At 39.4% G+C, this 72,089-nt stretch overlaps 1 protein-coding gene across 7 annotated transcripts; it reads right to left on the reverse strand.

Annotated features, from left to right (window-relative positions):
• Positions 1 to 7,522: 7,522 nt before the first annotated feature.
• LOC131225975 (pentatricopeptide repeat-containing protein At2g30780) lies at positions 7,523 to 49,724 on the reverse strand. 7 transcript variants are annotated; one of them, XM_058221604.1, is made up of 4 exons: positions 49,115 to 49,724; positions 46,597 to 47,833; positions 11,883 to 11,945; positions 7,781 to 8,112 (listed from the first exon to the last, which is right to left on the reverse strand). In XM_058221604.1, exons 1-2 carry the CDS (start codon positions 49,502 to 49,504, stop codon positions 46,709 to 46,711), a joined length of 1,515 nt encoding a protein of 504 aa, XP_058077587.1. In that variant the 5' UTR covers positions 49,505 to 49,724; the 3' UTR covers positions 7,781 to 8,112; positions 11,883 to 11,945; positions 46,597 to 46,708. The 7 variants fall into 7 exon arrangements, with proteins under 7 accessions (XP_058077589.1, XP_058077587.1, XP_058077588.1 ...); XM_058221606.1 differs by lacking the exons at positions 7,781 to 8,112; positions 11,883 to 11,945 and adding an exon at positions 7,523 to 7,575; XM_058221605.1 differs by lacking the exon at positions 11,883 to 11,945 and having other exon boundaries at positions 7,785 to 8,112.
• Between the last annotated feature and the right edge of the window lie 22,365 nt (positions 49,725 to 72,089).

The following is a 72,089-nucleotide window of genomic DNA, read 5'->3' on the forward strand; positions in this document are numbered from 1 at the left end:
TAGCTACTGTACACGTACTATACACCAGCTAATGTGGGCATACATGTGTCATAGCTTCTGCTATACACATGTGTACACGTGTTGGCTGATGTACACGTACAGTACACGTGTTGGCTGATATGAAACATACATTTGATAAATATATATGTACACGTGTTGGCTGATGTACACGTACAGTACACGTGTTGGCTGATATGAAACATACATTTGATAAATATATATGTACACGTTGGCTGATGTCCTCATTTTGTACACGTGACAAGATAATGTACATAAGATGTTGTATTGTAATTCATACATGTACATCTCACCACACATACAAATATTGTTGTTGTATTCAACTACATACGTCACCAGTATCAAATGTACGTTGAATTGCCTGATGTGCACTTGAATGGGCTGATGAGCACACGTGTTGGCTAATGTACACACATGTGTTATAAATAGCTAAAGTACACGTGTTGTACACATGTTGGCTATCTGTACACATGTGTACATATCAGCCGCAAATGTTGGTTAAACACATATTGTTCTCTACAACATATCAGCCACACATGTGCGTACCACTCATTGGCAATCCGTATTGTACTATAACACATGTAGTAATATACATCAGCCGCACATGTAGATCTGATCCGTGTACAACACAGATCTCTTCACTATATATGTGTTGAATCCAAACCATCCATCCATCTGATGAGCTTGGATTTATACTGGAGAAATACAATAAGCACTTGGTCAATGTGCTAGTGTATACGTGTTGGTGGGTGTGCGCTGATGTATAGGTGCAGCAACTATGTTTTTAGTTTTACTAATTTCACATGTGTAGATCTGTTGAAGGATGATGGACACATATCAAGAATGTTGTTTCTTTTATTATATCTTCTTCACTGTTGATCTAAAGCTTATTAATAATCGAAACGATCATCAACTATGATGATCAATGTTGATGAAAGGATCCATCATCAACAATGATCATTATCGGTAATGATCAGATCCATCACTAATAGTCATGATCATAGGTGAAGATTGTACTCTCTCTATATCTAAGCACTTAATTTTTCTTTTCTGATGATGATGTTAATATGCATGAAAATATTCGGCTTGATGTATTTAGATTTAAGCACCCTTATTTTTCATTGAAAAATATAGAAAAACTTAGTACTTAGATACTCCCTATACACAAATAAAGGTTGTGCATAACCTGAGTGGGAGTTTATTCTCCTACACCAAATGATGCATGCAACCATGTAATGGAAGGTTGCACGTTATATAAATTTATTCTTATAAAAGCATTAAATCTCATCTTAATTAGAGAACTTGATTGTTTTACACCGCCCATTCGGGTATGTGGACTTTCAGATCTCATTAAAATGTGTTAACTGCTTTTATACTTTGAAATTTTATATAACACGTAGAAATGCTGATGATTAGTGTCAATACCTTAGATCATAGCTAAGTAGTGATACTCATGCAATGTAGAAATGGCCACCAAAGCGTTAATCGCTGAACAGCTAAAAGGACAACATTTCGACACAACTACGAAGACTGGTCCCGCGCAGTGCGATGCCTTCTAGACGAGGACGACATATCTCACACACTCGATGAGTTCAAGAGGAACTCATCCTGGCTGAAAACAGAAATTTATAAGAACATAGGGTTGCGATGACTCGCTATAATAAGTAGCAAAAACAAAATCGTTCAGCCCGTAATGTCCTTCTTAGCACTATGCACAAAGAACTCATACCTACATATGAAGTGCATGAAACCGCTAAAGGAATCTGGGAAGCACTGACAGATGCCTATGCGTAGAAGTCAGATGCGAGAGTTAGGGCAATGGAATTGGAATTTCAGGAGTACAGGATGCCTGTCGGCTACCCCATCAAAAGATCATATTCGTAAGATTGAACAAATGATAGGTGCCCTTAGGAATGTTGGGTGCAAATTGACTGAAAATCAGAAGATTATAGCCATGCACTGTTCCTTGCCTGAATCTTGGGCCCAAATCAAAAGAATTCTGAACCATACTGATTCTATCACTACGTTCAGAGACTTTTGTGGCCACTTAGTACGTGAGGTTGAAATGAATGCAATTCAGCCAGGTTCGGCCAAGTCCTTTGTAGCAGAGACCCATAAGCGAAAAGCTAACAATAAACGGTTTAAAGCTCGCAAGAAGAAGAATAATCAAGAACAGAAGACCACAGCATCTGCTCCAAATCTCAAGAAGGGGAATGGAAAGAAGAAGCAGAAAAAGACAAAAATAATCTGCTTTGTCTGTGGAAATTTCGGCCATTATGCTCGGCAGTGTGTCCAGAAAAAGACGGTAATTTCTCAGTCACAAGATACTTTGTATGTAGGCGTTTGTTCTGAAATCTTTTCCGTTGATACTATATCTAACGAGTGGATTTTGGATTCAGGCGCAACAAAGCACGTGACACAGAGTCATCGAGGACTCAAAGAATTCCAGCCTGTAGCTAAAGGAAGTTACAAGCTGTACATGGATAATAACGCTGTTGAAGATGTACTAGGGATTGGCGTTCTCCATCTCCGTATGCGCATAGGGCAAACAATAATCATTCGTGATACTCTTTTTGCACCGGGGATGCGTCGAAATTTAATTTCTGTATCTAGGTTATTATTTGATGGTTTTGATATTCGATTTTCTGGGACTAGAGTTTCTTTGAGACTGAATAACCTCATCTTTGCATGAAAAAATTTAATTTCAGATTTATTTATTCTAGACGTAGATTGTGATAATGCCCCTCTTGCTTTATCTGCTATGTCGAATAAAAAAGTAGTATCTGAATCTCAAAAATGGCACGCGAGGTTAGGTCACATCAGAAAGGATCGTATGACAAGACTAGTACGTTCTGGTCTGTTAGACTCCTTATCTAAAGTTGATTTGTCATTTTGTGAACATTGTGTGTCCGGGAAGACATCGAAGAAACCATTTCCCAAAGTGGCTAGGTCTAAGGGCACACTAGAGATAATCCATTCAGATATCTGTGGACCCTTTAATGTACATGTCAGAAATGGATGTCAATACTTTGTCACTTTCATTGATGATTACTCGCGCTATGGATATGTGTATCTCATCTCACACAAATCTGAGGCTTTTGATTGTTTTCTTAAATATAAAGCTGAGGTAGAAAATCAGCTTGAGAAAAAGATTAAAACCCTTTGATCTGATAGAGGTGGCGAGTATACATCTGAAACGTTTAAATCATATTGTGAAAACGTTGGAATTGTTCGGCAGTACACAATGGCTTACACTCCACAACAAAACGGTGTGGCAGAGAGAAGGAATAGGACACTATTGGACATGGTTAGATCGATGATGGCACAAGCCAATCTCTCTACCACATTTTGGGGAGACGCACTGTTAACAGCCGTCTACGTCCTTAATAGAGTCCCATCCAAAACCATTCCTAAGACTCCATATGAGATGTGGTCTGGGAGGACTCCTTCTTTAGCCAACCTACGCCCTTGGGGATCTTTGGGATATGTTTTACTACCTACTCAACATAGAGGTAAACTTGATAGTAAAACCATTGAATGCGTGTTCATTAGGTACCCTATGCATTCAAAGGAATACGTTCTAGTTTATGAGGACCATGGACGATGGATTGAGATAGAATCCCGAGACATGACCTTCGTTGAAGATAGATACTCAAGCCGAGTGAAGCAAAAGGTTCCAATAGAACTTTTTGAAATACCCGATGTATCTCAGGAGAGTGGGAGTTCTGCTCCTCAAGATGTAGATGCTCCTATAGTTCACCAGGACAGTGGGAGGACATCTCAGCAGGCTCCTGAGTTACATCGAAGCGAAAGAGGATTGATTCCCCGAAGATACTTCGATATTGAGGGGCAAACATTCTCTTGCATTGCAGTTGATGATGATGAACCTGATTCATGTCAGGATGCATTATTATTTTCTAACTCGGCCGATTAGGTAAATGCTATGGATGAAGAGATTGCCTCCATGGAGAAGAATAAAGTCTGGGAACTTGTTGATCTGCCTTCCAATCGCAAAGCGAAAGGTAATAAATGGGTACTTAAGATCAAAAGAAAGACAGATGGTACAGTGGACAAGTATAAAGCATGATTAGTTGCTAAAGGTTTTACACAACAAGAAGGCATTGATTACGAGGAGACCTTTTCACCTGTTGCAAAGTTCTCCTCAATCCGCATGATCTTGTCCATTGTCGCAAGTTTAAACTTAGAGTTATATCAGATGGATGTAAAGACCGCATTCTTAAATGGTGACTTGGATGAAGAGATATACATGCAACAGCCCATGGGTTATGTAGACAAAAAGCATCTAAAGAAAGTCTGCAAGTTGTTAAAATCTATCTATGGGCTGAAGCAATCTTCAAGACAGTGGTACATGAGGTTCCACTTGGCCATCACCACTTTTGGATTCACGATGAGTGAAGAAGATCATTGTGTATACATGAAACGGTCTAGAAGATCTTTTCTGATACTATCTCTATATGTAGACGATATCTTATTAGCTGGTAATGACATGCAATTGTTAATATTGACTAAAGATTGGCTATTCTCGAACTTTGAGATGAAAGACCTCGGTGAAGCCAACTTTATTCTTGGGGTAAAAATCATCAGGGATCGCCCTAAGAAATTTTTAGGCTTGTCTCAAGCAACCTATATACAAAAGATCTTAGAGCGGTTCAGGATGGAACATTCAAAAGCTGTTGAAACCCCTATGGATAAAGCTACCAAGCTAGACAGGAAATTGTGTCCCCAGACTGAAGCCGAGAAATTGGCTGTCCTCAGTACCTTATGCAAGTGCAGTAAGGAGCTTAATGTATGTTATGCTTTGCACCAGACCGGATATTAGCTATGCAGTTGGCATAGTCAACCATTAGTAACCCGGGACAGTCTCATTGGCAAGCCGTCAAACGTATATTTCGCTATCTTAGATGAACAAAAGACCTAACGTTGTGTTATGAAGGAACAAGCCTCGAGCTCAAAGGATATTCTGATGCTGCTTGGGGTAATGACGCCGACGAGGGAAAGTCTACTTCAGGGTATGTATTCTTACTCGAAGGAGGAGCCATCTCATGGTCGAGTAAGAAACAGACATCCACAGCTCTTTCATCTATGGAGGCCGAGTACATTGCATGTTGTGTTGCAGTTCAGGAGTGTGTATGGGTTCGCAGATTTCTATTGAGACTGGGTGTTGTACCGAGTGTTCGTCAGCCTATATCGCTGAAGATAGACAATACTTCTGCCATTGACTTGGCAAAGGACCCTAAACACCACCAGAAATCTAAGCACATAGAGATCAAGTATCATTACGTCCGTGATCAAGTGAGAGATAAAAAGGTCGCCCTCAGCTACATTCCTACTAAGGAGATGATGGCTGATCCCATGACGAAACCTATAGCTAGAGATTTATTTCAGGTTCACGTCAGGCACATGGGATTGAGGAAAGCTTGACTGATGTACTTGTTTTGTAGTACCTTTGATCTTTCATTAATGAATATTATATTCCTTTTTATTCAGTATTGAACACTAATATAACTAGGTATGAAGATCATCAGCATTTACCTTGAAATCATGTAGGATTTCTATTTTTTGTCGATAGGCCGGTCACCCACTAGCACGGGTTGACCAACCTTGAATGTACAAGAGAGGTACATTTGGGGCTATGTTTATACATTGAGGTATGAATTTTCCTTTATTGTGAATAATAAAGAATGAGGATATGAGTGAGGCGTATCCGCCTACAATCTTATAAAGATTGAAGATGAGACTGATAAAGTCGAATAACATAATCGCACCATTCCGTTACATGCGATCAATGTTATGGCCTGAAATTAAAGCCAGGTTATGAGGTTATGAGATGAGTCGTACCTTATGTAGAATGACCTGCATATTGTAGACCCGACATTCACCTAATATTGTCTACTTTACGACATGGATTGTATCCAGGTGCTGGGACCTATTACCTACAGATTGCTTTGATTCGATCTAATCATTGCAACGTGCGAGTAGCCAGTCCCGTAGGTGACTCTTTGTGTCCTTAGCTACCATCCTCTTGTGTATATGAGGATGAGATTGAGGGTTGCTACTTTAGTGTACTATGACGAAAGGTCCTTGATTGGCCAGACTCAGTTACGCTAGGAAAGCAGCTTGATTAATTCCAAATTACACATCTGCATGGGGAAGATCCCGTGACAGCTACACCGAGTTTCTAGAACTATAAATACGCACTTGAAGACTTATCCGCCGGCAGTATCGAGTTGTTTTTATTAGACTTTTGCAAACAGTATTTTTCTTAAAAAACATATACATATATAAGTATTGCTTTAAATTGGTTTTATTCGAAGTTTGAGAAAAATCAAGTTTTCATAATAACTCGATAAGTTGGATAAGTGCGTATGTTGGCCGAGTACCCCAGGTCGGGAGTTAACTTCATCCGGTGTGGTCATGCGGACTAGGACAGGCATTGCAAAGCTTGGGTTATTGAGTACTAGTCAGGTGGTCACTTAATACTTAAGCACCTGTGAGAAGATTATGGTGATCCAGCTGGTCCCACGCCTCTGATTCTTTTAATCGCGATGCTTGGTTTTTTATTGTTATTAGGCAAGTTAGATGGACAAATCTTTTGTGCCTATCCCACAATGTGATTGAGTGGGAGGTGTTGGACGTAGGCCAGTGGGGCCCACTGGTGAGCAATCACTAGTGGGTAGGTCCCACATGTTTAGGCTTTCTCCGGCCTTCTTTTCCATTCGGTTGAGATTTCAAATTCAACTTTGAATTTGAAATATGATAAGAGATAAGGATTTGACCGGATAATATGGTTTCATCCTATCTCATTCGATTTCTCCCTCCTTTCCTATAAAAGGGATGCGTTCTCTCTCTCGCAACAATACAATCATACAAAATACCGAGAGTATACAGAGAGATATAGTGTGCACGGTAGTCTGTCCATCTTAGCTTGTCCTTGGGACGATCTGATCCATAGATCGCAATCCGGGGCCACTATATACCGTAGGATCAGAGGTGTGAATAGTTCCATCTGCTCCAGTAGTAGATAGGCGGGCCGTTGGAGGGTCAATCTTCTGCGTTGTAAAGGTTCCAAACATCGTGTAGACCGTCAGATCTTGAGGGCTCACCTTCCACGCTTCCCTACAAAAATAAAGTAGCAAAAATAGAGATCGTTACTCTATATATCTGAACATGCGATCAATCGGACGATGTGTTCCCAAAATCTCTATAACACGACCAATAAAAGATTATTATTGCCAAGTTGGGCATGATTGGTACATTAGGTAAGTGTGGAATGTTCCATATGCATAAACATACGCAGTACACAAATCGTGCACTGTTTTGCCTCACAAGCATGGACACCACGGTTTCTTAGTTTTGTAATTTCCAGTTCTTTTATTATCTTCTCGTCTTTTCCCAAACTCTCTTCTTCTCTTTCCTCTCGTTTTTTTTTTTTTTTTTCTGCCCTTTTTTAACAGCCTTCCTCTCTTCTTATTTACTCGTCATCTTCTGCAACCCGCACACGATTCTATTTCCACAGTACTCAATCTTGTAATCACACTACATTCAACAATAGCATAGTAATTATATAAACAAAACGGAAAACAAAATTCTATTTGAAATCTTTTTAAAGGACAAAGTCTCTATTAATAAATTAGGCCAAGACTCGGTGAGTAAAGAAGAATTTTATAGAGAATGATATGGCAGAAACAAGTGAAAATGGCAAGTTCTAAACAAAGCAAAAATTTAAACATCAGTAACAGGTACATATGCATTACCCATTCCAATGCTTTTTATCGATGAACTATTTTATAGGCCAGCACCAGATGCTAGATGCTGTATGGCCCATTACAAAATAACTTTTCAAGTGATAAAGTACACAATCTTATATTGGGCTATATTTGGAAGTAACTTAGATGGTGATAGCAAAGTTCCAACAAAGCAGGAGTGAATGATTACAATATTTTTCTAAATCAGAAATGTCAGTCACCAGATGTTATTGCAATTTTTGGTTTAAAGTCCAACTCAAAGTGAAAGTAATAGCCGTTGATGTTGAAATCTGGTTATCCTTGCACCGCCCGACTTTTTGGCTTTCACCTGCAATGCAATTTAATGGAGAACAAAGTACCTGCAAATTAATGGAGGTACAAGAGAATACACTAAGGACATCGGTTAAGGACCCTCCAATGCTTAAGTCAGGCATATGGTCTCACAGTAGGCGTGGTATAATTGGTATATTTGTGTCTTTGTTCCATGGTGGGGGGCTGTATTTATAAGCTTTCTAGGCAATCCCATATCTGAGTTGATTTGCTGGATATGTTGGAGGTGTCGTATTAGAGTCGGACTCTAATTTCAAGAATATATCCGATTTTACCTCGATCAGCGTGATCTTCGGTGAAGATCTTGGGAGGTAATCACACCAATATATGGAGAGAATTCGTCTTTCTATTCGAAGGTCAAGGTCGGTACCCGAGGTCGAGATCGGTATCCGAGGCCGACCTCCGAGGTCGAGGTTGTCCCTTGAGACTGAGGTCGGTACCTAAGGGCCAAAGTGACAATTGAGGCCGAGGTAGAAAGTAGCCAACGCCAAAGGTCGGGGTGATTTTTCGGCCCTCAAGCAATCAATAGTCATCGAGTCTGGCTGCTCGGCTCATCTGTCTCATATATTTGTTTAGCTTCATTTTACCCATAACAGTAACCCCCCTACTTCCGAGCTCTATACTTTATCAGCTCGAGAAGTAACTTTTTGAACTAATGTATGAGAAGGTCAACTCGTTTCATGTATATTCCTCGATTTTGTTGCCTTTATATGTGGGTGGTCGTGTATGATGACTTAGTAGATACGATAGTCGAGCATATAGTTTTCTAATTGCGAAGTCGAGCATGTAGTGATTAGGTCATGCACGATAAAATCGACAGATCAACCGTCAAATTGTAGACGTAGTAGTAAGCCGAGCACTAAAAGCTTTCTTCCCTTAAATTAAGGGAAAGTCCTTATGGTTGATCATACAACTCGGATAGTCGGGATTTGAAAGAAATTCTCCTCCCTTGACTTGGGGAAGTTCTTTCCTTGTAGAATTTGTAAAATAGTAGAGAAAAAATGGTAGCAGTATCGCGAGTACATTTTTTTTTCCATTGTACAAAAGGAGGTCACTCATAGTCGAACATATAGATAAAAAAGGTAGATAAAGCAGTAGAAATAAAAGGGGAGAACCTTCTTCCCTTTAACTGAATAAGGTTTCTCATAGTCGAACACGAGTAGTATTTACCAAGACAATCAATCAAGCACCGTCGTTTCACCCGTCAGAGTTTCTCATGGGTAGTAGATTTTTAGATGATTAGCGTTCTATGAGTGAGGTAAGAACTTACCCTCCATGCCTTATAGTCGGTACGTTCTTCAGTACCTGATGTTGAGGTCAGGGTTGGCCGATGAGCCTTATTACCGAGTTTGGTTGACTAGTTCAGCTCGGTCATTAGGTTTTTTTGCTCTGCCCAGCTTCCTTAAGTACCTGCTCCGGCTTGGTGTTCAAGAGAGTACCGATGGAAGCGACTTTCTGGATGTTGGTTGGCACGCTGGCATTGGTTTTGGCCGTCCTTTTTTCCTTTGGCGTTAGTGGCAAAGGGCTCCCCTTCTTCCATCTACTTCTTGTACTTAGCCAAGTTGTTTCCCTCTCGAGTAGCTCTTCATAAACTAAAGAATTAATCGGCATTGAAATACTTTTGAGCTTAGTTAAGTACATCGGCGAGGGTAATTAAGGGTTCTTACCAATAGAGAAGAAAAACTTTCCTTGTTTAAGGTCGGTTACCATAGCGGTCAGAGCTATCTGGTCGAAGTAATTGTTGACCTGTACTGCTTTCGCGTTGCATCGGATCATATAATCTCTTAACAGATCGTCCTTCCTTTGAGTGATCGTAAGGGGTGGGTTGATGGCTTTCTCTTATCTTTCCCATCGATGAATTGAGTGATGAAAGTCTTACTAAGCTGAGTGAAAGAATTGATAGACTTTGGCTTCAGTTGTCTAAACCACTTCAGCGCCGCTCGTGATAGAGTCAATGAGAATGCTCAGCACATTACAGAGCCGAATGCACCGTAAAGCTCCATTCAAGCCCTAAGATTCAAGGTGTTCAATTGGATCCCTCGAGCCGGAGTAAGGGGTCATCTGAGGGATCCAGAACTTGTACGAGACCTACGACTTCATAATGCTATCAGTGAACGAGGGTTCAGCCTCCTCAAACATGGCTTCCATAGAAGTCAGTCCCCAGGCTCAACATTCTTGTTAAATGTCGCCGAGCTGGCCCCAAATTTCCTCGAGTTCTGCCTCCCATGGGACCTCTCTCTGTGACGTCTTCGGGGGCTTTCCCACACCTCCTCTTTTCTAAGGTGTGGTGTAGGTCAGAGTCTGCCAGCACGGTTGTTCCTGTTGTACGTGCGAAGTCCTGACTGTACTGCCGTAGTCACTACTTTATGTATGAGTCATGAGGTGTTGCGGATGTCGAGATAATTCGATTGCTGTAACTGCTTCCGCTTCATGGTCAGGAGGCAACTGCTACCTCTCCAGTATTTGCATTATGCGGTCTACGTTGTCGGCTAGGGCCTCGACCTGGTTTTCCAAGGAGATGAGTCAACCAACTCTGTTGCAAGGCCTACCCGAGGCCACCGTTGGAACATGGTCGGTATGATGTTCCGAAAGCAGTTCCCGGAGATTTTCAGGTCATTCCTCTAGTGCGCGGGTTGTTGCAGCAATGGCGGCTAAGGCTCTCTTCCTCACTTTAGCCATTGCAGGGTAGACGAAGATACGATAAGTGATGGCTTTACTATCATTCCCACAGACGGCGCCAAACTGTTGATGCTGAAATCTGGTTGTCCTTGTTAGCCCGCATTCCACTTGTAATTTAATGGGGAACAAGAGAAGTCATGCCTCACCTCCTACGAGCCGCTAAGTACCTGCAAATTAATGGAGGTACAAGAGAATACAATGGGGGCGTCAGTTAAGGCCGAGGACCCTCCAATGCTTAAGTCAAACATATGAACTCACATTAGGTGTACTATAATCAATATATTTGTGTGTACCTTGTTCTATTGGGGGGGGTCTCATATCCGAGTTGACTTGCTTAGATATGCTGGAGGTGTCGTATTGGAGTCGAACTCTAACTTTAAGAATATATCCAATTTTACCTCGATCAACGTGATATTTGGCGGAGATCTCAGGAGATAATCCCACCCATATACGAAGAGAACTCTTCTTTCTATTCTGAGGTTGAGGTCGGTACCCGAGGCCGACCTCCGAAGTCAAGGTGTATGGTCGAGGTTGACCTTCGAGGTCAAGGTCATCCCTTGAGACCGAGGTCGATACCCGAGGACCAAAGTGACAACTAAGGCCAAGGTAGAACATATCCGACACTAAAGGTCGGGGTAATTTTCCGGCCCTCAAGCAATCCATAGTCATCGAGTATGGTTGCTTGGCTCATCTATCTCATATATTTGTTTAGCTTTATTTTACCCATAACAAAAGCAATTTTAGAAATGATTATTAACCATAGATAAAGTAAGACAAACTGAGTGGGGTGGTACACTGTGTCTCATATATGAGGTCAAGGGTTCAAGAACCCATGCAGGTTCAAGAACCCATGCGTGCATGGGGTGGTAGTCTGTATTACTCACCTTTCAAAAAGAAAAACCATAGATAAAGTAAGACAAACTAAGGGCTTGTTTTGTAGACACCTAAAAATGAGTAAATCTCATTTTACCAAAAAGAAATGTGCTTTCTAGTACATCATAATGATTGATTAAATTGAGATGAACTCATTTTTAGGCGTCTACCAAACAGGCCCAACTTCTTTTTCCGTTTCATCTTGTCGAAGCTCACATTCTATGTAAATTGTACATCCAAAAATGGCCTTAACTGCTGCATAGGAGTGTCCCTCCCCCACTGAAAATTCAAATGTAATATCAGTTCAGTGATTACCGGCCAGAAAGCCAAACCCAAATAGCTGTGACGAGGCTTTGATGATGATGATGTTTAGCTGTCACGACCAAATAATATGATGTGATAACTTAGAACTTAAAATAAAATGAAAAACACGCCCAATACTGTTCTCTATTTCAATACCTGGAGGACTGTTTCAATAATCAATACATGAAATAACAAGAGCCAAACCCAAATAGCTGTGACAAGGCTTTGATGATGATGATGTTTAGCTGTCACAACCAAGTAATATGATGTGATAACTTATTAACTTAAAATAAAAGGAAAAATGTGTCCAATACTGTTCTCTATTTCAATACCTGGAGGACTTTCAATAATCAATATATGAAATAACAAGGCTTTGATGATGATGATGTTTAGGTGTCACAACCAAATAATATGATGTAATTACTTATAACTTCAAATAAAAGGAAAAACGCGCCCAATACTGTTCTCTGTTTCAATACCTGGAGGACTCTTTCAATAATCAATATATGAAATAATAAGAGCCAAACCCAAATAGCTGTGACAAGGCTTTGATGATGATGATGTTTAGCTGTCACAACCAAATAATATGATGTGATAACTTATAATTTAAAATAAAAGGAAAAACGTGCCCAATACTGTTCTCTATTTCAATAGCTAGAGGACTTTCAATAATCAATATATGAAATAACAAGCTCTTTGGTAATCACTATCTGGAAATGCTCTAACGTACTATCAATGTAACACCAGATTTTGAGAGAGGAGGTGACTGATGTTTCCTACCTAGCTGATTTACAACATCTTGCTGACATAGGCAGCTGCTCGAAAATTGTGAATAACCCATTACTTACTGTCGTTGCACTGCTTCAGAGAAAATGTATATTTTCCTCAAGAGAAAAGATGAGGAACCACCAAACGAATGTGCACCCCTTTAAAGCATTGTGTCTCCATCAGTCGGGTAGGATTTGTACAAGGTCACTCCAAATGTCAAAGATTCTAGAATTGGAATGTTTCAGAGACGCTGTCCAGCAGAGAGTACCAGTGACATGTGCAATGAAGGACGAGCAATTATTTCAATTTCCATGAGAAAATGATCTTTTCCTGCTGTTGCACTGCTTCCGAGAAAATGATCTTTTCCTCGAGATAAAAGATGAGGAACCACCAAACGAATGTGCACCCCTTGCACCCCTTTAAAGCATTGTGTCTCCATCAGGTGGGTAGGATTTGTACAAGGTCACTCCAAATGTCAATTCTACAATTGGAATGTTTCAGAGAAACTGTCCAGCAGAAAGTACTAACGAAATATGCAATCAAGGACGAGCAATTATTTCAATTTCCATGAGCATCCACTTATCTGCAGTTCCACAAATTATTATGCCCTTCTGCAACCAGATCCCACATGGACACAAACTTTTAACATTCTATTTCAGATTTTTGAAGCAGAGCTTCAGTAGATAAACACAGATATCACCACATCAAATTATGGCCTCAGTGTAAGAAGACATCACAATAAGTACACAGTTCCAGAAGAATACTTCAACATATGATACTAAAAAATGATTAACTTCGAGTGGAGGAAATGCAGGTATCAAGAAAACCTAGCTAGCAATACATACACATCATTCAATTAGGATCCAAAGAACGACAAGCTATCTGACTACAAACAGTATTACTCTATGCCTTGGTGTGTAATATCAACAGAAATGCATCAACGAGAGCATGGAAGACATCAGAATCATCGGAATCCGTTTGTAACAACAGCTCGCTAATCAAATTGATTGGTGAAGCATCAATCCATAAAGAAAAAAATAACCCATATATCTAAAAGAATCAGATACAAATTAAATTCATCCAAATTAGGTGTTTGAGCCGTGCAGCCTACCAACATTTAAATTGTTTTCACATCTGTTTAAAAGAGGGTATTGTGGTAATTCTACAATCATAACTGATGTGCTAGCTCAAGACAGGTCTTCCAAAAGCAAACTGGTTGGTTGTCAAGTAGGCTAGGGAAACCAATATTTTTGCATATTTTTGCGAGCAAGGTTGAGGCTTTTCAGGGTAGCTGGGGAGTGAATTCCTCTTTGTTTTGATTGGGTGAAGCCTCATTGTCCATTTTTATCTGTCCCTTTGGTTTTGCTTAACAAAAATTATGTGGCTCTTCAAATAAGAAAAAAAAAAAAGGAAGCTTTTACAATGGGAAACAAATTTCCTAATGTCCTCCACTCAGGAAGCTACTACTGATTTACTGGGAGACTGTACAAAGTGTATCTTCCATGTTGCAACAAACTGCAAGCCATAATTTGCATTACACTGCAAAACCTTGATCAAAAAATAGAATCAAAGAAAATCCTTCAGCAAATTTGCAACAGGAAAGTGATAGGCCATCCATGTGATGGTGCAGGGATATCTTTAATGAAGACGTCTCCAAGGACGCAAATGCTTCACCAACGCTATCTGTCATCCAATGCTAGGCCTGTGAACTATGGTAGGGTTCACATCCTTTCAGGCATTTTTTTCAGCCCTCTTGAGAGGTGCAAATGCACCATGTTATCAAATGTGAACAAGGGCTGTTATATGGCCCATTCTTGGGCCCATCTAGGTTTTAGGACATAATGGGTATTTTCACTTTTGTTATTAACGCATTCTTGTAAATATTGAAACTATGTTAATAGATTTGAGAGAGGGGAGCACATGTGCACCCTAATCCTCATTCTCTCTCCTTTCTTCTCTTTTTCTTTTTCTCTTTTCTCCTATCTCAATCTGCCCACATTGTAATATCCTGTGTATTTTAGGGTAGAATTCTATGATTATATGCGTAGAAATAGTTACATGTGTGCATACATACATATTTTGAACGCATCTGACATAATATACTTTGATTATTTTTCGATCCAACCATTGAGATAACCTTATATGCACAGATAAAGCTAGTCAACCCTTAACTTTCAATCAAGGCCAACATATCATTATGAATTAAGTGAATAGACCTGGTTTAAGCTTTTATACCTGACCTTAACTATAGGAAAACATATTTCTAGGAGCCTGTTCAAGATGAAATTTCAGACAATGCTTTGTTAGGCTAATTGAACCGTTTATTAATAATTTCGGGACCTAAGTCACAAAATCCACCGTTGATCGGAAATAGTATCACATCTATTCGGAATGTACACAAAGCCAATGATCCGATGGGGGAGTTGAATCGTTCAAGTCCACCAAGACACGTTTAAGGAAATTCTAGGACTGTCAATCAACAATTTGAAGCAATCCAGCTAATGGATTTCAAGATCAGCCATTAGATAATAAGATCGACCATTAGATTACAAGGATGACCATTAAACATTACGATTAACCCATATTACACAATCAAAACCCACTGTTGGCGGGCCACTGATCAACACGATTGATGATCATGCACACCAGCACTATATTGGGCATTGTCGCATGTGGGAACACACATGTACGCGTGTGAACAGCAACCCAAATCCAAAGAAATCATCCATCATGCGAACATAGGTTCACAAACAAAACTTACGTTTCTTAATCTATTACTGGAAACCCGACTACTTTGCATATATGTGAGTTTTCTCCTCAAATCTCAGTCATCCATGTAGTTGAGACATGTTAGTGCCTCAATTTGTCAATAACGTGAGCTAGGGTGTCTTGACTCGGTGGAGCCTCCATTAGAAGACATTGAAGACTGAAGACTCGAAAACTTGAAGCATCAAGGCATGAAGACAACAGGTAAACATGAGGTGCATTGGTAAACCTTGCCTTAGACCCCTTAAGTTCCAAAACAACCTACCTCTAAATGTTTCATTCCATAAGTAAACATTTGATTCATCAAACCCAAGCCTTAGACCTTAAACGAACATGTTTAGTTAGGCTTAAAAGAGGTGCAAAGTTGTTGTGAATCAGAAACCCAAAACATCATACTCGATCAATCGAAGGCTCATCGCTCGATCAATCAAAGGTGTGTTGATGCAGGACAATTAACCACTTGTTCTAAAAGCTCGAACCGTTAGAGCATGGAAAATTAATCTGTTTATCTCATAAGCCCAGGCCCCACATCGCATGGGTTAGGACCTCGGCCAAACCCCCATCTTGGGCCCCAAATCACATGAGTACCGCCTCACACGAGCCACCCACCTCACACGAGCCGCCCACCCCGAGTTTGTCCCCGCATCCCACAAGCTACCCCACTCAAGCCCGGTATGAAATGTGCATTAATCACCCCTGGTGAGGAGTCTCGAACATGAGACTTCCCTCGTGGGCCTCAAATCACATGGGTACCGCTCACCCCGAGTGTGCCCCTGCATCCCACTCGCAACCCCACTCGAGCCCGGTGTGAAAATGCCCCTGCATTATGTGTGAAAACATCCAGCGACTTTGTTGCCTAATATCGAATTAGTTTGGTTGATCGAGGGAATCGATCGATTGATGATCTAGCCGTTAGAGATTCGTTGGAGCTTTTTCTTTATAAATCTAGCATCTGGATCTTTGTGGAGATGGTGGAATTTGGTATTTTAAAGATCCTAGTGTATCATAAGCCTTCCCATACATCCTATGCCCTATCCCAAAGAGATCCATGCCTTCTTCATTCGGATTAATCACTCTAATGAGCATTCCAAGCTCTATTTGATGAAGAACATAGTATCTTGCACTCTTTAGATATTAGACACCACACCTATAGGTAAATCATTTGTCTAAACACTCTAGAATGCCCATTTAAGTGAATCCCTAATTTAAAAATAACTACCCATTAGTTGTCGAAGATTCAACCATCCTATCCCACTCACTGGGCATACACACACGGGTACATCGATTACAAGTTAGCCAATTCTAGGAGTGGAAAAAGATCGACTTCAAAGATCGGGGGAGCAATTGAAAAGCCAATTCAAGGTTAAAGAAGCTCTCAAGCAAGGCACATCAACGAGGCTCAATCCGACAAGGTTGTTATTTCAGAGTCCACATATTCTTTCCTTGTGTAGGATTGACTGAAGAGTTTATAACCCAAACTCGCGTAGGTCCTTGTATAGGACCGTATCGCCACCGAATACGGGTGCATACGTAGGCCACTGACACATGTAAACATGTAGGTCCTTATGTAGGACCACCTCCAGCGGGAGTGTACGTAGGTCATTGGATTAGGACCGTAGAGATTATTGGTGAATCGATAGAAAACTAATTAAGTTTCCCCGGGAGCCACCGACACTGGTGGAAACATGGTCTACCGACACAGGTGTGTACATGTTTCACCAACAGGGGTATGTACATGTAGGTTCTTGTGTAAGGCCGAAGGTTTGTATTGAACCTATTAAAAGTCATTGTAAATGTTAGTGGTAAACCTATTGAAAACCATCGAATTAGTCAAATCTGGTACACTCGAGGAGAGTGCGTTCACCGAGTGTGGAGTAGGCAATTAGTCGAACCACTATATATTGTTGTGTTTGCAATTGTAATTTGAGCATGCTATTCTATTTGTAATTGTGAGTTGAATGGTTTAATTCATATGAATGCATAATTAGATTGTATGCTAAGCGCTTGATTGATTGCACACGCATGCACAAGAAATCTATCTCCCACATATACTATTGTGCTCAATTAGTTGTATCTTATTTTGATGTGTTTAACTACGCCTATTGGAATGCTAGAATGACAGTTTTCTTAATTAGTCTATGTTCATATACTATTGTGCTCGATTAGTTGTATCTTAATTAGTCTATATTCATAATTTATAGTGCTAATTGCATAAATTGGTAAAAAATTTAAAAAGGATTTAACCGTTTAGAGTAAGATCTGTATGAGCTTTAGAGTGATGTCTACTCATAAGGTAAGTGTCATCTCACAACCACCTTATTTTGATGTGTCTAACTACGCCTATTGGAAGGCTCGAATGACGGTTTTCTTGAGATCCATTGACAATATGGTTTGGGCTATTGTAGAACAAGGATGGTATAGGCCCATAGAACAAGTTGTAGTTGACGGTAGAACCATTAGCACTTTTAAAGATAAATCCAATTAAAGTGTTGATGAGAGAGCTAGATATGGATATGATGCCAAAGCTTTCAATGCAATTTATTGTGATGTTTCCCCCAATAAATTTAAACGCATTTGTACATGTGAAACGGGAAAGGACGCGCGAGGCATTTTAGAAACCACCCACAAGGGAACAAGCACGGTAAAATGTTTCAAGCTTCAACTATTACTACACAATGCAAGAATATTAAAATGGAAGAGTCTGAAATTTTCATGGAATTTTATAGTAAACTAAATAATATTTACAATTTCAAGTGGGGTTTAAGAGAAAAGATCCTTGAGGACCGTATATATAGGAAAATACTTATATCCCTCCCGGATAGGTTCACTCCCAAGATAACATTTATAGAAGAGTGTAGAGACGTATATGAGATGAAAGTAGAAGAACTTTTAGGTTCACTACAAACATTTGAACTACAAGTTAAAACTCCCTCTAGAAAGAAACTCACTGCTCTTAAATCTTCAAATAGGCACAAGGATAAGAAAATCGAAGCCGAAGATGACAGTGATGATAAGGATGAAGATATGACTTCAATCACAAAAAAAATTATGAGGTTCCTTAAGAAGGATAGAGGAGAGAATTGTGACAAGAAGGGTAAGTCGGTTGAACCAAAGAGTATAGGTAAATCTTTCATAAAACCAAAAGATGCCAAGTGTCACAAGACTCACAACTGTGAGGGTTATGGTCACATTGCCTCTAAATGTACTAGTAAATTAAGATCAAAAGGAAAGGCAATGGCAGCAACATGAGATGATTTTGAGGTTTCAAAATCAGATTTTGAAGAGTCCCATAGTGATGAAGACCTTAGCTCCTTTGATGACCTCTAGGCTCCAGCAGTACTAATCACCCTATGACTAGAGACAGGGGAGAAAAATCTTACCATAACACTTCAAGTGAAGAAGAAGAGTCCTCTTCCAATGAAGAAAATGGAGATGAAGGAGATGATGAGTTGAAAGAAGCCTACAATCAGCTATACACCAAAAGTTTGGAAATTATTAAGTAGTTTGGTCAGGTTAAGGCGGAAAAGAATCAATCGGCTAACGATCTAGAAAAAGTAAAATCTGATAATTTCTCCATGATTCAAGAAAAGGAAAATCTAAAGTCCGATCTAGATGAGACTTTGGGGAGATATGCAGGCCTTGAATGTGAGCTTGAATCTCTTCTTGCCATTATTAAGGCTAAGGTTACCCAACAAGACCAAGTAGGAAAATCTATTAGTGTAGGTAAGCCTTTCGGGGATATGAGAGGTTTGGAACTTGATAGGAAAACTAATGCAACAACATCTACCCCTCCGGTAATCTGAAAGGATTCGTCTGCTTCAAGAAGTAGATCGAGAGCATCTCCTGTGCGCCATAATTGTGGAGATATTGGCCATATGAAATTTGAATGCTTAACATCCAAAAGGCTACAATCCAACACAGTCTCGAATAGAATATGAAAATATATCATGACTGAGAATTCGGCACACCAATAGAGAAGCCCCCCTATAGGATCATCGTAAAAGAAGAAGTTTCCAGCCCCTCAAAAAATGAACAACCATATGAGGGAGTTGATCAAACAAGTTTCCCTTCTCAATGAGAAAATGAAGAAAATGCTTAGTTGGGGCAACAACAACCAGGGTAGGAAACATATAAGAAAATCTCCTACCAATAATAGATCTCTAACTAGGAATTAACCTAAGGGAGATGAATTTAGGATAGAGAATTCCCTCCCAAGAACAATTAGGGTCTTAGGAAATTCACACCCAAGTGGATTGTAAAAAAGGATAGGTGATCCTTAGATATCTATGCTGAATACGTAAATATGAGGAATTCAGCCTCATTTTGATTAGTTTAGCATATGTTACTTCACTCTTATGCTTTAATTTGCTAAACTTCCTTGGTCATATTGCTTGATAGGTATATCCTTTAAATGACCATGATATGTATGCTCCATGTTTTTACTGTTTATATGTACCCTACACTCCCTTGTTAGTATGTGCTTATAGGAAGATGTATGATTTATATAGCTTTCCATTACTCTGTTCCTATAGGTATATCCCTGGAATTGTCTCTTTGTCATTTACTAACAAAAGGGGAGAGAACAAGTCCCACCAAAACAAGAGAATTTTGTTTTGCAGGTTCTCTTTGTTTCGGGGATTTGATGGAGTTAGGGAGAGCATTGCAAGTGTCTACATCTCATGTCTTGTATTTTTGTTAGAAATCATTGTAATATTGACATGTAATGTTTGTAGTTGTTTTGGTTTGTCATTGGTATGGATCATGACAGGGTCCAGTTTAGTTTTGTCACGCAATTAACAAAGGAGGAGATTGTTAGTGTTTCGGTTAGTTAATAACGTGAGCTAAGGTATCTTGAGTCCATTAAGCCTCCAATGGAAGACATCAAAGACCGAAGACTCGAAGACTTAAAGCATCAAGGCCTAAAGATAACAAGTAAACATGAGGTGCTTTGGTAAACCTAGCGTTAGACCCCTTAAGTTCCAAAACAACCTACCTCTAGATGTTTCATTCCATAGGTAAACATTTGATTCATCTAACTCAAGCCTTAGACCTTAAAATAATATGTTTAGTTAGACTTAAAAGCGGTGCAAAGCTGTTGTAAATCAGAAACCCAAAATAGCAGAATTTCAGGAATTGTCGATCGATTGTCAATCAAATCGACAGTCCTTCGATCAAACTCGATCAATCGAAGGTGCGCAAAAACGTCCAGCAACCTTGCTGCCTAATATCGAATTAGTTCGATTGATCGAAGGTATCGATCGATCGATGATCCAGCTGTTAAAGATTCGTTGGAACTTTTCCTATATAAATCTATCATCTGGATCCTTGGGGAGATGATGGAATTTGGTATTTTAGATACCCTAGTGTATCTTAGGCCTTCCCATACATCTCAGGCTATCCCAAAGAGATTCATGCCTTCTTCACTGTGATTAATCACTCTAATGAGCATTCCAAGCTCCATTTGATGAAGAACATGGTATCTTGCATTCTCTAGATATTAGACACCACACCTATAGGTAAATCCTTTATCTAAACACTCTCTGAAATGCTCATCTAAGTGAATCCCAAATTTAGAAACAACTACCCATTAGTTGTAGGAGATTCAACCATACTATTCCATTACCTTGGCATCTTCACATAGGTACATCGATTGCAAGATAGCCGATTCTTAGAGCGAAAGAAAATCGATTTCAAAGATCAGAGGAGCAATTGAGAAGCCGATTCAAGATTGATGAAGCTCTCAAGCAAGGCGCATCAACGGGGCTGAATCCAACAAGGTTGTTATTTTAGAGTCAACATGCTCTTTCCTTCTATAAGATTGACTATAGAGTTTGTAGCCCAAACTCGCATAGGTCTTTGTGTAGGACCGTATCGCCACCGAATACGGGTGCGTACGTAGGCCACCGACACAGGTGTAAACGTGTAGGTCTTTATGTGGGACCACTTCCAATGGGAGTGTATGTAGGTCCTTGGATTAGGACCGTAGGGGTTATTGGTAAACTGATAGAAAACCAATTAAGTCTCCATGAGAGCCACCGACACGGGTGGAAACATGGTCCACTGACACGGTTGTGTACATGTTCCACCAACACGGGTGCGTACATGTAGGCTCTTGTGTACGACCGAAGGTTTGTGGTGAACCTATTAAAAATAATTGTAAAGGTTAGTGGTAAACCTAATGAAAACCATTAAGATAGTGAAATCTGGTACACTCGAGGAGAGTGCGTCCGTCGGGTGTAGAGTAGGCAATTAGACGAACCATTATATATTGTTGTGAAATCTGGTACACTCGAGGAGAGTGCGTCCGTCGGATGTAGAGTAGGCAATTAGACGAACCATTATATATTGTTGTGTTTGCAATTGTGATTTGCGCATGCTATTCTATTTGTATTTGAGAGTTGAATGGTTTAATTCATATGATTACATAATTAGATTGTATGATAGGCACTAGATTGATTGCACAGGCACACACAAGATATCTCTCGCATAGACTATTGCGCTCAATTAGTTATATATTATAATTAATCTATGTTCCGTGTAGCATGGTGTAGTGTTAGACAACCGACGCAATTTCAATACATAATAGTTCGATACAAGATCCCGCGGATCGTCTTTTTAGACAAGAAGCCTCCACAACTAGTCGAACTTGTTTTCTTTAGAACTTCGGCTCCAAGAAATCAATCCAAGTCATTCATGATCTTCAAGAAGATCATTGGAATCCAGTAGGAATCCGAGAGAGACAAGAACAACCAATAGGGAGAGTGAATTCTAAGTTTCACAATCTTCATGAGTAAGAACACGGAAACCGTCCGCAATAGTGTTTCTCGCGAACCACCAGGTAAAGTCCCTCAAACCCCGGATCTAAGGGCCCCACAAGCTTCGTACATTCAATCCAAACCATCCAACGTGATCGGCTCGAAGGAAAAGGCCCCATGTGCGAATCAATCATTGAAGGGCGGATTATATTCTTCATTTTAAAGCCGAATAACATGATCGTTGGTGGGCCCTAATTTTGAATCTAAGACATCCATCAGAGAGGTCATCTGATGGTATTTGATCATTGTAATTCACATGGTGATTAGACATCACCATTGGGTGTGAGAACCCAACAATCCCAATGTATGAAGAACGCAACTAGTGCGATACGAAGCTGCATCGATTCCGCGCTAACTCAACACGTTAGGAAATCTCTAGAGACTTTCACAGGTGTTATAAAAGATTGTCCCCTGAAGACAACAACTCACACAGATTTAAGAGAAATAGAGAGAGATTGAGAGAATCATGAGAGGGGAAGTGCATCCAAAGAAACCTGGTTTGAGTCAGTTTCGATTCAAGGTGAGTTGCCTCATGCAACTTTTCGTCTGTAATCTCAGAATTTTGATTATTTCAACTATGTACTAAATTGTGCAATCTTTATTTATAAATCTATCTTCAGTTCTTAATCAACGTATGCAATTGTAATCCACAACTCAGATTAAGGAATTTCATATTTCTGTTTGAAGTTGCTGGAAAATTAAGTTATTGGCTTAAATTCTCCAATTAACTACCCGATTTTGGTGTTTTGAAATTGTTTTAGGTCTATTTCACTGATTGATCAGGATGTATCGTTTGTTTTTATTTTGTTTTAAATCTTAATCCAAGTTGTATCGTTGTTTTTATTTTATTTTAAATTTGAATCAATTGCTGGAAATTTAGTTATTATCTCCAAATTTTGGGTTTGCTTCTATGACAGATATTTATTGTAGTGATTTCATGATCTACATTAACGGTGTTATTTCGTTGCAAAGTGAGGAATTTCATGAATCCTTGTGATATTGTTTTTGGATGTCTTGGTGATGAAATTCAAATATGACGTGCGAGATTTCAGGCTTAAGATCACATTAGTTCAGAAACAATTACACAAATTCCATATCCCACATGAAAGTCCAAACCATTCAATTAAGGGGAATCTATACGGGTCCAGGCCTACACATGTTAGGGCTGGATCTGTTACAATTATAAACCAAACGATGCTAAAAAAAAAATTAAGTAATAATCATCCACACATGCACAGCAATCAGTCTCTAATCCAAGGGATTCACCAATTTCAATTCAAGGAACCCTAAGGTGAGAAAAGGGGCAAAAGAGGTATGAAAAACACAATCTAGGGTTAGGATTTATGAAAAATAGGTATGAGACGATAAAAGAGGACGAAAACCTGATCCAAAAGACTGTTCCCGCGTGTGGGCAACAGGCCTAGGGCGCTCGCACGTGCGCAGGTACCTGGCCGCACATGCGAGGGGGCGTCGATTGTGGAAAAGCTCTCCTTTGCCCTAGTCGGCCAGGGGTATGCTCCAAAACCCCGAAGTTTCGGGTCGATCCAAGCTACGGCTTATGCGTGGTGCTCTGTTGAAGCTTCAGCTTTCCTGTAGGGCCAAAATCTAGAATTCTACTGTAAAGAAAAAAACTGTTACAACAAAGGACGAACTTGAAGCACGAATAGTGGTAGAAGATGAAAAAAGAGAGATGATGGAGGATGGGGGTGAATCGGGATCGATGTGGCTTCGCACCACGGTAGTTAGCCTTTCAAAAAGGGAGGGCTTCGCACCCACTCTTGAATTCTTCCACAACTCACTAAGAGAGCAGAAAAATAAAGCAGGAATTTTTATTAAGCTTGAATGAATGAAAAGAACTACAAAGGGTGCCTATTTATAGGGAAAACCCTATACCCTAAAACTCGCGCCATGTGCGCAACCTATTACTTGGCGATGAAGTAAACTAAAATAAAAACCAAACAAAGAAATCTAAAGCGTTCACGATGTTCTAAATAACATGAATAAGCAAAACCTAAAATATGAAATCAATCCGACTAGTGGGTCATGATCATAATGGGCTTTTCTCGACTATTGGGTCCACTCTTTTGAATAAAAACTTCGTCTTCTAGCTAGGATGCCCTCCCTGGACGTCGCCATTGAGCCAGATCGACGGTGGGGCCCTCCTTCGTACGAACGTGCATAGTGAGCGGCGTGCATGCGCGTGTGCCCGTGATGTCCCCATTAATTCTCCCCGGCTGCGAAGATTTCGCCACTGGCAAAATAAAACTCCTTAACCGCTCCAGGATATCAGGATCAAGTCTCTGAAGCTCCTCAGTGAGCCACGTGATGTCTGAAGCTGGGCGTAACTTCCATTTAACCAGGTACTTCTGGAACCCGCCGTCCGACGTTGAAACTATCTGATGGTCCAGGATATCTTCTATTTCCTCTCTGGGTGTGTGAAGGTTAGGTATGGAAGGCAGAGGTTGAGAAGAAAGATCAGGAAGAGTATGTATGTGAGGTAGAGGCTGAGAAAATAGGTTGGGACGGGTAGGTATGGGAGGTAGAGGCTAGGAAAATGGGTCGAGAAGAGTAGGTATGGGAGGTAGAGGATGGGAAGAAAGGTCAGGAAGAGTAGGTATGGGAGATAGAGGCTGGTAAGAAAGGTCAGGAAGAGTGTATGCGAGGTAGAGGCTGGGAAAATGGGTCGAGAAGGGGCCATGATTCAAGGGATAAATATGAGAAATCAGGATGGGTGGGCGAAGGGCCGGACAAAGTATCAGTGGTCCCCTGAAAAGTAACTAGATCCTCCACATCAAATGTGAAACTAATTCCCATGGAAGGTGGAAGATCTACCTCATATACATTGAGACTGTTTCGTTTTATAATTTCGAAGGGTCCATCGCTACGCGAATGTAACTTACGAACGACCCCCGGAGGGTACTGCTCGGGCCTGATGCGGACCATCACAGAGTCCCCAATATTGAATTCTTTGAAACATTTATGCTGGTTTGCAGAAAATTTGTAATATTCATTACTAGTAGTGATCTTCTGCCTGATTTCTTAATGCCATGAATAAATGTGATGCGCAAAAGACTCTGCAAACTCTGACGCCCTATGGGAAAGTGACATAGGGACAAGATTAATAGGTTTCCCAGGTTTATAAACAGTAACGACTTCATAAGGACTAAGACCTGTGGACCTATCGACAGAACTATTAAACGCAAGCTCGGTTGTAGGTATTACGGTGTCCCATGTTCTGGTGTGCTTTATATCCCTCCTAGGGGGAGACTCATCCAGTAGATCATTAGGAAAAACATCACGTAACTCATCTATTACCGGAATGGCCTCAGTGGGCAACTCTATACTAGCCTCTGGTGCACTCTCCAACTACAAGGCCGCACATGTTGTACTCCTCAAAATAGTGGTCTTGATGTCTCTCATGGGGTGAGTGCACGGGTGCGCAAGCATAATTGATTCCTTGACCAACTCCATTCATTGCTCTAATCTCCAGGCCACCCGCCTGAGATTGGACATCTACCCCAATGGTGGGGTTTGTCCTGGCGATGGTCTTTAGTCGGGTAATGCGCACATCAAGTTAATCAAAGTGTTGGTCTATATCTTGTTCCCAGCACTTACCCAAAAACTCGATCTTCTGGGACAGTTTGTTTAGTGACTCTAGCAGTTGCTCCATGTTTAGTGTAGGGTGCAAGCCAAAACCATGACCCATGCGTGTGGCATACGACCGCTAACTCCACCTAAGGACTTTCTATTACAACTATATGCAACTAAACGGGACTAAATGATCCTATGAGACTCTACATGAGGGAAACTACGCAATGCTACCAAAATTCAGCAATATAGTTGTCAAAATATAAGAAAGTTTTTTTAAAATAAATAAAACAACTTAGTTTCTAAAAACAAAAAAGGAAAGTTTCTAAAAACAAATTAGGAAAGTTTCTAAAAAAAACAACCTAGTTTCTAAAAACAAAAAAAGGAAAGTTTCTAAAAATAAATTAGGAAAGTTTCTTAAAAAAAAAAAACAAATTAGGAAAGTTTCTATATAAAATAAAATTTAAAAAAAAAAAAAAAAAAACAACCTAGTTTCTAAAAAAAGAAAAAGGAAAGTAAACTAGTTTCTAAAAAGAAAAAGCAAAGGAAATTAGTTTCTAAAAACAGATTAAGAAAGTTTCTAAAAATTTAGTTTCTAAAAAACAGAAAATGAAAGTTTCTAAACCTAGAAATAGAAAGCTAAGTTAATTTCTAAAATAATTCAAATAAGGGGATAACAAAAAATTTGAGCAGCTTATGTCAGGGATGGACCTCCAAACAGTCATATATGATGAGAATTGATACGTAATGGACATAAACAACTAAACCTTTAACATGTAATGCATTCCCCTATAAGAACCCTAAGCTCTGATACTAAATTTGATGCAGGACATGAAATTCAAATATGATATGCTAGATTTCAGGCTTAAGATCAAATTAGTTCAGAAATAATTACACAAATTCCATATCCCACATGAAAGTCCAAAACATTCAATTAAGGGGAATCTATGCGGGTCCAGGCCAACACATGTTAGGGTTGGATCTGTTACAATTATAAATCAGATGATGCTCAAAGATAAACAGTAATCATCCACACATGCACAACAATCAGTCTCTAATCCAAGGGATTCACCAATTTCAATTCAAGGAACCTTAGGGTGAAAAAAGGGGCAAAAGAGGTATGAAAAACACAATCTAGGGTTAGGATTTGTGAAAAAACAGGTATGAGAGGGTAAAAGAGGACGAAAACCTGATCCAAAAGACTGTTCCCGCATGTGGACAGCGGGCCTAGGGCGCTCGCACGTACGCAAGTACCTGGCCGCACATGCGAAGGGGCATCGATTGCAGAAAAGCTCTCCTTGGCCCTGGTCGACCAGGGGTATGCTTCAAAACCCCGAAGTTTCGGGCCAATCCGAGCTACAGCTTGTGCGTGGTGATCCGTCGAAGCTTCAGCCCTCTTGCAGGACCAAAATCTAGAATTCTGCTGTAAAGAAGAAAACTGTTGCAATGAAGGACAAACTTGAAACACGGATGGTGGTAGAAGATAAAAATTAAAAAAAAAAAAAATTTTAAAAAGAGATGATGGAAGATGGGGATGAATCGGGATTGATGTGGCTTCGCACAACGGTAGTTAGCTCTTCGAAAAGGGAGGGCTTCGCACTCACTTTTGAATTCTTCCACAACTAACTAAGAGAGCAAAAAAATAAAGTAGAAATTTTTATTAAGCTTGAATGAATGAAAAGAACTACAAGGGGTGCCTATTTATAGGGAAAACCCTATACCCCAAAACTCATGTCATATGCGCAACCTATTACTTGGCAATGAAGTAAACTAAAATAAAAATCAAACAAAGAAATCTAAAGCGTTCACGATGTTCTAAATAACATGAATAAGCAAAACCTAAAATATGAAATCAATCCGACTAGTGGGCCACGATCATGAGATCTCATGATGGGCTTTTCTTGACTATCGGGTCCACTCATTTGAATCAAAACTTCGTCTTCTAGCTAGAAGGCCCTCCCTGGATGTCGTCATCAAGCTAGATCGACGGTGGGGCCCTCCTTCGTATGTACGTGCATAGGGGGCGGCGTGCATGCGCGTGTGGGCGTGATGTCCCCATCACTTGGATAGGGCTAGACATTGATGACTTGTTTTTTAAGCATCTTGGAAAAAAAAATTGATTCATGCATTGCATAAATTAAGTACTCGAGTTATTACCTTTGGGTGAGCACCTTGGTGTGTGCAATAGACCTAGTAATTACCGTAGGGTGACCACCCATGCATGTGCAATAGGCCCATTGATTATTTTTAGGTGAGCACCCAAGTGTGTGTAACATTCCCTGGTTGAGCGCTCGTGTGTGCAATAGTTGAGCGCTCATGTGTGCGCAATAGGCCCATTGATTATTTTGGGCTGAGCGCGCAAGTGTGTGCAACATTCCCTAGTTGAGCACCCATGTGTGTGCAATAGGCCCATTGATTATTTTCAGCTGAGCGCCCAAGTGTGTGCAACATTCCCTGCTTGAGCGCCCATGTGTGTGCAATATACCGTTTACTTCATTGATTGTGGCCAGGTTGGGTGAGCGCCCAAGTGTGTGCAATAGACCAACTATCGGGGCTAGTTGGGTGAGTTCCCTAGTGTGTACAAGAGACTAGCTTTGCAGGCCCAGCGGAACTTTTTATCAGCGTAGGCCTAATTGAATGAAACTGGCCCCGGATGTTCTATTGATAACCATATTGAAATAGTTGATGCATATCTTGCATTACATGCATGGTTTTAAAGACTTGGTTTTGTATTCTTTTGGTTTGAATAGTCAAAATTTTGTATTTCTATGAAAATACCTTTATGCAATTTTGTTACTTGATTACATGTGATAAACTGTACGATGTTAATTCACTGACTTTCATAGCTAACCCTTTATTGTTGGGGGAAAAAATAGTTTCAAGTGATGACATCGAAGAAAACTTCACAGAGGAGGATGGGCTCTAAAAGGCGTACTTTGTATAAAATTCATAGTTTGATTTTTATTTAAAAGTAGAAAGGATTGACATAATAAGGTCGAAGTGAATGACCAGTAGATTGATTTAGTAAAGTAGAGGATAGTGATTTAGAACTTCAAACTTGAATGTTGGGATTATGAATGTGTGTGCGTGTGCGTGTGTGAATGTGAATGTGAATGTGAATGGATTGGAATGTGGATGGAAAGTGTAAAGTAGATTGAATGGAGAAAAAAACAAAAACAAAAGTGGTGTATAGTGAAGCATTTGTTCATTATTTATCCACCCTCGAATTCAAAATCAAAGTCCCTATACTTGAGTGCCGAATTTTGGGGCGTTACATACGGTATCAAAGCTAAACTGATCTGACATTGATCTCTTCCTTCTTCTTCAATGTTTCTTCTCTTTTCTTCTTCCTCATATTGTTTTGAGGTGAAAAATATAAAGCCATTGGGAGCTGATGTACTTGAATCTCTCTCAACCACCATATGGTGGGCCATTTTTATCTGTCCCCTTGGTTTTGCTGAACAAAAATTATGTGACACTTCAAATAAGGAGAAAAAAAAAATGCTTTTACAATGGGAAATAGATTTCCTAACGTCCTCCACTGAGGAACATACTACTGATTTACCGGGGACTGTACAAGTCTATATTCCATGTTGCAACATACCGCAAGCTGTTATTTACATTACACAGTGCAAAACCTTGATCAGAAACTAGAATCGAAGAAAATCCTATAGCAAATTTGCAACAGGAAAGTGATAGACCATCCATGTGATGGTCAAGGTATTTCGTATCAATAACGGTGGCCGTAACCATCACCACCGTTACCGATATGGGTATCGATCATAACGACCATTATGACACCCGTAACGGTTTTATTAAAAAATTGCCCGAAAAATTCTGGAAAGAGAAAAAACTAGAAAATATAGAATAATATAAACATTCCAAATCTATATTCATTTTTTGTTTATGGTAGCGTAACGGTCCACTCTTTCGTGAGAGTGTTGTATTGGGTTGTTTGGTGAATTTATGAACATGGTTATGTGCCTCTAAAGTTTACACATCACAATCAAGCATTAGAATTATAAATAATAATAATAAAATGCATATATACCACTTTTTTCAATTCTTTGAAAAAATGGCTCTCGGAGCTTCTATTCACCCAAATCGTTTCAATTTAATATTTTAATCCTAAAAACTATAGTATGAGTGGTTGAAATCTATTACAAAATGATGTAGGAAAGTTTTTGGAGTGAGAAAAGTGGAAAAATGAGGGGGGGAAATGGATTTACATAGAAAATTGAGTGGTTGAAATCTATTGCGGAATGATGTAGGAAAGTTTTGGAATGAGAAAAGTGGAAAAATGGAGGGGGGGGGGGGGGGGGGAGAACGGATTTGCGTAGAAAAAAAGAAGTGGTTGTTTTTCAACCGTTACAAGGGTAATGGTCGTTATGCCCCATAACGACTGTTAAGGCCCCTGTAACGGCTAATACGACCCCAAAAAATTAATTGTCCCGTTTCACCCCCGTATCGCGTAATAGTCAAGGCCATTACCTATACGTATCACACAGGGATATCCTTATTGAAGACATCTCCGAGGACGCAAGTGCATTACTAACCCTAACTATCATCCAATGCTAAGCCTATGAACTATGGTAGGGGTCACATCCTGTCAAGCATTTCTCCAGCCCTCTTGAGAGGTGCAAATGCACCATGTTATCAAATGTGAACGTTGATTGTTATATGGCCCATTCTTGGGCCCATCTAGGTTCAGGACATAATGGGTATTTTGGCTTTTGTTATTAATGGCATTCTTGTAAATATTGAAACTATGTTAATAGACTTGAGAGGGGAGGACATGTGAACCCTAATCCTCATTCTTTCTCCTGTTGTCTCTTTTTTCTTTTTCTCATTTCTCCTATCTCAATCTGTCCAAGTGGTATTAGAGTTAAACTGATTCGAGCATCAATCTCCTCCTACTTCAACGTTTCTTCTCTTTTCTTTTTCCTTCTATTGTTTTAAGGTGAAAAATCCAAGGTTGTTGGGGGTTGATCTACTTGAATCTCTCTCAACCACAATATGGTGGGCCATATAATCGTGTCCCGTGAATGTGTGACGCCCACTTTCATATATATTCATCATGACAAACAAAAGTGAGGTATTGTGTGTTTGTGGCCCGATTTCTAATCAGATTTGAGATTGAAAATATATGTTGAAGGTGAGCATTGCAAGGGTCAAAGAATCAATGAACATGTGAAGGTGTTGAAACAAGAAGTTCCATCAAGTGATCGTGTTCAATGATATACATTGGTTTCTAAAATACATACAATGAAAGTTAAAGTTATTCATTACTCCTAGGGTGTCTAATTTCTCCTTAATCAATGAATGTCAGGAATGAAGCAAAGAGTCTTTTGTCTCTATTTGAGTCAATGAAATTTCATATTACATAGACTAAACTCAATGGGACAAATTACTTACAATAGGCCACATCAGTAGAGGCATTCCTAACAGGTAAAAGGAAAATAAAATATTTGACTTCTGCCAAAGCTGACAAAAGTCCAATGGAGTATGAAGATTGGTGGCAGAGAATGCCCAAATTAGGGCTTTGTCATGGAATCGTATGGAGCCTCAAATTAGTGCAAATTTTATCTTTTTCAAGACAGCAAATTGAGTCTGGATATCCTAAAGGAGATGTATTCAGGGGAAAAGAACTTAACTCAGATTTGCGAGTTACTTCAATGTATTTTCATTCTTCAACATGGAGATAAGAGCATCTGAGTGTTATTCTACCATGAGGCATGTGGGAGAAACTAAACACATACCAACCCCATCTACAAGTATGAGACTATGCAACGGTAGAGAAGAACTTCGTATTACCAAATTCCTCTCTGATCTTTGTCCTAAGTTTAAGCTTGCCCAAGCTCAAATTCTTATATGTAGCGAGATCCCATCTACCACTTAGGCTTTTGCTCATGTTCAGTGTGCAATCAATCTACAGAATTCATCTTTGTTAGATCATTGTGTTTACGTTTACATCTAGTAGAAGAGATAGGGGAAGTCGTCGTCGTGGTCGTGATAGCCGTGGCCTTTTTTGTGGTAAAAATACAGGTGGAGGTTGCTTTGGAGGCCAAAATAATTGGGGAGGCCATAGTATAGATTTCAATGGTAGCCACGGCCATGGCAGTGACAATCAACGTTGCACGCATTGTGGTCTCAATAACCACACAGCGGACGAATGTTGGAATCGCATTGGTAAGCCTGCCTAGGCGAATCGGGTTCGTTCCTCTAATGATGGCACCAAGGGTTATATCTGTTAGGCCTATCTCCTCCGCTTGTGAGCCCAATACTTTAGGTGATACAATTACAGTGTCCAAGGAAGAATATGCGAACTTCTAAAGGATTGCTCCACCCACACATCATCATCCACAGCTACTCTCGCGTAATCAAGTATTGTTTGTCTTGCATTGTTTGATAGTGTGCCATGGGTCATTGACTCAAGAGCTTCCAATCATATGACCAGTAAGCATAGTATTTTATCTCAATTAGTACAATCGCCATCCATGTCTTCTATCACATTAGCATATGGCACTTTAACCCGTGTATCTGAGTTAGGTACAGCCTATCCTACCCCATTGCTTTCATTGTCATCAGTACTTTACATTCCTAAATTTCCTTTGAGTTGATTATCAGTGAGTAAGCTAATCAAGTCCTTAAATCATTTTGTCACATTTTATCCTTCGTATTGTGAATGCCAGGATCTAAAGACGGTAGAATGATTGGTAGAGGGCACGAAGCAAATAGACTCTATTACATCGATCATGGAATAATTTGAGCCCCATTGTGGACATATATCTCTCCTCATCAGTTGCATTCTCCAGGTTTGGTCATCCCTCAAGTAGTATGAAGAGTCTACTCTCATCGTTGTTGTGTGTGTCTAGGTTAAGAGTGCGAGGTTTGTGAGTTGAGTAAACACCATAACCTATCTTTTCTTTCTCGTCTAGACAAGAGAAGTGATAAACCTTTTTATTTAGTACATTTTGATAGTTGAGGTCAAATTCATCTTACTTGTTTGTCTTCGAGTACTTCGTTACTTTTTTGTGGATGATTATTCTCGTATAACATGGCAGCTATATTTGATAAAAGATCGATCAAGAGTGTATTCTTACTTTAAAGAATTTCATATAGAAGAACAAACTCAATTTAATTCTATGGTCTATGTTTTGAGTTTAAATACTTCTAGAGAATATTTATCTTATGAATTTAATTCATACCTTTCATCTCATGGCATTATTCACTAAACTTCATGAGCACAAAATAGGGTAGCAGAATGTAAGAATCGCCATTTACTTGACGTTGCTAAAGCCTTATTATTGAATACGAAGGTTTAGAAAATATTTTGGAATGATGCAACATTTAAGGTCTTAATATGAGGTTGCTTGAGCTTTGGTGGACGTTTACTGAATTACCTCCTTGAAAGCGTGCAGTTGCGTAGAGATGGGCGTATTCGGTAAAATACGCCCATTAAAAGCTAGGTTAGTTACCAAAAGATGCTCTCAGACCTTTAGAGTCGACTACTCAAAGACCATTGTGGCAAAGCTTCACTCATTGTGAGTAGTTATTTCCATTGCTGCAAATTTGGATTGGCCAATGGTTTTCTTCATGGAGATTTGGTTGAAGAAGTTTGCATGGAGCAATCACTTTGGTTTGTTGCTCAAGGGGGAGTCTAATAAACTATACCATCTTAAGAAATCAATTTATGGGTTGAAATAGTCTCCAAGAGACTCATTCAACAAGTTTAGTAAAGTGGTATTCAAGTTCAAGATGAAACGTAGACACGTCGACCATTTCATTTTTCTTCAGCAAAGTGAGACCTGCACTCAAGGTGTTCCAAATCGATTACGTATCAGCTGTAACGGCCAATACGTAACGGTAATAGCCCAAGCCGTTATGCGATACAAGTATGAATCGGTGTGGGTCAAAAAAAGAGATGTGCAAGGGCTGTTACAGGGTGTAACGTCCGTTACTCTATAACGTTCCAACAAAAAAAAAAAAGGGTCTTCTTCAAGGAAAAAAGAAATGAAAAGGATAAGAGAAAGGTTGAAGGCGTACCTGATTCTTCTTCTTTCTTCTTCTTTCTTTTGCTTTCTTTTCCTCTTCTTCTTCTTCTCATCTCCATCAGCCGACTAGCGTCTTTCTGTCTCTGTTAGGGTTTCGAAATCGGAGAACCATCTCTCTCTGCTAAGGTTTCAAGAATAGAGCCATGCACATCTCTCTCCCTGCTAGGGTTTCGAGCACAAAGCCTACGCATCTCGCTCTTCATTTGAAATCTCTCTCCATTTGAAATCGCAACGAAGCCCGAGAGCCGCCTCTCTCTCTCTCTCTCTCTTCATTCCAAAGAGGCTAATGGCTCATTTCGGCCCAAGTTTTTTTTTAATAAAAGGTCCACGTGTTGTGTGCTGCCCTACTCTGTGGCCCCCACCATGATGTATGTATTTTATCCATGCCGTCCATCCATTTTGCCACATCATTTTAGGTCATGATCCCAAAAACTAGTACGATCCAAATCTCAGGTGGACCACACCATAGGAAATAGTGGTTATTGAATGCTCACCATTAAAAACTTCTTAGGGCCCACTATAATGTTTATTTGCCATCTAACCTACTAATTGGGTCACGCTGACGTGGATGAAAGGAAAACACACATGTCGGCTTCATCCAAAACTTTTGTAGCCCCCAAGAAGTTTTTTGAATGGTGGACGTTCAATCATTGTTGTTTCTTGTGGTGTGGTCCACTTGAGGTTTGGATCTACCTCGTTTTATCTCATGCCATAAAATGAGGTGGAAAAATGGATTGACGGCGTGGATAAAATACATACATCATGGTGGGGCCCACATTCAAGGCCTCACCTAATTGGACTCGGATTGCATGGTGCAGAACGCACCAACCGAGGTGGTGTGACGATGTGCCAAAGTTCCATGGCCCCACCGTGATGCAAGTGTTATATCCAAACGGTCCATCTATTTTAGGGCATGAGCCCCAAAATGAGGCAGATCCAAAGGTCAAATGGACCACACCCCAAAAAAATGGAGATTGTACACCTACCATCGAAATCTTTTAGGGGCCCCAAGAAGTTTTGGATCAAGCAGATATTTGTGTTTTCCCTGCATCTAGGTCGGTGTGACCTTAAGAACAGGTTTGATGGCAAATAAACATCATGGTGGGCCCTAGGAAGGTAGCAAAGTGGGCATCCTTATCCCCGCTACTTTTTATGGTGTGGTCCACTTGAGCTTTGGATCCGCGTCATTTTTGGGCTCATGCCTTAAAATTATTTGACAAAATGGATGGACGGTGTGGATATAACACATACATCACGATGGGGCCCACAAAACCTTGACACTTGTGTGCTACAGTTCACAATCTGAGTCCCACCTAATCTGGGCCCTTAAAATTGTGTACACAAGACATGTATTAACTTAAAAGTTTACCAATTACCCATCATATCGTTTGCACAGACCCACGCAACCAACATGCTTTGTGCGGGTTTGCGCAATGCCATGAATCTCCTTTGTTTCTTCTATATTTTCTTCATTTTCTTTCTTTGCTCTTTCTCTTAATCTTTCTTTTGATTTATTCTTGAATCTTCATTTTTATACCTAAACACAAACTAGAAATCAACGAAGTTCAATATAAACAAGAATCAAAGCAAAATAAACATCCCAACAAGCTACAAGCTTCACCTCTTAGCCCTAGCTAAGAGGTTTAGCCAACCATAGACATGATTGAAACCAAATCTCTTAAACAAAGCATGAAAAATAAACTAAGTTAGAAGAAAAACTCTTTGGCGGCTGTTCCACCCTTGTGTATACTCCTTGAGACCTTTCCAAACCCTAGAATATGTTTTGGAGAATCTTAGGGAGTCCTATTTATAGTTATGGAACTCCAACTTTCACACCTAGTTGGAAAATTCTAGAAACCACCATACGCTTATTTTTTGAAATAGGGCCATTTGATTTATTTTTTTTCATTATTCATTATCCAATAAATGCCCACGGTCCACCAATTCATTAGTGGGATAAGCGCCAATAAATTGCATGAATTTGAGCCTGATTTGGGGCATCGAGTAGTTCGCCAAATTGGCAACACCAACTACCTTAATTTAATTTCAATTTTTTTAAGAACTATTGGGAGAAATGATATCAAATTGTTATGTATATATAAATTACATAATAGGCCACAAAAGTCTCTGGACTCTATATGTTGAAATGAAATGTATGCAAGTCTTGATATATGTAATACTCCAATACTCTAAATAATAGTGAAACCTATAAATATAAGATGCTTTGGTATTACATTCATTCTAATAAATTTATCATTAATATTATATACTAGGAAAATTAAATATAGAAGTTTTGCAAGCCAATCCTAAGTTGTCAGGTTCATAAATTCATCAGACAGTCCGATACAACATTCTTACCAAAGAGTGAACCATTACACTACCATAAGCATGTTCAAGATAAAAAAATTAAAAAAAAATAAAAATAAAAAAAGGAATGCATATTTGGAATATTTACATTTTTCTAGACTTTATAGATATTTTTCAAGAATTTTTTTAGCAAAAGAAAAAAAAAATCAGTTGATGCGAGGGCGTATCGGCCGTTACACTCCCCATATCAACCGTTACACCAATACTCCGTATTGGTAATGGTGGTGACTGTTGCGGCTATCGTTACTGATACGGAACACCTCGCCTGCACTTTGTGTTAGTTGTAAAAGTAGACAACATTGTTGTCATGGGCAATAGCAATACAGGTGTTGACAAGTTCAAAAAAAATCTTATCGCAGCATTTTTATACCAAGGACTTCGGCCATCTTTGATATTTTTCAAGCATTAAGGTGGCTAGCTCTAAGGGGGGCATCAACTTGTCACATCAAAAATATGCGATGGATTTACTAGATTAGACAGGTCTTATTGGAGTCAAGCTTGTCGAAATTTCCATGGATACAAATCAAAATTTTGATGTGGATCGAGGTGAATTAATTGATGATCCAAGGAGAATGTCGATCTATGGAAATTTTAATTTATCTAATTACCCAACTTGATATTACATATCGTGTCAACATGGATAGTCTTATATGCAAGCTCCTTGGGTTCCTCGTAAGGAGGTCGTGCTTCTTATCCTCAGGTATTTAAAAGAGCTCCTGGCTATGGTATTCTCTACAAGTGGAATGGTCATCTTCAAGTGGAAAGATATTCCAAAACAGATTGGGGTAGTTCTCCATATAGGCAATCTATATCTGGTTATTGTACTTTTGTAGCTGGTAATCTTGTTATATAGAAGAGTAAGAAGCAAAGTGTCGATGGTAGGAGAGGGCCCCACCATCTAGATCGATGGTGGGGCCCTCTAGCCAGGAAGAGTTGATGGGGACATCATGCGCACGCGCACACGCACGCCCCTACGCACGTATGCAAGGAGGAGGAGGGCCCCATTATCAATCTGAATCGATGATGACGTCCAGGGAGGGCCTCCTAGCTAGAGGACTGCATTTTGGTCCCTTGGAGTGGACTCAATCATCATTTGAATCCCACCATGGGTTCTCATGATCGTGGCCTACTATTCTAAACGATCTAGTACTTGAGTTTTGGTTATTTTTGTTATTAAGAAGATCATGGACGGTTTAGATTGCTTGGATTAGTTGTTATTTGTGGTTACTTCATCTCTAAGTAATAGGTTGCGCACAGGCGCCAGTTTTGGGGTATACGATTTTATTATAAATAGGCACCCCTTTAGTCTTTTTTTCTCATTGAAGATTGAAAAAAATTGTTGTGTTTTCCTACTCCTCTCTGAGTTGTGAAAATCCAATTGGGTGCAAAACCCCCCTTCTTCGAAGGGCTAACTACAGTGGTGCGAAGCCACACCCATCCCGATTCACCCCCATCTCCTACCCTCCATATTCCTCATCTCCTACAGTCATCCCCTCATCAAATCCACCCACGTTTGCAGCTAATCTTTCCCCTACAGCAGATTTCTGGAATCTGGCCATGCAGGAGGGTTGAATCTTCGGCGGAGCACCACGCACGGACCGTACATCAGATCGGGCAGAAACTTGGAGGGTTTGTAGCCCAACCCTAGTCAACCAGCCCCAAGGAGGGGGCTTTTTGGGTTCGTGGGCCCCACGCACGTGCGGATAGCCCTTAGCGCATGTGCATCAGGCATGGCCTGTTGTCCACATGCGCGGGCGAGCTTCAGGTTCACTCTTTCCTCTCTTTCACTCCCCTCTTACCTGATTTTCCTAACCCTAACCCTAAATTGTCTTAAATCCCAATTTCTTTGCCCCTTTTTCTAACCCTAGGGTTTCCCGAATTAAAACTTGTGAATCCCTTGGATTGGGGAAAATATTCTTGTGCATGTGTGGCTGAATCTACTCTCTTTTTTAGCATTGTTTGGTCTATAACTTTAATTGATCCAGCCCTAGCATGTGTAGGCCTGGACCCACATAGATTCCCCTTGTTGAGTGCTTAACTTTATGTGGGATGTGGAATTTTGTGTGATTATTTCTGAATTAGTATGATCTAAAGCCTGGAATCTTGCATAGCAGGTTTAAATTTTCATGTCCTACATCAAATTTGGTATCAGAGCTTAGGGTTCTTGTAGGGGAATGCCTTGCATGTTTAGGGTTTGGCCTATTCACGTTTAGTTTGCATTAACTCTCATTATAGAGTCTTGTAGGATCATTTAGTTTCATTTAGACGCATATAGTTGCGTTAGAGAGTCTTTGAGTTGGGAAGTAGTTGTATACCCACATATACTGGTCGCGATTTTCGTTTACAGCCTACGCTAAACATGGAGCAATTGCAAGAATCAATAGACAACCTAACTCGGCAATTTGAGTCTTTGGGTAAGCGCTTGAAACAATGTATTGACCATCACCTCGAACAAATTAATGTGCGCGTTACCCAATTAGAGACCTCCGCCCGGGCAAACCCCACCATTGGGAAAGATGCCCAATCTCAAGCAAGTGGTCAAGACGATAGACCAAGGAATAGGGGTGGCGAAGGAATCGGTTACAAGCGCGCACCCGTGCACCCACCCCGCGAGGGACATCAAGACTATTATGACCCCGATGCGCAACTCCTCAAGGGAGTTAGAGTAGATGCTCATACGTTTGATGGCCACTTAGACCCTAAGGCTTTCTTAGATTGGTTGGCGAAGATGGACCACTATTTTGAGTGGTATGATATGTCGAATGCTCATCGAGTCCGATTCTCCAAGATGAAGCTTGTGGGCCAAGCAAAGAGGTTTTGGGCTATTGTAGAGCGAAATAAAGAAAGGGCGAGGGAGCTCCCAATAGTCCATTAGGGAGAAATGAAAGAAACTCTTAAAGAAAAATACCTCCCTTTTTCTTACCACTTGAGGTTGGTTGAGGAATAGCAGTCTCTTCGACAGGGTTCCATGAGTGTTGCTGAATACATTGAGAAGTTCGAAGAGTACTTGACCAGCTGTGAAGTTGATGAGGACCCCGTATTCACTCTTGCTCAATTTAAGACGGCCCTCTGTTCTAACATTAGGAGAGTGGCTCGCCAAGGACATAGATACTCTTGAACAGATGTATCAAGTAGTGTTGGAGGTCGACCAATACCTCAAAACACCTGTGGAAAGGCGGTTTGAGCCTCGCGATTCTGGCACTAAGGCCAACCCTTCTGGGGCTAAGCCTAACACTGGATATCAGTACAAGCCTTCCAGTAGTGTTCAGTCTGGGCCCAAGGATGATAAGGGTAAAGAGGTTATTGGGTCTAGCTCGCGTAAGAGTGAATCAACTAGGTGTTTTAGGTGTCAAGGGTTTGGTCACTCTGCCCACCAGTGTGGCACGAGAGAGGGCACCAAGGTGTTCCTTATTGATGGGTAAGTAGAAGTAGTGCACCCAGAAAGTGACGGTGAGAAGGAAGAATATGAATCAATAGAAGTCCCTAGTGATGAGGAAGATGGAGCGCAAGAGTCTGAATCAGTAGAAGCCCCTACTGACGAGGAAGAGGGAGCACAAGAGTCTGTGACCCTTGCAATTGTGCGTCGCACCTTTACACAAACAAATAATACCGATGATTGGCATCGTTGTTTTGTTCCTATCCAGTTTGAGTTATATAAAGCCACATTTTGGTGTGATGTTGTTCCTAGGAAACCTATCGATCTTGTCCCTATGTCACTATCTCATAGGCCATCAGAGTCTGCAGAGTCCCTTGCGCATCATATTCATTCATTGCATCAAGAAATCAAGCAATAGATCATGACTAGTAATGAACATTACACACTTTTTGCAGACCAACATAAATGTTTCAAGTAATTTAATGTAAGGAACTCTATGATGGTCCACATCAGACTAGAGTGGTACCCTCAAGGAGTCGTTCGTAAATTACACGCGGGTAGCGCTGGACCATTCAAAATTATAAAACAAAACGGTCTCAATGCGTATGTGGTAGATCTTCCACCCTCCATAGGAATTAGTTCCACATTCAATGTGGAGGATCTGGTTGCATCTCAGGGGGCCACTGATGCATTGTCCAGCCTTTCGCCTAACCATCTTGAATCCCCAGACCTTTCCCTTGATCCATGGCCCTTTCCCGACCCATCTTCCCAACCTCTACCTCCTATACCTACCCATCCCGATTCGCCCCCATCTCCTAACCTCCATATTCCTCGTTTCCTACAGCCATCCCCTCATCATTTCAGGAGGCCACTAATGCATTGTCTAGTCTTTCGCATGACCATCCTGATTCCCCAGACTTTTCCCTTGATCCATGGTCCTTTCTCGACCCATCTTCCCAGCCTCAACCTCTCATACCTACCCGTTCCGACCCATCGTCCCAACCTCTACCTCCCATGCCTACCCATCCCAATTCACCCCCATCTCCTACCCTCTATATTCCCCATCTCTTACAACCATCCCCTCATCAAATCCACCTACGTTTGCAACTAATCTTTCCCCTACAGCAGATTTCTAGAATCTGCCCCTACAAGAGCGCTGAAACTTCGGCGGAGCACCACGCATCGACCGTACGTCAGATTGGGCCGAAACTTGGGGGGTTTGTAGCCCAACTCTAGCCGACCAGCCCCAAGGAGGGAGTTTTTGGGTTCGTGGGCCCCACGTACGTGCGGACAGCCCTCAACGCACGTGTGTCAGGCATGGCTTGTTGTCCACGCTGGCGGACGGGCTTGAGGTTCACTCTTTCCTCTCTTTCACTCCCCTCTTACCTGATTTTCCTAACCATAACCCTAGATTGTCTTAAATCCCAATTTCGTTACCCCTTTTTCTAACCCTAGGATTTCCCGAATTGAAACTTGTGAATCCCTTGGATTGGGGAAAATATTCTTGTGCATGTGTGGCTGAATCTGCTCTCCTTTTGAGCATTGTTTGGTCTATAACTTTAATTGATCCAGTCCTAGCATGTATAGGCCTGGACCCGAATAGATTCCCGTTGTTGAGTGCTTGACTTTATGTGGGATGTGGAATTTTGTGTGATTGTTTCTAAACTAGTATGATCTAAAGCCTGGAATCTTGCATAGCCAAGGTATCCCATATCGGTATCGGCTGGCGTAACGATGCCCTTCGATACCGATACGGATACGGAGGTGTAACAGTGATACAGGGGCGTAACAGCCCGTAACGGTGCGATTTTTTTTTTTTGCCAAAAAAACATGGATTAAATCTGAAATATTCTAAGCATTCCAAATATGCATTCATTTATAAATTGGAACATGTTTATGATAGTGTAACGATCCACTCTTTGGTGAGAAGTTGTATCGGACTGTCTAATAAATTTATGAACCAGACAACCAGGATTTGACTGCAAAACTCATATATTAATTTTCTATCTACTATCAATAATAGATATATTAGCATGAATGTAATACGAAAATATCTTACATGTGTAGGTGTTTGCAAAACATTGAATAAAAAATGATTTTTGAATTTTTTTTTTTTTTTAAAAAGGCTGAAAATAGTGCGTAAATAGAAAAAAATATTAAAAATAATATAAAATGACAACAACAATCTGTAAAATAGACATTAACATGTTCTACTATGATTAACACATCATATTCTACCATTAAAACAACAAAACATTGAATAAAAAATGATTTTTCGAATTTAAAAAAAAAGGGGGGCCAAAAATAGTGCATAAATAGAAAACAATTATAAAAAAATATAAAATGGCAACAACAATCTGTAAAATGAACATTAATATCTTCTACTATGATTAACACATCATATTCTACCATTAAAACAGCAAAACATTGAATAAAAAATAATTTTTCGAATTTTAAAAAAAAAAGGCCTAAAATAGTGCATAAATAGAAAAAAATTATAAAAAAATATAAAATGACAACAACAATCTGTAAAATGGACATTAATATCTTCTATTATGATTAACACATCATATTCTATCACTCAAACAACAAAACATTGAATAAAAAATATAAATACCTATTTTTGAGGAATTTCTCGAAAATGGCTCACGGAGCTTCGAATCAAGAAAATCCTTAATATAAGTTGTTTTTATCTGTAATATCAAGCTAAAAGTGGTCGAAAATAATAATATAATGATTTAGGAAGAGTTTGAAAGAAATAAGTTTCAAAAAACGTGAAAAAACAAACCTTAAAAAGCAAAAATAAAATAATAAAATAATAAAATAAAATGGCAGTTTTTTTTACCGTTACGGGACAGTAACGACCGTTACGGCTACAGAATCGGGGGGTGCCCCGTTACAGCCCCGTATCGCGTAACGGTCACTGCCGTTACCGTTACGTATCGGCCGATATGGCCGAAACATAACGGATACGGGACACCTTGTGCATAGCAGGTTTAAATTTTCATGTCCTGCATCATTCTCTCCTTTCTTCCCTTTTTCTTGTCTCCTCCTTTCTCAATCCATCCATCCCGCCACGACTATTACATAGGCCATGACCTCTACCATGTCCTCCAACTTCACCTCTCGCTTGAGATTGGTCATCTTCTCCATTGTCGGGGTTTGCCTAGAGGGAAACTTCCAACTAGGTTATGCGAGTATTAGTCGTTGCCAGTTGCTTGGTGATGGCATTACATTGGGCATCAAAGGCCACAAGACGATTATTCATGGCATTGATAACCTCGGTAAGCTGTTTGAAACTCATTGTGGGGTGTAGACCAAAACCACGACTAGTACGAGTGGGCATAAATCAGGGATCTAACAAGGAACCTAAGAACAAAAGACTTTAGATGCAATGTAATGAGAATGAAGATACTACTAACCCTAGACACGACAATATAAAAGCCAACCCTAAATGTGATATGAAAACCCTATGCTAATTTGAGGACCACATTAATCATATACTAAACCTTAAGCTCTGATAATAAAATTTGATGCAGGACAAATAGCCTAAACTATAATGATGCAAATGAATTGATAAACGGATTATTAGAGTAAATCAAATATAAAATATTTCCAATCTATCACAAATATAAAGAAATCAAGTAGTCAAGTATGCTCAAATTCAATGCAACATCACAATCTGGCAGATGAATCTTAAGATTATCAATCGGAAACAGCCCAATGGAAGGTAGAACTTCTATGAGGATTCACTTGTGCTTTGTTAGGGTTTGGAGATTTAAGGTTTGCGGAATTTGGGAGATTAGGGTTTGGAATTCTAGGTTATAGGGTTAGGCTTTTAGGTTTTAGGTTTTAGGTTTAGGTTTAGGTTTATAGGGTTTTGAAGGGGAAGAATCAAGGACCAAAAGAGAAAAGAAGGGGGGAGAGGGGTTGGCCGTACGGTTGCATCCGTCTGGTAATACAAACAGGGGGGTGGTCCGTACGTTTGTACCATTGGGTAGGGTTTAGGTCTAGAGGGTTTTGAGGATAGGATTTGGGAGGAAACAAAAGAAAAGGAAATAAAATAGAGAGAAGGAAGAAGAGAAAAGTGAAAAAAAATAGCTTGCAAAGAAGGAAAGAGAGAGGGAGAGAGAGAGAAGATAGTTTGAATCACTCCATGGTTCCACGACAAACTCTAATCACAGGATTATTTTACTTTTTTTCGCTCAAAGTAACAAAGAAAATTTTATTTTCAATGTCTCCCTATGGCTTCACATGCCCAACCCTTTAATAGTCTTTTTAGGATGTTTTTACAAAAATACCCTTATTGCATATAAAATGTCTAAAACATCCTTATTTCAGCTAAATTTCAAAATAAACCAAAACACCTAAAATAAATAAACTAACTAAACTATGCCATCCCAATGGCTCCATCATGTCCAATAGGTCCACGATCGAGATGATCCACGGTCCCGATCCAACGGTCCAAGACACCCAACTAAGTAACCCACATGCATTTTCCTAGTGTAGGGTCTTCAAAGATGTACAATCATGCATGTGGGGTCTTCAACAGAGCTAGGAACTTAAATTGGGCCCATTGGGCCCCATGTAATGATCATCTAGCCATAACAAAACTAGATTAGCTCTCCTCCGTCTCTGATAAACTCGGAAAGGAGCTTGAATGTCCTTATCAACTCTTTTCTGATTTTGCATTGGGGGTTGTATTCTTTGTTTGCTTTTGTGGCGTTTCAATAAATTATTGTTACATCTCAAAAAAGGAGAGTATTTCTCCCTCTTTTTTCTTTTTAATTTTTTTTTTTTTTTCCTTTTTTTTGTGTGTGTGTGTGGGGGGGGGGGAAGGAAGCAATTTTATTGAAACACCAAGAAACACGGCACAACTTTAAAGTATTTCTCCCTCTCCACTCAAATATTCTTATGTGCATACTCTTGTCCATTTCTTTGCAATTCAAGTGTCGAGATCTTATTATCTCCATAACCAGGTTGCACCACTTCCACTATCGTTTTCCAACTCACTCCTAGCTTATACAATTCTTGGTCTCCGTTGGACATGTCCAAACCAGTTAAGTCTAATTTCCCTCATCTTATTACCTATTAATACTACTCCTAAGTTCCCTTGAATGCATTCATTTCTAATTTTATCCTTATTTGTCTTGCCACTCATCCATCTCAACACCCTCGTTTTAGTTACACTCAATCCTATAAACGTGTTGTTTTGTAACTGCCTAACATTTTGCCCCATAAAGCATCGTTTGGTCTCATAGCTATCCTATAAATTTCCCTCTCAAGTTGAGTGGCATAGGCGATCACATAAAACTCCAGCGACATATCTCCATTTCTTCCACCCAGCTTGGATTCTATGGGCAACATCCTTCTAATCTCTCCACTCTCATGAATTATTGACCTAAGGTATCGAAAGTGGTCATTTTGGGAAACTTCTTCATCGGTAATGTTAACTAGTTCCTCATTTCACTCCTATTGTTACTAAAATTGCACTCATATACTCTATTTTAGTCTGATTAATTTTAAATTGTTTGGATTCTAAAGCACCTCTCCTCACGTGTAGCTTTTTGTTTACATGTTTTGAAACCAAAAAGGTAAAAACAAAACACAAAAAATTTAAAAAATAGATTTTTTTTTAAAGTAATTTTGGGCCCATTTACGTAATCCATGATATTGTACTATTTATGTGACTAGATATGATAATGAATATGATTCGTGAGATAATCATAGGATTTGCTATTTAGGTGCACAATTCGAATTTCAAACCCATACAATACAATAAGAATCATACAATTCGTATCGCGAATGGTACATTTCTAATAATATTGAAATGAAGACCTAGATTCAATTAGGCCATTACAATTTGACTAAATCTTCATAGCTATAGAGTATCCTATTCTGGATAAGATTTACATTGATCTGGAATCAATCTAATAGGAAATACTGGTTAAAGAGCTCATCAAATTATAGGATGTGGTTTAGGGTCTATAAAAGGGATTGTCCTAGGAAGCAGACAAGAGAAACTTTTTATGAGCTCCCTAAAGTTCTTTATTTATAACTAGTGAATATATTATAATTTTAATAAGTTGGTTTATCACTGTCTATTCTAATGTTTTTGTTTGGTGTTTTTACTTCATCTATTCAAGAGATTTGGGTATCGGATTCTCACTAATTCCATAACTAGACTACATCAAGGTTGCAAAATCTATGGATGGTTAGGTATGTTATAGATGCAGCCACACAAATGTTTTAGAGTGCAAATATAATAATAAAACTACACAAATTCTTCTGAGATACTGCACAACCATTGAAGACCATTGAAGTGACTAATTCCTGAAAATAGCCGGGGGGGGGGGTTGTGTTAAGAAAAGATAGACCTCTTGCACTAAGGCTGGCAAGAGATTTCTTCAAAAAAACCAGCCCCTATCAATTCATAATAAAATATTACAATTTTTTTTAATATTATTATTCCATGGATCATTCCCCTTATTACTATGTAGAACACTGACTTGCGCTGCTGCAAGTAACATAACCCACCAAAACCATTACCTTAAACAAGTTTTGAAAGATTTGGGCAGCAACAAGATTATTAGACTATGAAATGAATTCAACCGCATGCATAATAGCAGGTAATAGGCAATTGATGAACAACATCTAACAATTAAGGAATGGATCTAGCTGCTAGAACAGTTATCGAGACTGCAAGACTACATTATCACTGGCCAGACTTCTTTGTCATTCTGATCTCTAATTCTATATCTTACTAAACTAAGGAAAAAAAAAAAAAAGACTCATTCATGCTTCATGACTCTAACATGGTAATAAAAACATAAAAAAACATCAGCAAGCAATACCCAATTTACAAAAAGGCATGTAGCCATTACGGAGCTTACTTGTCAATTATTGTGGATGGATGTATAGGAAAAGAACCATGCACAACAGTCCATTCCATGGTGCTCCAAATACTGTCAGCACAGATGCCGCATTCCGATCTGGTAACATGTATTATAAAGGAGATGCATCCAAAGGGATTCCAAATCCCTGCTTGCACATTATCCCCAGTATCTGCTCCACTTTAGACCTCTCACCTGATTTCAAGTACGCCTTGTACATTATCAAAAACGTTTTCTTTGAAGGATTGATTCTCGAAATCTCCATCTCATCTAGAACACTCTCCATTTCCTCCAACCGATTCTGTGACCCATACATAACCATCTTACAATGATAAAGTGAGCGACACATCTTCCACCCAGCAGACTCAGCTTGCTTCACAAACCATGTAAGCTTGTCCACCGCATTACATCGGAAATAACTAGCTGTGATTGAACGCATCACACCATTCGTTGTGACCAATGTATTGCGCTGAAATGCCTCAAATATTGAACTCTCCATCCCTTCTACCAAGTCCTCCTGTGCATAGGCCCGAATCAACAGCACATTCAGCCAAGGCCGGTAGTCATCTTCTGGTATAAACCATAACAACTCCTCTATCTTTCTAATCCTATCTGAATCCGAACTCCTGCAGTACGCACATATCATGGCTCTGATTAATGGCACATGCCTTTCATCCATTTCATCCTTCACCAATTGATAAGTCCTCTCCATCTTCTCCAAATTGGCAGAATGAGCATACCCACGAAGCATCAGCAAATGGGTATGAACATCAGGCTTGATTTTGCTCGCTTCCATGGTCCGAAAAGTCCTCTCCATGTCATCCCACATCCAAGCAGTCACATACCCAGCAATCACCGTGTTATATGTACTCAGATTAGGCATTAGATTTGACTCCTTAATCACGCGAATAACAGTCTCCATGTGATCAACTAGCATTGAGCGCCCAAAAATTGATAATAGAATGTTGTACGTAACGATTGTAGGGCAACAATCCGGGTCCTGCTTCAAATCTTCAAATAGTGACAGGGACTTCTTAGTGAGGCCATTGTACATGTATGCAGCCATCAACGCATTATAGACTGATACAGTCTGAAGTCCCATGACGCCAGCGTCTGAAAATAAATCAGCAGCGAGATCTGGGTTCTTTATTCTACCAGCAAGGGTTATCGCCTTTGCATACTCCTCCGAGAGCATTGGGATGCCTGCATCCACTTGTTTTCTCTTCCAGTTGAAAACCTAAGGCACAAAAAAACAAGGGGGTAAACTAACCTCAGAGCAGGCACTGGTTTAATCATATGGTGCACTACACTTGAATTGGACTTGTGGGGCAATAACCCAGGTAGGTGCGCCCAACCTTGGATCACTGTCCTCAAATCACACATATTGGATGATCATACCCTTCCAAATCGATACACCCTTACTGATCAATGCAGAACATTGCCAATATTCTCCTCGACTAATGCTATTATTCGTTGGGGCTATTCGCCCTCTATATGCGACACTTGGCCTGCCTCATTTAATGTGTGCAACAAAAAACACTGGTGTGGGGCCCATCATGATATTTTTGTGAAACCCATGCCATTCATCATTTCCCCAGCTTGTGTTAGGACGTGAGCCCCAAAATCTGGCCTATCCAAAACTAAAGTGGGACACACAACAGGGAACGGCAAGGATAAGGACACTCACCGTTGAAACCTTCTTGGGCCTGCCAAAGTTTAGATCAAGCTATTTTTCCTTCATATCAGTGCGGCTAATGTTATGAAGGTCAGATGACTCAGATCTCATATAAACATCACTGTGGGCCCAGGAAGGTTTCAATGGTGAACGTCCCTGTTCCCACTGTTCCCATGGGGTGGCCCACTTGAATTTTGGATGGACCTGATTTTTGGGTTCACATCTGAAAATGAGATGGAGAAACTGCTGGATGGAGTGGATTTTATGCAGACATCATGGTGGGCCCCATACCGCAGTGTTTTTTGTTGCATGTGTGCCTGCAAATGATTCTGGCTGACATTAAATGCAGCAGGACTCATGTAGCCCTTGATAGATTGACATGGAGAGTGAAATGGTGGAACAGGATTTGTGTAGCCAACCCCAATTAGTTGGGATAAGGCTTAGATGATGATGATGAGATGATGCTGAAACGCGGCAATACACACATTAGATAACTAATGCAAATTGCCATAACATCACTCATTCTCCTCCATCATAACATAACTAGGCTTAGATATCAGTTCAGTTGGATGGTGATGATTGCCCGGTCAGTGAGATTTCTCCACTATCGCCGACCAATGGCGGGGCGCACCATGTGAATGGTCCTGATCATGGACACTGCACCACCTGCCCAATTTGAATGCGGTGGAACAGATTAAACCTGTGCGCTGCCCTCGGGTTAAATCACCCAAAAAAAAGAACGAAATTTGAATGAATACACTAAACATTTCAAAACCGTCCAGCAAAAATAGAACCAAAAAGATTAAGTAATATAAGGAGATAGAGGGAGGGGGGAAGGATTACTTCTAGGGCTACTTGAGGCGAAGATTTCAACTGATTCAATAGCTCGATCGAAGCAGAGCCATCAGGGTAGTTTTGGAACAGAGAAGACGCTTTTGATGCAAGGACGGTGGTGAGATTCGCGGGATCGGAGATGGCCGACAATTCAACGGCAAGATCGGACACCGCGTGGATAAGATCGGTGTCGTCGGAAGCTCTTTTCTCGGTATGTAGGGCAAAGTTCTTAGGGTGAGACGCGTCTGAGCAGAAGGAAGTGGCTTGAAGAAGGGGATAGGGAGTGGGTTTGGAGGAATCGGAGAAGGGACTGAGGAGGGATTTGGGTTTTATGGAGGGTATTTGGAGGAAAATGAGCTTTGATTTCGCCACATCTGAGAATCTGAAGAAGGCTCTCATTTTCTTCTTCTTTCTTCTGGTTAGAGAGGATTTGGGAGGGCGCTGAGATCTGTTGCGACGGAGGTTCTGGGGTTGTGAAGGGTTTTAGAGGTAAACCACTCTAGGGTAACTCGCTCTGCGTGCCGACCGGGGGTTTACTTTCGCAGACCGAGAGCGACGGGAGGGAATTGCGTGCGGCCCGGGGCCTCACCCAAGACGATGAGGCCTTACCATGGAGCCCAAGGTATGTATTGCATATCTACGCAGTCCATCTGTGTTTCATAATATTTCAGGTCATGAGTCCAAAATTAAAGTAGATCCAAATCTTAGGTGTGTTGCACCCTATTTCTATCCTACCTGTGAGAGCCAATCAGAGAGGAACACATATAAACACGAGAGTGGCATGATGTATTCGAAATTTATAGAGATATCCATAGAGAAATTTGCACTTATACAACTGGTATCTATTGAGCACTGCCATATCATCCACAAAGCAAAGGTGACCGAGCAAACATGGTTGAGTCAATAAGGAAACTTCAAGCGATTACAAGTCAGATAGCATGATTAGAATGAGGGATCTAGAGAGTCAGCAATGCTGAAGCAGCTAGGACCTGTTTGGGAGCATGGATTTGGAACCCCTAGATTCAAAACCCACGGGATTTGAAACCTCCTAGATTTGCAATCCTCCCCGTGTGTTTGGCACCCTAGAGTGTGAATTAACTTTAATCCAAAAGTACCTATGCATGGTATATTTACAGAGGTTTGAATTTAATTAATAAATCAACTTTAATATCTCTAATTAGTGAGATATGTATTTTTTGACACAATGGTTGTGATAAGCCCGCTCAAATATATGCTTTGCCTGAAAATGATGAAATTTTGTAAGTACTATAATTTATAAAGTACACTCTTGTTTTTCAAATTTCGACGAGACAAAACAACTTATGGAAAGTTCACCTTCAAAAGAATCAAGAAGATGAAAAGTCCACCTTCAAGTGAATCAAGATAAAAAGTTCACCTTTAAGTGAATCATGAAGTTAGAAAGTGCAAGCTTAAGTACAAGTCATGAAGTTGGAAAGTTCAAAGCTGAAATGAGTTCAAGTTCTACTACACTTATAGTAGAAGAACAAGCTCCACCTTCGACTATATTTCAAGTATAAGATCAACTATTGAATATTCAAGTTTTACACTTCAATGTCCAGTCTTCTCAGGTATGATAAACCCTAGAAAGATTTTACACTTAGGTGCTTTCAAAAGACAAATGTATATAGGTTTCTATACTTTGATTAGGATTTAGTTCGACTAGTCCAGACCTTAGTTCAACTAGTCTAAGCTGTGCCTCAACCAATCCAAGTTTGAAATGTAAAAAACAGATATTTCTAGTGGTTTCTTGACCGGTCAAAGAGGGACCTTCGACCAGTCGAGAGTTGCTCGACTTGAAGTCTAGCAACTACCTTTTGGTACCCTCGACCAATCGAAGCCCATGCTTGACCAGTCGAAGAGGACCCTCGACCAGTCAAGTAGGGCCTTCGACCAGTCAAAGAACAGTTTTATTTGATCGCGCCCAAAATTTGAAATTTTATTAGATCTTATACGAGTCGAATGAGACCTTAGACGAGTCGAAGCAACAACATTTCTAACTATAAATAAAGGCTTTCTCTCATTCCAAAATTATTCATTCGAGCTAAGAAAAGCCTTCACCAAGAGAGAGAGAAGTCCTCACTATCTTCAAGTTATTGCATGATATTTTAATATTTTGTTTATATAGCTTTTTTGTTTTAATTCCTTGATCTCTTTTCGTGAATCTTATTTTTTTTAAAAGAGAGTAATCACTCTTCTTTTGAGATCTGAGAAATTCAAACAAGTAGCCTCTGTTTTGAATTACTTTAAACTCAATCTAGAACCTAGAACCCTCATTTGTATTACTGGACATTAAACATTCAACTTTAAGCGAAGCGATTCTATAGGCTGCATCAAGAACGTCTTCAAATAGAAGATAAATATAATTATGTTTCTTTCTATTTGTTGTTTATTTGAGATAACTAGAAAATCTCATGTATTGATTTTTACTAAGATCGCTAGAAAATCTCAGTGTGGGGTTTTTGTTTGTGATAGCCCTTCTAAAATCACAACTATATAGGTTTTAAGGTGAACCTGTGAAAACTTTATTTTTATTGAACGTCAATATCACGTGGGTTGTGATTATTGGGAGTGGAGTAGCTGTGGCTATTTAAGAACAGTTGGTGTACACACTGAACCACTATAACTCATGGTGTTGCGGTAAATGTTTAATTTTACTTTATTTTTTATATATGGTGAATGGTTGTAACTTTATTTCTGCACTGGTGAATGATTGTAATAGATAGGTTTATTATCTCTTGCTTAGTTTGAAGTCATGATCCTTACAAACGTTCGTGAAATCAGGTTATCCAACCTAAAACTTTATTTTTTGTGTAAGGTTGTCCTACGAACTAAGTTTGAATCAATTTTTCAATACTAGTGTTATTGAAATTTGTGATTTATTCTGATTTATTTATTATTTTAGTTCTTTAAGTTTTTATTTAGCATAATCCTATTCGCCCTCCCCCCTAAGACTGTTAGCTCGCTTTTTTCAAGTGGTATCAGAGCTAAGTTGTTCATTTTTATTTTTATTTTTATTTTCGGATTAAGCTCCTTGAGTTTAAAGATCTAGAGCTTTCATTATGTCAAATTTCGATAGCTTGTCTATTACCAGGCCACCACCTTTTGATAGATCCAACTATGCATACTGGAAAGCCGGAATGAGGATTTTTCTAAAATCCTTAGATGAAAGCGTGTGGCAAGCCACCGTAACCAAATGGAAACCACCTATGTCTGAAGTTTTACATAGTGATGAAACTAAATCTTTAAAAGAAACTCCATTCTACTTATGGAGTACACCTCGAAAAAGCAAAAGTAGTGCAAATGCTAAGGCCTTAAATGTCATTACTTGTGCTTTATCACCTAATGAATTTAAAAGAATCATTTCATGTGATATAGCTAAACAAGTCTGGGATATTCTTGAAATGATACATGAAGGAACTATTATAGTCAATAAATCTAAAGTTTAAATCCCCACTACAAATTTTGAAAAAAATTGTATGGAAGAAAATAAAACTTTCATAGACTTCTATACGAAATTAAATGATATAGTAAATTCCATAGGGGGTCTACGAGATGGAATCCCATAAAGCAAGGTCTATGCTAAAATATTGTGATTTCTTCCTGAGAGATTCAGTTCCAAAGTAACTGTCATTCAGGAATTAAGCCACACTGATTTAATGAAGGTTGAGGAGTTAGTTGGTTCTCTCTACATGTATGAGTTAAATTTTAAAGCTCCTAAAGGTAAGTCCATTGCTCTTAAATCATTTAAATTTGTTTCAAAAGATAACTGTGTAAATTCTAATATTGAAGATACAAAAGATGATATGGCTTTACTTGCTAAGAAATTTTAAGAATTTTTAAAAACAAGAAAAGATCAGATTTTCAAAAACCATCTGACAAAAGAAAAGGAAAATCTAAACCCTGGAAATCTATAAAAGACGGTCAATGTTTCAACTACCATGAACACGAGCATTTGGCGAAAAAATATCTTGAAATGGATAGATCGAAAAGAAAGGGTATGATAGCTACTTGGGATGAATTATCTGACTCTGAAAGTTTTTTTGAGTCAGATGCATCAAAATAAGCAAATTCAAATGAAGTAAAAGCCCTGATGACTATAGCCAGAGTCACCTCCTTAGATAGTTGTAACTTATCTGATTATAATAATCTCAAGAGTGACCCTGAAAATGATAATGAAAACGATCTTCAAGACTCATACAATGCCTTATACATGAAAAGTTGCAAAATTGTTGTCAAATTGAAAATTTAAAAGGAAAAATATCTTAAACTAAAACAAGAACTTAAAAATAATATTTTGGAAAAATCTCATCTTTCTGATTGTTTTGAAAAAACAAAACTTGATTTAAATTTCAAAACCTCAGAGTTAGAAAAACTCATAATTGAAAATGAGAATCTAAAACTAGAAGTTTCTTCTCTAGTTCTAAGGATACTTGGAGATATACACATGGAGACCCTATGCTGGAAAAGCTATTAACTACATTCAGAAAATGTGGTGATAAATCGGGTTTGGGCTATATCAAAGATAGTTCACTAAAAAATAAAAATGCATCTCCTATTTGTAAAAGGAAAATTCTCAAACTCTAAAGGTAAGAACTTGAGAAATTTTGGTCGAAATGATTTTAAAAATTCAAAACCTTTTCAAGTTTCTAAGGTTAATTCTAATACTATCAGCTACAGAAATCAAAGATTTAATAAACCCCCTTTGGCTGAAAAAATAGTAGACTTACTTAAAGAGCTTCTTAAATATAACTCAAATGAAATTGGAGTTAATAGACACTGAAATAATTCCAACTCCCAAAAATGGAGAAAAATCAATGAAATTCCTAAACCTAGAACCATATTGAAATGGGTTCCAAAGGTTACATGTCTTGTTGCCCACACAGCCTTCAAAGTCACTAACCATTCAAAATGGTACCTGGACAGTGGATGTTCAAGACATATGACAGATGACAAAGAAATATTCACCAACTTCAAATAAGTAAACGACGGATCAGTTACTTTTGGTGATGGAAGCAACTGTAGAATTATAAGCCAAGGTACTGTTCAACTCTCTAATCTCCCTCCCTTTGAGAATGTACTATATATTGAAGGTCAAAAACATAACCTCCTAAGTATATCTCAAATCTACGATAACAAACATAGCGTAAAATTTACAAATTACAGAGAAGGGAAGTGTGATATTAAATGGTCATAGAACTTCTGAGAATTTTTATATTATTAATGACTCATGCTCTTCTAATTTCTCATGTTACATGGTCCAAATAGAAGAAATAGAACTATGGCATAAACGTATTGGACATATGAACTTTAGAGATTTTTATAGCTCGAGCAAGAGAGATCATATTCGTGGCCTACCCAAATTAAAAAGGTGTAAGTGCTATGATTTCCTACTCCTTTGGTTGTCAAATTTTGTGGTGCCAAAAACACAATCTATGTCTTGTGTAGCATGTTGATTTATATGTTCAAGACACTGCATCACAATGCTTCAAATTAAGAACGGTGATCTACTTCAAGAAATGCAAGGTCAGGTACTTTGTCCACTTCTGTAAGATTCAATGTTAAGAGTTTTTAAAGCTACATTGAAAAGACGATTGCTTGTTCAAGATTCAAGAAAATGTTCAACTCAAGATCAAGTACAACTCAAGAATGACAAATCCAAGCTTTAGAAGATCTCAAGTTCAAGCTACATCATGTAGAGATCTCAAGCTTCATAATCTTCAAAGGTCAACCTTCATCTGATGAAATGAAGATTCAATGTCCATACTTCACATTTAAAGTATGAATGACCTTAGATTGACCTTAGGGTAGGTCATTTTGTATACATAATTCAAATTGAATATTTTTATAAGTGTTTGGACTATTCTAAGACTAGTCCTGGACCTTGTTTGACTAGTCCTAGAACTGCCTCGATCAGTCCAAGAAATTCCAAGACTAGTCCTAAGTTTGTTGCAAAATTTTAAATTTTTTTGGTTGACCTACAACCAATCCTGGACTCTGTTCGACCGGTCGTGTGAACAGTGCACGACTCGTCCTACGATCAGTCTAGGATCTACGACTCAAACTACATTGAACAAACCTAGTACCTCATAACCAGTCATAGGATGGTCATGACCAGTCATGGAGGTGTCACGACCGGTCGTGGACAGAGAACGGTTTTATCCGATAGCGCTCAAAATTTCAAAATGCAGTTCGTCCTATGACCAGTCGTAGATGTGATTTCTACAACTATAAATAGAGCACGAATTAAGAGTTTGATATTCAATTCAAGTAAAATCAAAGCATTACTCTGAGAGATAAGTTAGTGTTCTTTTTAAGCTACATTGTGCATATTTAATATTCTCTTTTGTTAGCTTTTCTTATTTGATTTTGTTTCTGCATTCCAATCTAATTTGAAAGAGGAATTGGGATATTCCACTTCTTGGAATCAAAATCAAATAGAGCTAGCCCTAATTGGATTTAATTTAAAATCAATCAGAACTTATAACCATTTCTTAAGTGAGTATTGAACATTGAACTTCTATATTTGAACTTCTACTCCGATTGGTTTTTTCGGGCTGCTACAAAAGGAGAAATTTAGGTATTTTACATTATTGTAAATTTTCTTCTTTTGGTTTTATTTGAGATTAAGCCAGAAAAATCTCAATTTGTTGGTTATCTGAGGAGAGCCAGAAAACTCAGAAGTGGGGTTTTTGAATTGTGTAAACCCATTTGAAAGACACAATTATGAAGGTTTTGGGTGAACCTAAGAAAAACCTATTTTTCATAGTGAACACTAATATCCCCTATGTGAGGATATTAGGAGTAGAGTAGCAAGCTGTGTGGCTGATGTTTAACAGTTGGTGTACACACAGGCAAACCACTATAATTCTTTGTGTCTTGTGGTTTGAATGTTTGTTTAATTTCTATATCTTTTATCATTCAAGTTTATGGGATATACGTGTGGATGTGAATGTTGTAATATTTACATTTCAAGCATTATGGGGAATGTTGTAATAGTTTAAAATTTATTTCTTGCTATTTCTTTTATTGCCTTTCAGTTTGAGTTTTTGATATTCATATTGTTCTAGTAAAGTTGTCCTGCCATAAACCCTTGGTTTTTATGGTGCAAGGTTGTCCTTAGAATAACATTGACATTAATTTCTCTATTTGAGGTTGCTTTACATTTCCGTATTGTGATTTGTTTAAAGTGCTATCTTTTCTTAATTTATTTAAATTCTGCTGTTAAAGTTTTAATTTAGCATAGTCCTATTCACCCCCCCTTCCCCCCTCTAGGACATATAGCTAGGCCTTTTCAAGTGGTATCAGAGCCTAATAGCTCATTTTAATTGTTATTTATTTTTGGATTTATTTCCTGAGCTAATCGATCTAAGCTATTTATAAGATGTCAAATTTTGATAGCCTTTCAGTCACTAGGCCTCCACCATTTGATGGCTCCAATTATGCCTATTGGAAAGCCAGGATGATGATTTTCCTTAAATCCATAGATGAGAGCGTGTGGCAAGCCACAGTGACTGAATAGACCCCTCCTACCATTGAAGTAACTGGTATCGATGGATCTAAATCAATGAAAGTCTCACCTTATTTTTCTTGGACCACACTTCAGAAAAGTGAGAGTAATGCCAATGCAAAAGCACTAAATGCAATCACTTGCACACTATCACCAGATGAATTCAAAAGAATTATATCATGTGATACTGCAAAGTAAGCTTGGAATATTTTAGAGATGACATACGAGGGAACATCAATTGTCAATAAATCTAAAGTCCAACTCCTCACAACCAAATTTGAGGAAATACATATGGAGGAAAATGAAATGTTCATGGACTTTTATATAAGATTAAATGACATTGTGAACTCTATGTGGGATCTTGGCGATAAAATCCCAGAAAGTAAAGTGTGTGTAAAGATACTACGCTCACTACCTGAACGGTTCAACTCAAATGTTACCGCGATCTAGGAACTTCGTGATACGGACAATATGAGGGTAGAAGAATTAGTTGGGTCTTTACAAACCTATGAGTTAAATTTTAAAGCTCCTAAAGGTAAATCTATTACCCTTAAATCTTCTAAATGTATTTCTCAAGAAAATTCTGATTTTGAAAATTCTAAAGATGATATGGCCCTTTTAGCGAAAAAGTTTATAAGATTTTCAAAAGTAAAAAGAGGTTTGATTTTCAAAAATCAAATGTTAAAAAAAGATCTAAATCTAAATCTAAAACTTGGAAATCTTTAAAATATAGTCAATGTTACAACTGTTAAGAATATGGACATTTAGCAAACAAGTGTCCTAAAAAGGATAAACCTAAAAAGAAACGAATGTTGGCTACTTAGGATGAATATTCTGGCACTGAAGCCTCTTTTGAATTAAAAAATTCTGAAACCGAGTCGGGCAATAAAGTTAAAGCCCTTATGACTCTAGCCAAGTTCACTTTTCAGATCATGATGATTCAACTAGTGAAGAAAATCTGAATAGTGATTATGAAAATGAAGAAGATCTTCAAGATGCTTACAATGCCCTATACAAGGAAAGTTGTAAAATTGCCGTAAAACTAAAACTTCAAAAAGAAAGGTTTTCAAAACTTAAAGAAAATTTTGATTCTCTTATTTTAGAAAAATCTCATACTTCAGATTATTTTGAAAAATGCAAATGCGATTTAGAATTCAAAATCTCTCAGATTGAAAATCTGAAATCTGAAAATGAAAAACTTGAAATATCTTCTCTTTTGAGTTTAAAGGATACATGGAGGTATGCCCAAGGTGATTCAAAGTTAGAAAAACTTTTGTCTGGATCAAGAAAATATGGCGACCAATCTGGTTTGGGCTATGATAAAAATGTTCCTCCTAAACAGAAGAATACTTCTCCTAAGTTTGTAAAAGGAGAATCTTCAAACTCAAAAGGAAATAGCCCAAATCAAAAGTTTTCTAAAAATACTAAAACTTTCAATCTTTCAAACCTAAAAGTAATCATATCAACTATAAAAATCAGAATCAAAACCCTTTGGTTGAGAAAATAGTTGATTTACTTAAGGAGCTCTTAAAATCTAACTCAGTGGGTCATTCTTACAACAACTACAAATATAAGAAGACCAACTATACTCCTAAACCCAAAACAGTTATGAAATGGGTTCCTAAGGTTACTTGCTTGGTTGCCCACACGACTTTCAAAGCTTCAAGTCATTCAAAGTGGTACCTAGACAGTGGATGCTCCAGGCACATGACTAGTGACAAAGGTCTATTCACTACTCTTAAAGACATGACTGATGGTTCAGTCACATTTGATGATGGTAGCAACTGCAGGATTATTGGCCAAGGTACGGTTCAACTTTCTAACCTTCCCTTATTTGAGAATGTTTTGCACGTTGAAGGTTTAAAACATAACTTGTTAAGCATTTCTCAAATATGCAATAAAAATCATAGTGTTAAATTTTCTAACATAGGGTGTGAAATTTTAAACAAAAATGGTTTACTAATATTAACTGGTCGTAGAACTTCTGAAAACTACTACATCGTAAGTGATTTTATCTCATCTAATCAACTGTGTTACATGGTCTATACTGATGAGACTGAGTTATGGCATAAACGTCTTACACATGTAAACTATCACAATCTATATATATTGAGCAAAAGAGAACTAATAAGAGGTCTACCTAAACTACAAAAAGTAGACAAAATATGTGGCGAATGCCAGATTGGCAAGTAAACTAGGAGTGCTCACAAAAAGGTGAATTCCAATGCCACATCAAAACCACTCGAGCTTCTCCATATGGATTTATAGGACCAACCAGGATGGAGAGTCGAGGTGACAAAAAATATATACTGGTAATCATAGATGATTTTACCAGATTCACTTGGGTAGCCTTCTTAAGGGATAAATCAGAAACCCTTGATGAAGTAAAAAAAGGATTCTCAAACGAATTCAAATTGAAAAAGGTTCTCAAGTTAGTAAGATCCGTAGTGATCATGGATCAGAATTCGAAAATATCAGTTTTGAGAAATTCTGTTGCGATTAGGGAATATCAATGAATTCTCTGCACCTAAAACACCATAACAAAATAGAATTGTTGAAAGAAAAAATAGAGTGCTTCAAGAAATGGCAAATGTAACGTTGAATAGTATGAAGCTCCCTAAAAATCTTTGAGCCGAAGCCATTAATACTGCCTATTATACAATCAACTGAGTTTATACAAGTAAGTCAAATAATAAAACGGCTTATGAAATGTGGTTTGATAAGAAGCTTACTGTCAAATACTTTCGAGTTTTTGACAGCAAGTGCTATATTTTACGTGACCGTGAAAATCTGGGTAAGTTTGACACTAAAAGTGATGAAGGTATCTTTTTAGAATATTTTTTAAACAGTTGAGCATATCGAGTACTGAATAAGAGGACCGGTGTTATTCAAGAGTCCATTAATGTGGTCAATGACGATCACTTAAATACACCTGCCTCAAATTCAGATAATGATGAAGTTCTTTTAATTAACAAACCAGATACTTCATCAAATCAATCTAACTCTAATTTGAGAACTGTTAAAGATTATCCAACCACTCAAATTCTTAGAAACCCTCTCACTGGTGTGCGCACTCGTAGACAACTAGAAGACATATGTAATTACATGTGTTTTACATCCCAGATAGAACCGGCTAATATAAAAGAAGCTCTTACTGACGAAAACTGGATAGTAGCAATATAAGAAGAACTTAATCAATTTGTGAGAAATGATATTTGGTATCTTGTTCCTAGACCTAAAGATAAACACATTATAAGAACTAAGTGGATTTTCAAAAATAAGTCTGATGAACTTGGTAATATTATTCAAAACAAGGCTAGACTGGTTATACAAGGGTACACTCAAATTAAAGGCATTGATTATGATGAAACCTTTGTCCCAGTAGCTCCTCTTGAATCAATCAGACTATTCATATCCATTTCTTGCCTTTAGAAAATTCAAAATTTATCAAATGGATGTAAAGAGTGCCTTCTTAAATGGTGATCTACATGAAGAAGTGTATGTGGAACAACCAATGGGTTTTGAAGACCCTAAGAATGTTGATCATGTTTATCGCCTAAAAAAGGCTCTTTACGGTTTGAAACAAGCTCCCAGGGCATGGTACGAGAAATTGACTAAGTTTTTACTAAGTCATAATTTTCAAATGGAAAGTGTTGATAAAACTCTTTTTGTTAAGAAACATAACGATCATATCTTATTAGTGCAGATCTATGTTGATGATATTATTTATGGATCTACCTGTACTAACATGACTGTTGAGTTTACAAATTTAATGAAATCTAAGTTCGAAATGAGCATGGTTGGGGAATTGAACTATTTCCTTGGGTTGCAAGTAAAACAACAACCTGATGGTATTTTTATTTCTCAAACCAAATATGCTTTGAACTTAATCAAAAAAATTCAAATTTGAGAATGGTAAGAATTTTGATACTCCTATGAGTACAACCTTAAGACTCTCAAAGGACTCTATAGGTAAAAATGTGGATCCTAAATTATATCGCAGTATGATTGGTAGTTTACTTTATTTAACTGCACGTAGACCTGATATTGCTTTTAGTGTTGGTATTTGCGCTAGATATCAATCTGATCCTAAAGAGTCACATGTAACTGCTGTTAAGCGGATTATGCGATATGTCGCAAGTTCAGATAATTTGAGTCTTTAGTATCTACATGAGACTAGTGTTCAGTTGGCAGGGTACACTGATGCTAATTGGGCTGGTAATATTGATGATAGAAAATCAACCAGTGGTGGTTATTTCTATATCGAAAATTGTTTAATTTCTTAGTTTAGCAAGAAACAAAGTTCTGTATCGCTCTCAACTACTGAGGCTGAATACATCGCAGCTGGAAATGCATGTACTCAGCTTGTTTGGATAAATAAAATGTTAAGCGATTATGGAATTGCACAGGAGTCAATGGTTTTATATTGTGATAATTCTAGTGCAATAAATATTTTTAAAAATCCAATTCAACATTCACGCACCAAGCACATTGACATTAGGTTTCATTACATTTGTGAATTAGTGGAAGAAAAAATAATATCTTTGGAATATATTCTGACCGAGAATTAACTTGCTGACATTTTTACGAAGCCGCTCGACAAAAGCAAGTTTAATAAATTGAAATTTGATCTTGGTATGTGCAATCTAAATTAAATATTTATGCATATTTGTATCATAGTGTATATATATATTTGATAATTTATTAGTTTAAATTTTAAATTTTTATGAAAAATGCATATTTTTGATGGTACACGACCAGTCGATGACGTACTCGACCAGTCGTGGCACGACCGATCGAGGACGACCCACGACCAGTTGTGTAGTGCTGGCCCTTTTAAAATTTGGGAAAAACTTCTTCTTCATTTCATCTTTTCTCTCCAACGAGCCGACGCCCGACCAGTCGTACCCACCTTCTTAGATCTTTAAGGTTAGTGCGCCATTTGTATTTTTCTTATAGATTCTAGTCAATATTACTTCATTTTTACTCTTGGAGTAATTTATTTTGTGATTCATTGCGATTTTAGAGTTTTCTTTTGAAAAATCTGATCTAGCAAAACCCCACTCCACATCTTTTAAAGCTCCTTGTTTCTTTGATTCTCCTATTGCAAATGGATGCTAGAGGGAAAAAGAAAACTTCTCATGGTCCATCATCTTCTAGATCAACTCGTATCACTCGATGCCATCTTTGGTCACCCGAAGATGATCTCTCACATGTGTGGGATTTACGATTGCACAATGTCATTGTTGAACGACCTGTTGATCTTGACCACATTGCTTCTTTTGGTCTCCTTCCACTTCTCTAAGCTGTAAGCTGGGCTAACATCCTACATTGGGGTGGGACTGCATACCAGTCTATTGCGCAGGCTATGTTTGCGTGCATTTCTGATTTTTCGTCTAAGAATTTGATGTTTAAAATTGATGCTAGAGAAGGTCCATTTGAAATTGACCGCCATCTGATTTCGGGTTTAATGGACATACTTGTTAATGATGAGGGTATTCCTATTCATATTCTAGTTGAGAAACCCTCAGAATCAGAAAAATGCATGCTCACTAGAGCACTATGCAATATGGATGTGCAATGGACTCATAAGGGGAATGCGCTCCCCTCAAAGTACTTGTTACCCAGATACAGGGTTCTCCACAGAATCTTTATTTCAAATCTATATCCGTGGACTGCCTTTATGGTTCGGGTTTTGCATTATGTCATTACTGGTGTAAATGTCTGTCTGCCTTCTTTAATATGTCATTTCATCATTCAGTTTCGTCTCCATCCAGAACACAATGATATTCCATTTGCCTATCTTATGACTATGTTAGCTACTCACATGCTAGTTGATATGTTAACGAGGCTTATCTACTTATTTGCAAGTCATTAGAGTTTAGAGACCCTGTTGATCATTTCTTTGTGTAGGATTGGTTCACAGGTGCTTCTCACCCCTTCAAGTCCTCTTAAGAGGCCTCCAACGGGAGAGTACGTTTGGGTACTGTGTGTTGACCCTTGTTCTTGTGTAGGGCTTAAACTCAGGTCCTTAGTGTAGGCCCTTGACCTGTGTGGTCTAAAACCTAGGTTCCAAGTGTGGATCCATTGCTCTTGTGTAGGGCATAAAATCTATGTTCCAAGTGTGGATCCGTTGCTCTTGTGTAGGGCATAAAACTTAGGTGATTTGTGTTGACCTTTGCTCTTGTGTAGGGCATAAACTTGTGTCTTGTGTAGGCACGTCTTAAGTACCTGGTGTAGGATCTAGAGTCAACCTTGTGCAAGTTGTAACGGTTTGAGGTGAACCTAATTTGAAACCTCTGTAAGTGAAATCTGGTATACTCATGGGATGAGTGCGTCCACTGAGAATAGAGTAGGCACATAGCCGAACCACTATAAATGACTATGTTTGGGATAATATTTGTTTGATCTTGCATTATGTTTACCTTTGAAATTACATGCAAACTTGATAACTTGATTGCTTATAACTGCTAAGAATCACATCCCACACACACTGTCACAAAGCTCATCCATCATAGACTAATTACTACATCTTTTTTTAATATTGAGTAGTCTTGTGATTGGATCCTCTATTTGGCTTGGAAGCCATTAGAGTTAAAATGAGTTTATCTTGATAACTATATGATAAATCAAGAGTAGGGTTAATAGGATTTTAAATTGTCATGAAAAGTCTATAAAGTTCTATTCACCCCCCCTTAGGACACTTTGACCTATTCCAACTTCAACTAAAGCGGTCTTATTGCAATTTCAGTCTCTTCGATGACATCGAATTTATTGAAGAAATTGGATTAACTCTTTGGACTGTTTTAGACACATTATCAATTCCTCGAACAATGTTCGATGACATCAAAGGTTGGTTTGATGACATAGAAGGTTATAGAGTCTGGATGAAGCTACAAAAGCACAGAAAAAACACATATAAAAGACACCTTCGATGACATCAAAGCCTGTTTAATGTCATTGATCAAATCACGCGAAGTTACGCAGAGTACATAAATTTGAGGCAGTTTCTGAATTTTTTCAAAGAGGTACAAAAGGAGGTGCTGCACAATTATAAATAGGAGTCCCCATGGCATCCTTAGGCATCTATCTAATCACTCTAGGGTTTGAGGAGTGGAGCAAAAGTGTGGAGAGCCGTCGCCAAGCGTTCTTCTTCCTTAGTTTTTCATGCTTTCTTTTAGGGTTTTAGTTCCAATCATGACTATGGTTGGCTAAACCTCTTAGCTAGGGCTAAGTGGTGAAGCTTGTAGCGTGATGGGATATTTTCTATTGCTTTGATTCATGTTTAAGTTGAACTCTCTTTGATTTTAGTTTGATATTTATGAAATACTTTCAGTTTTTAATGGTTTATTGTGGCTTAAATTACAATAGATCTGCAATAATTTTGAGTATGTTCTTTTCACGTATTGAGATTGGGAAATTAGGAAATTCTGTTGTTCACCATCGTCTCATGGGCATAGTTGGATGATGGAATCCCTTCTAATCTTCATGATTCTCTTATGTTTGGTTATGAAATTGGTATATCCTATTGTGAGCCATTGTCTCTTGGGCATGATTTTGTGATGGAATCACTTCCAGTTCCCACAACTCTCTTCCATTGAGAATTAGGTCAAAGGAAGTTCAGATTTGGTGTAACAACCCGTACTTTCCAGTACTCGAGTGTTACCATGTAATCTAATTTAGTATAAATACAAACTTAACCTACTTAGATATTCACATTCATTATGATTTAAATCCGACCGTTAAAAGCAGTCCGCACCTATATATCAAGTTATCCATCTGTTATTCTTCAAGACGGACCATCACGTCATTAGAAAAACCTATCCTTAAGATGCTAATTTCATTAATAGAAAAATCTAACTAACCATTGTAAATTTAAAGCTATAGAACACAAGATCCACTGTTCATCAAGCTTGCAGCTTCTTGTGGGATGATTAGACACTTACTTACATGGCATAACCACACAATTTTAAAAGAAACGATTAGAGTCCATCCATGTTAGCTTAGGGACACTTAGAAGCATCGATGATAATATCAGGAAACGATCCAACCGTTAAATGGTTGGAAACCATTGGTCTGACTCGCAAAATCAAGTTGTATGGCCCACTTGATCATTGGATCCACCTCATCTTTGACCAGGTCGACTATTCATACCCATAAAACTTATTGAACAGTGTGGAACTGAGGAAATCATCATTGTGGGCCCAAATCACTAAATCCACTGTTCATTAACTCCAAGACCAAGCTGTGAGTGATACACAAGCTAAGATTATAAGATATTACTACATGGGCTTTAAATCTCACCACTCATCACTACGTGGATAGACTTAAGACCCTAATAACTTTCAGATAGGGATGGATTAAGATTAGAGAGAAATCAGCCATTAAACTATTAGGAGTGTAATCTTATCACATAAATCAAGTTGTGGGGCTCGCCTAAGATCTAGATCTACCTCATCCTTGGCCAGATGTCCTAATGGGACCCATAGAGCTTGATGAACGGCTTAGATCTATCAAGATCTTCCCGGTGGACCCCACTTAATGGGGTGGGTGTGTACAGTTGGTGCACATTCGCTGTGCACCGAGCCGAGAACCCCAGTCAAGCCGCTTTGACTCGATCGTGCCCAAAGAAGAAGGGAATTCTCCCTCCTTTCTTGTATTCTTCTTCGCCAGCGGACAACAGAGGTTCATAGTTTCGATTAGGGCCCACAAATTAGGGCCCATTTCAATGATCAGAACTGTTCATCGTGTCGGTAGTAAAGATTAGACCAAACCCCACCTAACCCTACACCCGGGAACACGTGTGCATGCACATGATCCTTGGTGCAAACATGTACTACAAGCACACCATGTTTCCGAAAATGGAAACTGTCTTCACTGCCAGCTTAGCAATCCATGTGAAAGGAGGGATCCTCCAATCCCAGCCCTTCATTTAGGAAGCTCTCAGCTGTCCGATGCTCGCTAGCTAGCCGACAACTCAGGATATTTTTGTTGAGAGAGAGGGCGAGTGGAAAGCCCTAGACTTAATCCAGGCCATTTATCTTTCATCCAATAGCCTAGAGGGATTAGGGTAAGGTGTAAAAGAGAGGAGATTCAGCTACAACACACTCCCTTCTCGTTAGTGCGACCATGCGAGAAAAACGAGTCAAGAACTTCTAAGTTCAAACCCACTAGAAAATTCCCCATGGAGCTTCACACAGATCATACTCCAAGCTTCATATAGTCCCTGCGGACTGTTCTAAAGAAAGAAAAGGGAGAAGGGAGCCTTTGTGGAGAAAATGCCATTAATAGCTGCCTCCTTCCTTCTCGTTTGAGCTACACCGAGGCATCTTAGGTTGGTGCGAGATCTGGCCGAGTGGAGGCCCTGCTAGCCTTATTTAAAGGAAAAGAAAGAGAGGTAGAGAGGAAGGAAAGAGAGAAGATAGAGAGGCAGGGGCTTCTCCCTCCATTTTTATTTGAAACCCCCACTCAGCGTTTTCTTCTAGCAATGGTAACCAACAACTCCTCATATTCTCGAAGAAGAAGAAGATATCGATGAAGAAGAAGAAACTGATGAAGAAGAAGAAACGAATGATGAAGGAGAAGAAACGGAAGAAGAAGATGAAGAAGATGATGATGGGAACGACCTTCCTCTTAGAAGAAGTGCAAGGCATCCACAGTCTTCTCTCCCGAATTCTTTTGTTCCCATTGTCATCAAAGAAGAAGATGGAGAAGAAGGTGAGTGAGGGAGAGAGCAGAAAATGGGTATGGGTTAAGTGCCGCTCCAAACCACCAAGTCATCGACTCGCTGAGTTGAGTCGGGCTGAGTTGGGTGGCACGACAAGGTGAGTTCCAGCCACCTCTGTACATTCCAGAGATTTTGAAGAAAGGAAGAAAGAAAAGAGAAGTTGAGGAGAAGAATAGAGAAGAAGAGGAAGAATAGGAGAGCAAGTGCAAGGTGTCGAGTTGCAACTCGTTGGGACAACTCGCTGAGTTGCACCATTTGTGGGCCCAACAGGTTCATCACCGTTGCTAGACAAGGGTGAAAAGGAGAAAATGAGGTGGAAAGGAGAAGAAAGAAAGGGAAGAGAAAGAAGGAAGAAGAGTTAGGCTTGTGATACAACTGCCGAGTCTGTCACGCCCCAGACTCGGTAACCGGATTCACAAGGAACCCGATGGCCGGTTCTGGCCGCAACAGCCTCCATAGTACCCCATTCTTGGCTCCTGAAGCAGGTTCCGATCCTGGGATCCTACAAGGAGGATTTTCATAATAATATAACCATTTCCAATACGAGCATACCCAAGATCATAACAAGTAAATCTGAGAATAAAAAAGGCACATATCACAAAATCTACTAAGAATTTGAACTTTTACAAGTTTACATAAGGTCCAAAAGGACATACATAAGATAATAGAAGAAAGAAAGGAAGGATGCAATACTGGGTCCTCAGGCTCAGCTCTAGTCCAAACTCTGCCACGGCGACACCTGCCTAGGATCTCCTGCACGCATCAATCGTGCATAAGCTTATAGAAGCTTAGAGGGTGGTGTAAGTGTGTGATAATAGTGAACAGAAGAATAATAGGAGGTACAGGAAGGAGACATGCTCAATGAGAATATCACTAGCCTTACCAAGGCTTATCATGAATATGATGCAATGAGTACTGGACGCCATACCAAGGCAATGCATGAAGGGGCTTACATAGCCAATACTAATGTGATGCAAGTAATGCCAGTGCTCATAACCAAATCATATGTCAAGTATATTTCCAATCATAAGGAAATCACAGGGGTCCATTACACTACTGGATGACTGCCGCTCTACAGACCCCACACAGTCAAACGAGCATAAGAGACCTCACTACCCGCCTGTGGACAACCAATCACCAACAAGGCCTGACGGTAGCGGACCCATTCATGAGCTGGTCAGACTCAGCCTAGCAATGCCCTCTTACATCAGGTGAGTAAGGCCACACCCCTATCCAACCGACTACACGACAGTGGGAGTCGCGGCCTAATGGTATAAGGCCCTCGTGCACTCATATATTCCACCCGGTCACGGCGTTGGAGCAGATCCTTGGTACCATGGAAGTTTTGGAAATTTTACCCATGGGCATCCTATGCACCCAGTATGCTCAAGTAACATTTCCGGTGTCCAAAGATGGCCCATCCACGATGTATCTGTGGAGGCTACAACCCTGATGAAGTAAGAGTGATAATGCTCATATATTATGCAATGCCAGATGCATGAATCACACAATCAACTATGCATCAATTCCAAGCATCCAACATGCTCAAGAGGGAATATTACGTCCCTCGGGAAAACAGCATGCAATGCCTAATGGCATAATCATAACCACACACACAGTGTCATCTAAGCATACAATGATGCACATGGGCCATGAAGATGGGTCTAGGCGCATCATGCAGCGATATACAAAGTAAATTACATTCTTTGTATCCAATAAGGAACCAAGACTAGGTACTTAGACAATATCCATAAGGAATCCCACCTCTAGTGGGGGCCCATTTACCTGGGGTAGCCCACGAGACTAAGCATACAACTACGGGTCTAAGTAATATAGAAATGAGCCTAGCAACTGTCTAAGATAAGTATCCAATCACTCTTAAATACAACCGGACCTAGAGGGGTCCATAATGGGGACATTTAACCACCATTCCTCAAAAAGGCATATCAACCATGAACTATATGGATAAAAGGCCCAAGGCCTACATTTAAGATAAAAATAAAAGTAACCACATACATATATTCTTCATAATAGGCTATAAAAGATATAATACCACTTTTAACAACATGGGCTCTAAGAGGGGAATTAAGGCCCAAGGCCCAATTCCCAATGGCCATAGAATCCATGCATTAAGTTGGACTTGGTGGGCAGCCCGCGTACACAATATACGGCCCAAAAAAATAGGTTTAAGTTTGGATGAAATGGGCCCCACTACATCAGCCCAATAACTAGCAATTTAAGTGGGCAACCAAGGGCCCAATACTATCCTTACCTCAGCCCACAAGTCCATCAAAATGGTGGAAGTCGGCCCAATGTATGGTTGGGCCAAGCTGGGATGTCCCTGCCCAATCTGGGCTCATTGGATGTCCCAAAATTCTGATCTTAAGATGGGGGTCCTCATAAGATCACTAAAAGCGACCCAAAAGAATGCACTGATTAAGCCCAAGGATTATAAGAAAGCATAAGCATGTAACATGTACACAAGTTCTCAATATGGTGAGCCCCACAGCCAAATAAAGTTGTAACCATAAAATTGTACATCGAAGGCCCTTTGATAAACTTTTGACCCGTTTGACTTCCTGGGCCTGCTAAGGTCTAGAAATTAGTTGAGTATGTGGAAATAATCTCATAAAGGCCAATTATACTCACTAGGGGACCCCACCAGATGGAGAGTGTGTATATATCATGAAAAGATCAAGTGGGCCTATTACTGGATTGTGAGTCCAGCAGCAACCCAAGGCAGAGAGTGCTTCCACAATCGGGCGATCCAAGGCTTGGACGGCCTGGACCAAACATGCATTAAGGTAGGTTCTACATACATGCACATTGAGCCTTAAATAAATAGCCTAAGGTCTATGGTGGGCCTTTAACCACCCATAGAGAAACCTATGAGCTTACCTTAGGATCACCCAGGAGGACATCCAACCTCAACTGGTTTCCAAGAGGTAGCTCACCACTACCCATATAATGAAAGATCTAAGGCCTAAGCAATGTGTGGACTAGTAGGCCATACACCAAGCCCAACTCATAAGCCATATAGTGGGCCCTCAAGTAAGGTTTGGGCCCAACTACAAAGGTCATAATTCCACATATTGTGGTGGGCTTCATGGGTAGCCCAGTAATTCATTTACATGGGCAAGTTTCACATTTAACACAAGTGAGTTGGGCCTCACTTTTGGCCTAAGTACAGGGTCAGTTTAATGGGCAGCCAAGGGCCCAACTTCTTGTGTATCATTGCCCCTAAGCCCCTCACAATAGATAGGAGAGTATAGGCTCAAGATCAATGGGCCTATCCAAAAGAACTGAGTCCACAAGGCCTACTTGCTAACACAAACATGCATATACTATATCACATAATGGGCCCTAAAGAAATGGCCCAAAACAAAAGTCATCCAATTCATACATTTTGGTGGGCTTGAGGGCAGCCCATAAACCCAAGAATACACATAGGCAAGGCCTATACTGACAGTGTGGGCCTTGCCACATCAGCCCAAAGACTTAATAAGGCCCTCCACAATATACATTTATGTGGGCCCCGCAAGTCAGCCCATAATTAAGCATTTCATGAGGGCATCACGGCTAATAAATACACACGGTCAGCCTGTAGACGGCCCGTTGGGCCTGTGAGACAATAAGGTCAGGCCCTGCATGATCTTGGGCTCAAGAAATAGGTTTCCAGCCCATTGGGCCTATAAACTACCAAAAATCTGGTTAAGGCTAACCCCCAACATCACCACAAAGGTGGCCCTTAAGAGGAACTAATTATGCCCAAAAATGTCTAAGAAAAAAAAAGGCAAGGAGTGTGTGCAATACTCCCTTAAATCTGGTGGGCCACAACAGCTCCAAAACAATCAACTATGGAGCAAATTTGGGCCCCTTACTGGAATTCCAGCCCACCCACTTCTTGAGCCTGCTGGAATCTAGAAATTTATGTAATTCAGATGGGTTACTAGCCCATGGTGACCCACACATATCACAGTGGGTCCCACCGGATGAGAGGGGAATGCACAACACACATTAGAAGTGGGCCATGCCGCTGGAATACAGGCCCAGCAACAGCCCAAGGTAGGGGCGTCCCGTGATGGGTAGTCCTACGGGCCTGAGTATCTGGCCCAAAACTGACCCAAGTTTGTAGGCCACACCACGATCAGTACAGGGGCCCGATGGCCATGAAAATTTACAAGATGGTCCTCCCATAGGTGGACCACGAATCCTCAAAATTTTGTAATTTTTGAATTGTCAAAAGTATTTTAATTAATTTAAATAAAACAGACTATCAAGAAAATCTGGTGAGTCAGGACACCTGAACGTGGTGAGCCAGTCCAGCACTTGTCACGATGTGCACGGGGCTCCATTGGCCCCAAAAATTTATAGGTGAGTCCTACCATGGGTGGACCACCTCCCTGTAAATTTTCATGATTTTATGATACTCAGAAGTATTTAAATTAATTTAAAGAATACAATCTACAATCTATCCAAGGTGAAATATTGCTGGAATATAGCTGTCCTGAATTTGGGCCATCCAATGGGTGGGTTCTGGGCCTCCAAAATTCCTGAAATTTGGACCCAAGGTTCCTTATCAAGCCTAAAACATGGTGGGATCCAGAAATATGGCCCACCTTCTTAGAAATTATTTTTTTTAATATTATTTTTATGGGACTATGCTGCTGGACTGCACAGCAGAAATTTCTGGCAGTCTAGTATGTTGGCCCACCCTTTTGGATGCCCAAATAGGATTCCTTGGCCCTGAAATTTTGTGGATAGGTCCTACCATGGGTGGGACACCTCCCTACAAAAATTTAAGATTTTTGGGATAGTAAAAATATTTTATTTAACTCATACAATTTATGGACAGTAAGGTCCAGATTTTTATTTTCCTGCTACAGCAATGTTGCTGTCCCTGACTTTAGCACCCCATTTGAGTGGGCCCAGGTCTATGTAAATTTGGAAAAATGTAAGGCCAACCTTCCTATACAAGTATACAGTAAGGTGGGGTCCACAAAGGTGGCCCACCATTTAAAAATCAGGCTGATATTTATGATTGTCCAGCAAACAGTGTGGCTGGACAGTCCAGAAAAATCTGGACCGTCCACCCTCCTTGGCCCACCCTTTTGGGTGATCAAATAGGGACATTTGAAGCTGAGGTTTAGCATAATTTTAGGTGGGGTCCACACCTCAAAGAGAAGTCTAAGAAATCAGGAAAAAGAGACCACAAACAAGGCCTACAACCTATACATTACAACATAAAAAAACAATTCCAGCAATCTGGACAACAACATGTTGCTGTCTAGATCAGCCCAAAAAATTAATAAATGGGAAATAAATCATAGATTCTACAAGGTGGGGTCTACCCTGATGTGTCACACAACTCTCAGGCCTAGCCCCTCCCCAAGAAAATTCATAAAATCAGGCCCAAAGGCTTTCCAAATCAAGCAGCAAAACTAGGCAGCACAGTTGGGCCTGGGTGTCCAACAACTTGGGCCTGGATGTCCCAAAAATTTAAAAATTTTGGTTGCATGGCACATCAGGTGGGCCACATAATCATTAAATCCAAACCACAGAAAGGGGAGAAGAGAAGAAGAAATGAAATCTCATCAAGATGGGGTCCATGGAGAATGGCCCCATCAAGATCACATGCATGCAAGTGATGGCTAAAAAAAACCTTATCCAAGGAGTGGTGGACCTTCACCATTGATGTGGTGAGTCCTACACTCTCCATATGAAGCAAC

The sequence above is a fragment of the Magnolia sinica genome, chromosome 14 (genome assembly GCF_029962835.1).
Source record: "Magnolia sinica isolate HGM2019 chromosome 14, MsV1, whole genome shotgun sequence".
NCBI lineage: Eukaryota > Viridiplantae > Streptophyta > Magnoliopsida > Magnoliales > Magnoliaceae > Magnolia > Magnolia sinica.

Coding starts and splice junctions, on each gene's coding strand:
- LOC131225975 (XM_058221606.1), bottom strand. CDS start 49,504: ATGAGAGCCTTCTTCAGATTCTCAGATGTGGCGAAATCAAAGCTCATT. Junction 47,834..49,114: donor CGCCTCAAGTAGCCCTAGAA/GTAATCCTTCCC, acceptor TTTGTGCCTTAG/GTTTTCAACTGGAAGAGAAA.